We start from the raw sequence: 72,089 nt of genomic DNA on the forward strand, positions 1-72,089 counted from the left end.
GAATAGCAACTTGGAGGGCCAACGGCAGGACAATTTTCTGCAGAAACATGAAGCATGGTGAAAGGGTTATTTTGCGCCCACCGTGCTGCTGCTTCAATCTGGATCAGTCCCCTGTAAGTGGGCTTTTAATGTAAGGTATACCTCGGGCCTTATTCCTGCCTCCCAAACAAGCACTGCCTTGGCAACATCAGTTCCCAAGCTAGCAACCACAGCAGATAGTTGGCCACTGTCTCCACAACCTCCGAAGACATCAGTGCAGCTCTCAGCCTGCAGAGAAAGAGGGTTGGGATGGAAAGACCATGGCAAAATGTAGGTGTTAGAGTCTCTACATGGCATAGGAGTTAAGCTGGGAGTCTTAGCGTACAATTTCTAGGCTTTCTGGTGCACGTGTGAATTTGTAAGAGCCTTAACTCATTTCTTAAATGGAAGGTTTTGTGATCCTAGGATTTCATTTCTTTAGAAAGGAACTTCAACATGGCTTGATAATACTTACTATTTATACTGTGCTTTAAGGCACTGTTTATATATTCTGTGGCTACAAAAAAAAAGGCAAATGCCATTTTCGGCTGGATTAACAGAAGTATAGTTTCCAAATTGTGTGAAGTACGAGTTCCCCTCTGTTCAGCAGTGGTTAGGCCTCATCTTGAGTACTGCATCCAGTTCTGGACACTGCACTTTAAGAAGGATGCAGACAAACTGGAACAGGTTCAGAGGAGGGCAACAAGGATGATCAGGCGACTGGAAACAAAGCCCTATGAGGAGAGACTGAAAGAACTGGTCATGTTTAGCCTTGAGAAGAGAAGACTGAGGGGAGATATGATAGCACTCTTCAAGTACTTGAAAGGTTATTTATTTATTTATTTGCTATTATTTATTTAATTTGTATCCCACCCTTCCTCCCAGCAGGAGCCCAGGGTGGGAAACAAGGCACTAAAAACACTTTAAAACATCATAAAAACAAATCTTAAAATACATTAAGACAAAACAGAGTTAAAAACATTTAAAAAACTTTTTAAAAGGGTTAAAATATTATTAAAAAACACATTAAGCAATTCTGACACAGACACAGACTGGGATAGCTCTCAACTTAAAAGCCTTGTTGAAAAAGAAAAGTCTTCAAAAGGCGCCAAAAAGATAGCAGAGATGGCGCCTGCCTAATATTCAAAGGGAGGGAATTCCACAGGGTAGGTGCTGCCACACTAAAGGTCCATTGTCACACAAAGGAGGGGTAGGATCTCTTCTTGATCGTCCCAGAGTGCAGGACATGGAATAATGGGCTCAAGTTGCAGGAAGCCAGATTTTGACTGAACTTCAGGAAAAATTTCCTAACTGTTAGAGTGGTAGGACAATGGAACCAATGACCTAGGGAGATAGTGGGTTCTTCAACACTGGAGGCCTTCAAGAGGCAGCTGGATGGCCACCTGTTGGGTACGCTTTAATTTGGATTCCTGCATTGAGCAGGGGGTTGGACTTGCTGGCTTTAGAGCCCCCTTCCAACTCTACAATTCTGTGATTATCTTACATCAGTCTTGTTAGGGAGGCCAATTTTATTGTTATCCCCACAATAAGGCCAAAGATAACAAACGACATGCAACAACTCTGAAAAGTAATGCATTGTCATTAGCCTCACATTGTCCCAAGGAGGAGGGTTGTATCCCCTTTGAAGGACTCAAATCACATCCACACTGTACATTTAAATTTATTTTACTTTATGTATTTATTACATCTCTATTCCACCTTTCCCCCAGAAGATCAAGGTGGTATATATGGTCCTCCCCTCTCCCCATTTTATCCTCACAACAACCCTGTGAGGTAGGTTAGGCTGAGAGCCTGTGACTGGCCCAAGGTCACCCAGTGAGCTTCATGGCTGAGTGGGGATTTGAACCCTTATGTCCCAGGTCCTAGTCTGATAGTCTAAGCCACTGTGTCACACTGGGTGTCTTCTAACCCCTTGTATGCAACTTTAACAGTTATGGCTTCCCCCACAAGAATCCTGGGAATTGTAATTTGTTAAGGGTCAGTGGAGGCTGGCTCATTTGGGCAAGTGGAGCACTGCCCAACCAGTCTCAGTTTGCTCTCAACCAGGCCCCACATCTGTCTGCCTTACTTACAAAAACTCCAAGGTGTGGCCCTGGCTGTCAGCTTCATCCTTCTCAGTTTCAGTGTTGCCTCTCGTGGAAATCAGCAGACAGGAATATGGGGACATAACCAGCCACCACCGTTAAGGGTGCTGGGAATTGTAGCTTTGTGAGGGGCAACCTACAGTTCCCAGGATCTTTTGAGGGAAGCCATAACTGTTAAAGTGGCATAAATGTACTTTAAATATATGGTGCAGGTGTGATTTCAGTTTGGGGGTGCTCAGTAATTCAGCTTTGTTGCTTGAAGCTAGGGATGGGTAAGACAGTTGGTTTGGTTTGCATTTGCATGTGATTTTTTTTTAAAAAAGAAAAATTGTAGATTGATACAGAAATGTGGCAAGCTGATCTTAAGATAAGAAAAATGAGAAAGCAAAATCAGCTGATTTGTCCATCCGAAACTGAAGCCCAAGTTGCCTCAGTGGCTCAGAATGCTTTTCAGTAGCTTTGGCTGGTGTTCACCGACTGCGATCCTTCTTGACATAAATGAGGCAAGTTAAAAGTGCAAAGTAAGTTTAACCTGGACAAGAAAAGGTTAAGAGGAGATATCACGGTGGCCTTCAAATATCAAAAGGGTTCTCATGCAGAAGATGGAGCAGCCTTGTTCTCTGTTGTTGCTGCAGAGGACGGGGCTCGAATGCATAGAATTTGCACGAAAGCAGATTTCAGCTAAACATCAGGAGAAACTTTGACAGCGGAATAGTCTCCCCTGGGAGGTGGTGGGCTCTCCTTAACTAGAAGTATTTAAGCAAAGGCTGGGCAGCCACCTGTCAGAGATGCTGTAGTTGCATCCTGAACGGTAGAGCCTACTTTGACTTTGTGGGTTGGACTAGATGACCTCCAAGTCCCCTTCCAACTTTATAGTTCTATGATTCTTTGGCTTGGGATCAGGGTACTTGGAGGATTGCCTACCTTAATTTGAGACTGCCCATTCACTGAGTTCATTTTTGGATGCTCTCCTCCAGATGCCTCTGGCAACAGAGAAATGGCAGCTGGTGACTGGGGGGGGGGAAATCTTTGATTCAGTTTGCATTTAAGGGTAACTTGCCTAATTTGCACTTTCTCAAGTAATATGTCAACTGAAACATGGCCACTGTTTAAAATTCGCCCTTCTCCAAATTCTGCAATGCAGTTCTCCAACCAAGTAACGTGTACAAAAATGCATATACTACGGGAAAGCGTGCATGTAGATGAATATGTTAGGGGACAAATACCTCACAACGTGCATTATATTAGTATTGGAAACTGCTTGGCAAAAATGTGTCTATTAGGAGACCTTCACACTAAATGCTAACAAATTCTCATGAGGACTTAAAAAAAAAAATTCGCAAGCTGACGTGGAAATGTGGAGAACCTGGGGAAAATGAGAAAATGAAGAGAAACCAAAACTGGCTAACTTTGTTCATCCCTCATATGGTGCCCGTGTTAGATTTTCAGCACCAGTCAAAGACCTTTTTTTCTTTTCTTTTTCTAGGCTTTTCAAATGTATGTTCACCCTGAACTGATTGATTTGATGCTGCTTGCAGTTTTATAGTTATAGTGAATAGCTTTGCCCTATACATTGCTGATTGTTTTACTGATGTTCATGGTGGGTGTAAACCACGCTGGAATTTCCTCCCTGAAAGGCAGGGTACAGATCTGTAAACAAATAAACAACGTTTAAAAACACTGCATTCCAGAATAATTATCCTTTAATTGCTTGGGTGGGTGTGGGGTAGGGTTGAGGCAGAATGATTTATGACAGCTCTGCTCCAACTTCTTTGCATGCAGATACTTGTCCTCTTAACACAGAAATTGATGGAGATTCCAGCTCCAGTAGGAAAGCAGGAAGGATATATGTTACTACAGTGGTGGCTTGTGGCTCCATGTCAGGGGGGCAGTGGGATCCACTCTGAATTTTAGTACAAACAGATCCTTGAAAGCTTGGACTAAAACCCGGAGTGGATCCCACTGCCCCACTGACTTGGAGCCACCAGCCACCATTGTGGTGCTGTTGATTTTTTAAATCACTATGAATCTCTGTTTGGTGGTTCATTTTGAGACACAAAATTGCCCTTTTCGGTACCAAGCATGGGTGCAACATCAATCTTTTAAAATTTACAACTTTACACAGCAGTGATGGACAAATCTGTCAATTTCATTTTCTCATTTTTTCCAGTCTTAAGTTTGGATTGCCCCATTTTTGTGTACCTTTGATAATTTTTTTAAGTTATCATGGAAATTAGTATGTATTCCTGTGCATTTCTCCTAATTTGTACATTTTAGTACAATTTTGCCTAGTATATGCATTTTTGTGTGTTATTTTCACTAATTGTGTGTTTTTGTATGACAAAATACCTGCCTTTCCCGACACATTCTTGAGTTGGAGAATGGCATCATAACATTCAGAGAAAATCCGAAAGCTAGTTTCCACTTTGGAAATTCCACCAGGAGATGCATATTTGATAGGTTCATGTTCAAATGCAAATCAAACAAATTTCTCCCCCATCCCTTTTAGATAGGAGCACAGTAGTCCAGGTATGCCAGCCAAGTGGGGACAAAGAGCATAAATACTCCTTGAATGAGTCAGTGTGTTAGGATTTTCATGCTTTATAAGGGTAGAACCCTAACAAAACCATCATGCCTTAACTATAGCACTGCTCCTGTTCCTGTATAATTGGGAGCTCCCCATTTCTGTGCAGATGTGGTTTAAGGATACCAATTGGTCTTGCGTAGCGATCATTCGGGTCTCTAATTTAGGCAAGCAGAGTCGCCAAAACAGCAGTTTTGCTATTTTCCCCAAATGCTTGTCCTTCCAGAGACAAAGATTGTTCAATCCTGGCCAGCACCTGACTGTTAACAGGAATGTACAACTGCTCAGTGTTCTGGCCATTATTCCATTTGTTTCCGATGTTCTGATGAATGTTAATTCCATGGGGAGTGAAGCCACTCTCATACAGTCCCCAGCAGTCTAAAAACACATGCAAAACTGCTGTCTGTCTCCTGGCTGAGCTCTAATATTCTCATAGAACAAGCTCTTCCGCTATGCCAGGATAGCAGGGGTGCATTTTCTCTGCAAGGAGGCTATTCTCTAAATACCTTGCATCTTTATTTAGGAACCTCGACTTCTTCCCACCGCCGGAGACTGGAGACTGGGCCGGATAGACACCTCAGTCTGGTCTGGAACAAAAAACTTCCCTGCACTGCAAATTTTTCACCATGTTACTGTTAATTAGATCCAGATTCTTTCAACCTCTTTCCCTCCCCGCACCCCAACCCCAACCAAAGTCTTTGCCATTAATCCTCTCAACACACAGCCTGACCACAAGCCCCATGTATTGGAAATCATTTGCTCGGAACCTGGCCCTTCTCCAGCACCAAGGGAATGAATGCTGACTCACAGAGAGTCCGTCTGGCCGAGATAACGCTGCTGCTGTTGCTGCTGCTTCTGCAGCTGCAGCAGAGCCAACAATCTCTAAGGAATGCAGACCTAGGGTGACAGCAGCCCTCCTTGTCGCTGGTGCCAGTTGCTGAAGAAGTCACAGGGCCCAGAAGATGAGAGGAGGAGGAGGAGGAGGAGGAGAGGCTTTGTGTGAATACAGCTCACTGGACTTCTGTCAAACACAGATTACAGCTGACAGGGTCTAGAACAAGGTAGGCAGATGAAGTGGTTTGGCTTTTTCAGTATTATTACATTTATACCCCACGTTTTCTCCAAGGAGATCAAAGCAGCGTGCATGGTTCTTTGCATGCATGAGTTTTATACTCGCAACAATCTTGTAAGGTAGGTTAGGTTGAGAAAGGGTGTGCAACTGGCCTAAGGTCACCCAGTGAGCTTCATGGCAGTGTGGGGGTAAGAATGTAAGAAGAGCCTGGCCGCTGGATCAGACTAAAGGGCTATCTAGTCTGGCATCCTGTTGTGGGAAGCCCGGAAGCAGGACCTGAGTGCAACACAGATTTGAAGTCTGGCCTCTGGGTCCAGGTCTGATGCTCTAACCGTTCCCCCACACTGGCTCTCGCAGGCTGGCTGCCTCCTCATTCTGAACGATCAGCCTGTGAGCCAGGAAACTGGCTGCAAAATAGAATATGTAGCCAGAGAGGGTGGAGACCAGGGTCAGAAAAGCACCACTGTGGCGAAGGAAGATAAAGGACGCAGGCAGAGCAAGTGCTGAACTGAGATCAGGACAAGAGAATCCGGGGCTAATTGGGGCTCCTTCCTATGTTTCCTTCAGCAACGTGGGCACCAGTGCCTTCCTGATCCTTCTTGCACTGCTTGCGAACACTGGCACATAGGAATGTTGGAAGCTGCATTATTACTGAGTCTGACCATTGGTCCATCTAGCTCAGTATTGTCCACACTGACTGGCAGAAGCTCTCCGGGTTTTCAGCCCTACCTGGAGATGCCAGGGATTGAACCGGGGCTCTTCTGCATGCAAGGCAGAAACTCAGCCACTGAAATCTCATGGGATGAGTCCACGCTCCTTCCCACGCCAGTGTTGCTCCAGTTCCTGATGTGCATTAATCATGCCTTCTCTTCCTTCCAGAAGCCTTGTGTGTTGTTCTTGGCTGGGAGATTTTGGGCACAGGGAGGCACAGGGGGACGGGGCTGAGGAAGACTGAGACAATCACTCCATGCAATTGCAAAACAGACATTCACATAGCAGAGCTCAGTGTCTATTGCCCAAGTGGGAAAGGAGGGCGCCTCGGGAAATGTCTCCAAATTTCTCTGGATCAGCATGCTTTCACCCTAGCTTTGGACATCTCCCGGGTGCCCATGCAAGCACTAGGAGGTATTTGGGACTGAAATAGCTCTTTGCCCCTATCTGGGCTTGGGGAGTTTTTTCTGGCTGTGGCCGTGTTTGCTTTGGCACCACCCCCAGCCGTATCATGCCAGTAACGTGAATGGAATTGACTCTGAGAATGTGAATGCTCCTGGGAACAATTTTGCTTCATGCCAAAGGAGAAGACAGACGTCAGATTTTATCACACCTTTCCCTGCTGTCTCTCCCCAAACTCTGGGGTTCGTGGGGTGTGTGTGTTCACATAGAAGTGAAATTCCCAAACAGCTTGGATTTTGTTTTGTGTTGCTCCCAAGTAAGCGCTGCCTAAGGTGGCCATGTGCCCTCCTTTATGGAGGACAGTTCTCTGTTTGAAGGCATCCTCTATTTTAAGGGTTATCCAGTTTAAGTCCAGTTTAAACAAAAGGACAGCGGATGGAGCAGGCACACAATCTCCTCCACTACGGTGAGACATATTGTGGGTGGCACTTAACTAAATAATAGTATTAATACGAGGATTAGCACTAGTGCACTGGGACTTCCCCCCCCTTCACCTTCTGCACCGTTCCCAAGTCTACTCTGGAGGGTTGGGGGAACCCCAGAACAAATTCAGGGTGTGGACTAGAGAAGGAAAGGGGAGGGAAAGCCCCATTGCCCTAGCACTAATTCTTGTGCTACCACTATTATTTAGCTGAATACTAATTACTTCTGGATTTGCATCTAAATGAGGATATGCAAATTTTATGTTGGCCTAGGCCTTCTTTGGTCTTGTACGAAGCCGATGCATACGTGGCCACCCTAAGTTAGCGGGTGGGCTTTCCAGTTTGCCACCTTCCGCTTCTGCATGGAATGAGGCGGTGGCAAATAGTTGGAGTTCAATAGACTTTGTCCAATAATTGGAGTTAAATAGACTTGGACAGCAGAAGGGAAACTGTCAAGGCTCAGCAAAAAGCCACCTCTGTGTTGTGGGCACAGCCTCTAGGGCTATGAGAACTGGAGGAAGGCTCCCACAACAAGGTTGGGACATGCTGTGTGCTTCGTCTAATTCCCTCTCTGCCCCAAAGAACCACCGTGTTGCGGTGCAGAGAGGACCAGATGGGGCCATCTGCCACCAACTGCCTTGTGGGAAGGGCTCCAGGAGAGCAAGGGAGGCAGACAAAGAAGACATCAACTGGAGTGTCCTCCTGAGCCCATCTGAGCCGTCGAAACCAGCGGCCCTGTGGGAAGGAGCCTGATGGCTTTTTATATCTTGATTATTGGTTTGGGGTTTTTTAAATGAATTTTCATGTTGCTGTGTAAGCCACGTTGGAAGGATTTGTGTCCTGAAAGGCATACTTTGTTATTATTATTTATTGTCATCATCATCTTTATGTGGTGAATGTCCTTTACCAGTAGTGAACATTTCTTCTCATTTTTAATTTTCACCCGAGTGGACAGGATAACCCGCAGCTGTTCATCTTGTCACAGAAAACAACAACAGCAATGAAAAATAAATAGCACAACTTTTATCGCCTTGGCCATGTAATGTAGCCATTTAAGAAGCTTTTAATTGACTTTCAGTCATTCCGCACAGACATTCTGGTAAATAACAGCCATTCATCAAGGTATTATGTATCCGTAATTAAAAATTAGGAGGTAATTTCTTCCAAAAGTGGAATCGTTCCAAAACCTACCGTGCAAGTGACACCATTATTTTCCCTATCAGTGACCCAAAACATTGCTTAAAGTATTTCCCCCACTTTGCTCAATACTCTTGTTCCTGTTTTCCCTCCCCTCACCACAATTTGTTGGCCGTGGTGTCTCCCCTCCCCTCCTCAGACCCCATATAATTTATTTCCATTGTTAATTTTAATGAGTGAGGCTTTATTATAAACATTTGTGTGTGTGTGTGTGTGTTTTAGAAATGGTTTTCATTAGAGTATGCGCACCCTGAAGCATCTCAGATGCAGAAGGGAGATTTGGAAAATAAAATGTTATTACTGCTGTTATTATCTTAAATCAACCCCTCCAGCTAAGTTCAGCCAAGCAAATCTATAGACAGAGCTTCTCTGAATTCACCACCATAAAAAAAATCAACTTTCTGCAGCAGGAAAAGCTAGATTCTGCAGCTAGAATGTATTACTCACCTCCAAGAGAAATCATTACGGTAGTCTGCAAGTGCTGACGAGAGACAGGCAAACTGGTAGGTTGTTGTGAGTGAATGCCTGCCCCCTTTTTTAGGATGAAAGGTTGATACTTGAATAGTTTTTGGTCCCTTGGGTGAGAGATGAGGGAAGTGTCATTGCCTACGGTACCTCCAGGGTGAGAGCCTGGTGGGGATAGTTTCTGCCCCCTTGAGAGAGAAACAAGGGGGAGTGTTTGGTATAAGCTGCTACTTGTTTGTATATATTCAGATTTGAGTGGTTCTCATGATGTGGACGTGAGTGGACGTGAGTGTGCTTTTTTGATTTAGGATGGGAGACTGAATTATGTGAGTGCTTGCAGAGTGTGATTTGAGGTGTGCTAAAATAGTCAGCTTGTGTATGTTCATTCAGAATGTTGATATGTTTGATGAACATGAAGTGTGTTGATCTTGTAAGGGTGTGCTTGAGTAAACTGAATCATATCTATTTCCAACTGCAGTTAGATGAAATTTGGTTTGGTATTATAAAAGGGGGCTGGCTGTTTTAATTGTTTTGCTTTTTTATTATATAGTGATTAAGAAATGAGTTCATTTTCTTTTGTCTAATCTACCATGATTAAAAATAAGGTTGAATTTTTTAAACATGATTTTTTTCCCTTGAAGCCCAGGGGACAGTTTGTTCAGTCTACTGTGTTTGCTATGATTTTTTCTTGTATTCATTTTTATATGCTGTGTTTATACTAAATGTTGATACTGAAGAGGATGCTCTGTTCAGTAACTAATTGTATTTTATAGATTGTGTAGTTTTTTTTACAAAGAAGTAACCATTAACACCCCAAGCCCCTAAAGACAACCTTCGCTATTCAGAGCGGAGGCTTGTTTTGTATCAGCACAGTCTCTTTGTAAGCAGAGGTGATGATGATGATGGCTATGCTCTGCCTCCATCCATAATCAGGAGCAGTATCCTTCCAAATGCCAGTTGGAGGGAACTGCAGGTGGGGAGAGTGCTGTTGCCCTCAGGTCTTGCTTGCGAGCTTCCTATGGGCATCTGGTTGGTCCCTGTGAGAACAGGATGCTGGACGAGATGGGCCATTGGCCTGATCCAGCAGTCTCTTCTTATGGGCTCCTGCTGGGAGGAAGGGCAGGATATAAATCAAATAATAAATAAATAAACATTCTTATGAAACAGCTATTTTTTTTAAAAAAATGCACTTCTCTGAATTTTGCAATATAGGTCAATTTTAAAAAAGTGAACAAAATGCGCTGGAGGCTGCACCATTAAGGCAAATGGGGCACTGCCCCATGAGCCTTTGCAGAACTCAGCCAGGAGAAAGATGGGGAGGAAGTTAGAATGAGTTGGCTCTGCCTCTCATTGGCTCTGGCTATGCTTGTCATTGGCTCTGGCGCCATCTACTGTTGGCCTCCCTACCTTCTGACCCACCAGACCCAGTGAGCACCAGCCACTGTTGCAAAAATCCACATGTTAGGAGGATGAGGACATGTGCATAAAATAAGTGAAAATAAGATATATAATGCTTGTTAGAATGTATATTAGGCACAATTTTATACGAAAATGAATACGTTAGAAGAGATGTGCAGTGAAATGCTGACAAATTTGCACGAGGGCTTAACCCCCCGCCGCAAACTGATGCAATAATATGGTGAAAAATGAGAATCTGAAACCAAACTTAACCAATCTGTCCATTCCTATTCAGAGCCTCCATTTAAAGTTCAAATTCCTGACACCAGGAAGAGCCAGCAACTGTAACTTGTTCCGCTGCCCAGGTGAAGAGATGCCCCACCTGTCTCATGCTACCTAGCCCTGGTTGCTCCGCGGTAACATGAATTCTTCTCCTTGGTTATCCTGGAACCTTCAAAGAGCAGCAGGAGGAATAGCCAGAGCAGCAGAACTGGCAACACCTAAAGCAAGGATAGGTGACATGGTGCCCTCCAGATGTTGTTGGACTCAAACTCCCATCAGCTCGAGCCAGCATGGCCAATGGTCAGCAATGGTGAGAGTTGTAGTTGAACAACATTCCCACAACATCCCTCGGAAGAGGGATTGCTAAACCACTTTGCAAATTGTGGCCACATTCACACTGAACATTTATTCCACTTTAAACAATCATGGTTTCCCCCAAAGAATTATGGGAAGTGTAGTTTGTAAAGGGTGCTGAGAGTTGTTAGGAGACCCCTATTCTCCTCACAGAGCTACAGTTTGTCAGAGTGGTTTAACAGTAATTTCCTTTCCCCAGAAAACTCGGAGAATTGTAGCTCGGTGAGGGGAACAGGAATCTTCTAACAGCTTTCAGCACCCTTCAGAAACTACACTTCCCAGGATTCTCTGGGGGAAGCCATGACTGTTTAAAGGGGAATAATAGTGGAATAAATGTCCAGTGTGAATGCGGCGCGTAGCTCTGGGAGGGTCTCTCAGCACCCTGAACAAATAACCGTTCCCAGGATTCTCTGGGGGAAGCCATGACTGTTTAAAGGGGAATAATAGTGGAATAAATGTCCAGTGTGAATGCGACGCGTAGCTCTGGGAGGGTCTCTCAGCACCCTGAACAAATAACCGTTCCCAGGATTCTCTGGGGGAAGCCATGACTGTTTAAAGGGGAATAATAGTGGAATAAATGTCCAGTGTGAATGCGGCGCGTAGCTCTGGGAGGGTCTCTCAGCACCCTGAACAAATAACCGTTCCCAGGATTCTCTGGGGGAAGCCATGACTGTTTAAAGGGGAATAATAGTGGAATAAATGTCCAGTGTGAATGCGGCGCGTAGCTCTGGGAGGGTCTCTCAGCACCCTGAACAAATAACTGTTCCCAGGATTCTCTGGGGGAAGCCATGACTGTTTAAAGGGGAATAATAGTGGAATAAATGTCCAGTGTGAATGCGACGCGTAGCTCTGGGAGGGTCTCTCAGCACCCTGAACAAATAACCGTTCCCAGGATTCTCTGGGGGAAGCCATGACTGTTTAAAGGGGAATAATAGTGGAATAAATGTCCAGTGTGAATGCGGCGCGTAGCTCTGGGAGGGTCTCTCAGCACCCTGAACAAATAACCGTTCCCAGGATTCTCTGGGGGAAGCCATGACTGTTTAAAGGGGAATGATAGAATAAATGTGTAGTATAGATGGGGCCTAGGGAGGAAAGGGGCGAATGCAGGACATAGGAATGTAGGAAGCTGCCTTATACTGAATTGGACCATTGGGGTCCATCTAGTCTAGTACTGTCAACACTGACTGGCAGCGGCTCTCTAGGATATCAGGCAGGGTCCTCTCCCAGCCCAACCTGGAGATGCCGGGGATTGAGCCTGGGACCTTCTGCATTGCAAAGCAGTTGCTCTTCCACTGAGTTACAGCCTTTGCCGTAGTTCTTGGCCATCACTGTTCTGGGGGTTCTACCCTTACCCAGGGGTGTAGCCATCCAGAGTCATGGGGGGATATAGACCCTTTACTTTTTTGGGAGCAGGGTCCCTGTGTACAAGCCAATCAGAATGAAAGGGGAGCATGTTAGCCACGGAGAAGAGTCTTATCACTTCCCTAGCAGGATGCTTCCTTGTCCTTTTGTGCTGATTGGAGACAATCAGAGTAAAAGGGGGTAAGTCAGTCACTGAGAAGACTCTTCTCGGTAGCTAATACACGCCTTCCCTTTCATGCTGATTGGTTCCTAGAGTAAGTGAGAAGTGAGCTTCATGTCACGTACCTTGGTCTCCCAAATCCCAGTCCCAGACGTGACTTCATTTCATATTCCTAAAAGCAAAAGGTTTCTGGCAACATTTAGCCTCCAGAGAGAGATTTTTTTGGTGCCAGAAACCTGTGCATATGGCAGTTTTATTCTGGTTCTATAATTCTGCAATTATAGACCTTATCCCAGTCTGCATCTGTGTTGGAATTGTTTTTAAAGATGTTTTTAAAGCTTTTTTAAAAAATAAAAAAGATGTTTTTGAAGATGTTTTGTTTTAATATGTTTTTAAAGATGTTTTGTTGTAATGTAGTTTAAAGTCTGTTTTTATGATGTTTTAGATTGTTTTTAGTGCTTTTGTTAGCTGCCCTGGGCTCCTGCTGGGAGGAAGGGCGGGATATAAATCAAATAAATAAATAAATTGCAAAAGAGACAGTGAATCCTGGGGGCATGACTACGAGGAGGCTTGGTGGGACTATCATGAAGGGACCCTGCACTTCTGAATTCGTCACTACGCTACTGCCCTTATCTGATGGTCCTGCTGAGAAGTGGCAGAGAGAGGATGTGGGAATAAGTTGCATTGTGCAAGTTCTAAGCCCAGAGAGTGGCCAGAGCTGCCCAGCAGGGATGCAGGTTAATTCTGCCACCTTTTCAACAATCCACATTTGTGGAAGCTGCTTTACCTATTCTACGGTTGTTCTTTCACGTTTGAAAGTTTTAAGGTACTTGTTGCATTTTGTTTTTGAAATGTTAGCATATGAAGGTTTGTGATATGGATTTTAAATGAATGGAATTGTTTCTTCTGTTCGATATATTATTAGGGATATAAGAAGGAATCATTTTCCATTCCACCCTGGATTTGTTGCATGCAGCATTCTGCTGCAGTTCATCCCCCACCAAAACCTACGTTGTCTCTCAGTCTGTGGGGAAACAACATAACTTACATGATGTACGTAATTAATTATGTAAATTGCATGTTATTCCACCCCATTCATTTCAGTGCAAAGGAGGAAAAACACAGTCAGTTATATATTGTTTGCAGACTGAAAGCAACAGCAACAGTGAATGCTGATTGTATTTGCTGGATTGATTTCCATCCCAGATATGGGGCAGATAAGCAAACATTGACAATCTATGCTCTCCTTTTTGTTTTCATCGGAATCATATTTATATTTAAAAGGTTTGCCTAGACTTTTCAAGAGGTATCAGGTTAAGACAATTTAAAAAAAAAAATGTCCCACCCACTTTTATTTCCATTTAGTTTTTTGGGCTCCATTTTGACCCAGGTGCACCTTTTATTTACACATAAGTAGACCTATGGGAATGTCTTTTTAGGACATTGTTACTAATTTCAACCTGTACAATGTCTCTAAATTTCAGCGAGCTACCACTTAACCATTTTCCTTCTGAAAACAAAAAAACACTGGGGTCCAAATATATCCCAGCAGAAGGCCCTGGGGGCAAATTTCTGCCTCAGGTGCATTTATATTGTGCAGTTTACATATGAGTACACCTACAGGGTTGTTCTTCTAGGACAGCATTACCCAAACTTTTTCGACCCAACGCCCCTTTCCAAAATCTTTTTGTGCCCAATGCCCCCCTCAGATTAAATATTTGCCAATGCTTCCTATTATACTTAATATACTTAACAACAAACTCATTCAGTTTACCGGCATTGTTTCATTAAACAAGTTCATTTAAACATCACAGAAACAACGGGTAGCAAGTGTGTCCCATTCCTGAAGAAAACCAGCGAATAACTGACTGTCTGCGTCACCTGTTTGCACATGGCACTCATCCATTGGAAGAATGCGCCCTCCATCAATACACCCAGCTTATCAAACACTCTCTCGTGATTGGTTCCAACATCCCGTAAGACAGCATTGGAACATTACCTAGTACCGGGGCATGGCTAATATCCCCATTCCTTGATATGACACTGGCCGCTATTCAGAATTTCTTTACTGAAGAGCACACACTATTTATAGTGTTATTTCCATGAATTGAGACTATTAAATACATTCTAACTGGGGACAAAACAGTTTAAAAATTAATGATTTGTGTATTAAATAAAATTAAACTTAAATGCTTCAACGGTCGCATCAGACCGCCAAATGTCAACGCCCCCCTAATGAACCCAAACGCCCCCCCTACAGTTTGTAGTCACGCCAAGGCCCCCCTGAAAGGCTGTAACGCCACCCAGGGGGGGCCCTACTGCCCACGTTGGGAATAGCTGTTCTAGGACATTGTCACAAATAGTCACCAGTACAACATCCCCGAATTTTAGCCAGTTACCACTTACTGTTTTCCTTCGGGAAACAAAAAAACACTAGGAGCATCATATACCCCAGAAATTGTGTTGTACTCGATATGCACAGGGAAGGGGCGAGCACATACTGCTCAGACAAATTATTTCTCCTCTGAATAAGTATTTTTTTGGCTGAAGGTGCTTTGGTATTGTCAAGCACACTTGTGCGGGCAACAGAGGGAAAAATGGTCTCTGGGGGACAGTTACTCCATCCTTCCATTAGAAATCTCATTGGGGTACAAATATAACCCAGAGATGGCCAGCGTGATTTATTTATTTTTTTGCTGGTTTGCATGAAGCTTAAATGATAGCTATATTTTTTACTTCTTGTTATAACGGCAGTGTTTCATGTATTTTAAATAGCATTTCATATAAAGTTGTTCGTATATCAGTCGTGGATTTCTAATTACTTGCAGATTATTCTTCAGAAAGGAATAATCTTCATAGCTGGCAGATTTGAGAACAAGTTACTCCTTTTTGCATTCTTTCTAAAGGTGCCATCAGCCACCTCTGCAGGTACTGGGCCTTCACCTCTGGCACTGCTGAAGAAGGCCATCAGGAATGGCAGGGATCACCATCATGCCCTCTGTGGGTTTCCTTATGCCTGCCAGTACCTCCAACAGCATCCACAAAACCATTCAGTAAATATCCCCTGAAAGAGCCACAGCAGTTTGCTTTTCCTGCTTATTCTTGTTTGCACTGGCTCAGCCCTCCTACATTGACCCTCCCCCAAACATGCTCACATTACATTGGATGCCCACCCTCCCATCTGCTCAGAACAGAGGTGCAAAGAGCTTCTCTCTGTGAGGGAGTGCAGCGGTGGTCCAGATGCCTTTCCCCTCATTGATGGTGTAACTGATGGAAGAGCCTCTTGTGGTCCTGCCTTGTTGTTGTTGCTAGTTTAGATGTGGCAGCTGTTATGCCAGGCCTCCACGGACTCCATTTTGTGACATGTCAAGCCCCACAGCAGCCATTTTGAGACTGTTGCCCATGACACTTCCTCAAAATTCCAAATGTGCTCTCTGACCCCCAAAAGGTTGGTGACCCCTGAGATGTAGGCAAGGCTCTCCCACAGCCCCCCCACAGAAACAGCTGAATTGTGCGTTCAGCCCCCTGAAACCTCAAACCTTTCCACCACTGGTTGACCTGATGGGGTGCAGCCATCAGGGCCGGTTCTAAAGGGTGGCCAGGTGGGGCACTGGCCCAAGGACCCCTGGTGCTACAGGGCCCCTGAGAGGCCCCCCTTCCCCCCCTTCCTCAATCCTCAGCAGCAATTCTGCCGCGGATAGCAGGGCAGGAGCTTCAGAGCTGCCTGCCATTCCTCTGCTTCACCTACCTTTCTCTTTTTTTTGCTGCTGCGCGTGCTGTGATTGGTTGATGGCAGCAATGCGCACGTGTAGCATGCATCTGTGCCATCAACCAAGATGGCAGCAGAGGCTGCAGCCCCTTAGGGAAACCTCAGCCGCCATCTTGATCGATGGCAAACCTGCGTGTGCCATGCACGCCACTGAAAAAAACAGCACAGAGAAAGGTAAGTAGAATGGGGGAATGGCGGGTGGCTTGGGATCTCCCGCCCTGCAATCCACGGTACCAATACTCCTGCGAATCGCAGAAGGGGAGTGCCGGGGCCAAGGGCCACAGCATGCCTGGGGTCAGCCCTGGCAGCCATCTGCGATTACTTGATTGGAATTTGTCCTCTGCCAGTTAAATATTGAGTCTATGACTGGACACAGCAGTTGGGACCCTTTTCTTCACAGACGGCTGCAGGAAAAGATAAACAGAGAACACTTTCTACTCTATAGCCCTCACCGATATATTGCATGTTTAATTTTTATGGTATTGTAACCTAACTTTTATTTTGCATTTGTGTTGTTTAAGTAAAAATTGTAAAAAATCAAAACTGAAAAAAAAAATGTACGAAAGAGTACACTCCTCATCTGGTTGCTCCTGTGCCACCCAAGCTGTGCAAAGAGAAGTTTGGATAACTCTGTATGAATATGAAATTAATCAGGGGTCAGTGATCTTGTGAAACTCTCCCGACCTCCTCACCCTTGATTTCTGCCTGAACTTTTCAGCAAGAAGTAGCACAAGGAATAATTTTCGCATGAAGTATAGATTTTTTTTTTTTAACAACCCTTTATCTCTAGAGAACACTGGAGTTTATATAAAAATAAAATCCAGCCCTTATAAAGCCAACTCAGCAAGGCAAACTGCCCTCCAACTTTACAACCGAGGCAGACGGGAATGAGGGGGAGAGGAAATCATTTTCGTTTTATGGAGAGGCTTTAACAAGGCTCTCTTCCTTTTGTCCCTTTCCCAAAAGTCACAGGAAATAACTGGCTGACAAGTATAATCCTGTGCTGGCTTTGGGCCGGCTGCTTCTGCTTGCAGGAGGGCTCATCACTTTGCACTCCCACCCACCTCCATGTCCGGTTAAAAAGGGAGAAAAACGTGTGGCCGTCAGGATGAGTTCACCTCCTGCACCCTGGGGACTCTCCGTGCACCATCCTATCCTGACACAATTTTAATGGAATAAGAACAGACTGGCTCCCCCAGAGAGCCTTGACTCAAAGACAACTTTGTTCGGGGGGGGGAGATGAGCTGTGGAAATTTTGGAACAGAATTTTGGAACAGAAATATATTTATTGGAATTTTTTAAAAAAGTTTTAAAAGCAGACAAAATGCAAAGATGAGCTTCCTGGAAATGAGGATGATACCCAGGGAACTGGATCCAAGGTTTTTTTGGAGGGGGTTCAGCAAAATGCCCTCTGCAGCCCCCTCCCCTCCGATGGACAGTAGCACTAGCAATGCATTGGTTCAGCGCCAGGTGGCTGGGTCTGTTTGTCATATAATGCCCCTGATGTAGGCATGCTACACAGGGGGTAATTTGGAAAATCAAAATAGCAGACAAGAGCTAGCCACCCCAGCGCCAACTGAAGCGCCAGATGAAGAAAAGTGAAAGGGGAGGTGTTAGAGGTGGGCCCTGATTACTCTACTTGATTATGGTAACATACTTGCTTTGTTTATTACATTGGTATCCCACCCGACGGAGCCCAGGGCAGCAACCAACAAGTGGCAAAACACTAAAAACATCTGTAAAACAAAACATCTTTTTTTTAAAAAAACGTGGGGCTCCCCTTGTATGTGGTCTAGAAGCTGCAGCTAGTGCAGACAGATTGGAGTGGTCAGACAGCTGACAGGATCAGGCTTATGGCAACATGTTACTCTGCTGTTGAGAGAGCTTAACTGATTGCTGGAATAAGCAACAGTCTAATACCCAGCGCACTGAGAGAGAGAAAGAGCTACTAATGTATATAGGTCCAGGAACTGAAGTGGCCTTCCTGAGGTGTGAGTTTAGTTTCTCTTTCCGCTTTCTTCCTCGTCTCTGCTGCAACAAGTAATGGCTGATGTTGTTAAGTAAGCAATCCAGTTTTGCAGACGTGTCTGTCTTCCTTGTGGTGAGACAAAGATCCTGCTCTGCACCACTGATTACTGTTGGGCCAGATTCAATGTTGTTGTGTTAATTCACAAAGCCCTAAACAACTTAACCCCCCAAAAGCACTTTACGGTCTGTCTGAACTTTTATGTTCCACTGGTATAGCACAGTGGGGAGGAGACCCTGGCTGGGAGTCCAGAGTCTGCAAGTTCAAATCCCCACTCGTGTCTCCTGGGTGTCAAGGGCCAGCTAAAGATCATCCCCACAGTGAGTGGCTCAGGGGTTACGTGCCCTGCCACCTGTGCAGCTGTGGGCAAGCTGCATAGTCCCAAGGAGCCCAGTTGCCCCCCAGCTGGCAGTTGCAGACAAGGAAGGGGCTGGCTTGTGCAGCTGTGGCAAGCTGAGCAGGCCCTAGCCAGCTGGGGAGGACTAGCCTCAGAGGGAGGCAATGGTAAACCCCCTCTGAGTACCGCTTACTATGAAATCCCTGTTCATAGGGTCACCATAAGTCAGGATTGACTTGAAGGCAGTCCATTTCCATTTTCAATTCAGAAGTCTTCTGATGGGGCACTTCTGGTGGTCCCACATACACCTTAAGTTAGGCTACCCTTTACTAGGGTTTGAGCCTTGAGCCCTGCCCTATGGAACTCCACGCCAATAGAAATTCAGCAGGAGTAATTCCTGGTCTCTTTTTGATGACTTCTGAAAGCTCTATTTTTCAGTCAGGCCTTTCAAATTGGAGGTTCTTTGCCAACCAGCTGTTTTGCATGAAAGCACGGTTTGTCAATATTTACATAAATAAATGAGAGCACTGGTGCCCTGGCAGCTCCCCAAAGGTGCCACATAGTGTCACAGTTTTAGGTGAGCCCTCTTTTAAAGGTGAATTTGCTTCATGTGGACAAATGCATGCATTTTCATAGGAGTGCTGGAGGGGACAACAACTTGGAGTATTTTTCAACTACAATACTTAAAACTGTGACTGCTTTGCTTGTGGCGAGAATGTAAGGCCTCCAGGGACCAGCATGCTCATTTGCACAACAAATCCTCCTTGGTTTTCTCTTCCACATGAACAATGCTCAAGAGAGGCTTTGAGCAGTTTTAAGCCTTGTATGTGAACATGCTCCTCTAAATCTGGCCCCACGGTAACTTCAGCTCTTTGTGGAAACTGATGTGAGACAGAGCTGGTAAGGAACCCTGATGCTGTACTTTTTTTGGTGCCAGATTAAAAACTTGTAAATGGTGTACAAAGCTCTATACAGCTTGGGACCAGGATAGCTGAAAGACCGTCTTACCCCTTATATACTCAGTCGATCACTGTGCTCTGCAGGTGAGGGACTCCTGCAGATACCATCTTATCAGGAGGTCCGTTCCACACAACATAGGAAACGGACCTTTAGTGTGGCAACCCCGACCCCTGGTACTCCCTACCCTTAAATATTAGACAGGAGCCATCTCTGTTATCTTTTCGGCGCCTATTGAAGACTTTCCTCTTTCAACAAGCATTTTAAGTTGAGTCCTTATCCCAGTCTGCTTTTGTGTTGGAGTTGCTTTTTAATATGCTTTTAAACCTTTTTTTTAAAAAACAATGTTTTTTAACCTTTTTTTAAAAAAAAAAGTCTTGAAAGCTTTTTTAAAAAATGTTTTTTAAAGTTGTTTTGTTTTAATGTATTTTAATGTCTGTTTTCATGATGTTTTAAAGTGTTTTTAGTGCTTTTGTTTGCCACCCTGGGCTCCTGCTGGGAGGAAGGGCGGGATATAAATGAAATAAATAAATAAATAAACAAATACATAAACAAACAAACAAATAGGCCTTGGCATTTGTAGCTGGTTGCATGCTTTTATCCCTCTAAAACTTTCTTCCTTGGTACAGTTCCTTGGAGCAGCTGGTGCAGTGGGGCGGCGAAGGGGAGCTCCTGTGCAACTCCACCCCACTATTGCCCTGCCCTGTCCCGGCAATGGTGGTGTCAGGAGGGTGGCTCCTCTGCACCTTCCAACCTCATTGGCTGCTCCAGCTGTGATTGCTCCTCTTCCATGACCTGTTTTGGTGGTCTTGGGCAGCCATCTTAGGGACTGGTCTCAACTCTTCTGAGCTCTCCAGGCTGGTAAGGAAAGCCATGGATTAGGTGAACAACCCCCCTCCCCAATAAAAATTGGTTTACTTTTAGCAATCCTAGAGACAAAATGACAGAACTATGGAGACTAATTTCAAAAATGAAAGTTGATTTAGGAGTATGTGTGTGTATGTGTATATGTGTGTGTGTGTAGCCTTGGAAGTCATACCCATCACACTTCCCGCACATGTCTTCTGAGGTATTGGGACCTGTACTTTTCAACTTGTTCATTAATGACCTAGAATTAGGAGTGAGCAGTGAAGTGGCCAAGTTTGCTGATGACACTAAATTGTTCAGGGTTGTTAAAACAAAAAGGGATTGCGAAGAGCTCCAAAAAGACCTCTCCAAACTGAGTGAATGGGCAGAAAAATGGCAAATGCAATTCAATATAAACAAGTGTAAAATTATGCATATTGGAGCAAACAATCTGAATTTCACATATACGCTCATGGGGTCTGAACTGGCGGTGACCGACCAGGAGAGAGACCTCGGGGTTGTAGTGGACAGCACGATGAAAATGTCGACCCAGTGTGCGGCAGCTGTGAAAAAGGCAAATTCCATGCTAGCGATAATTAGGAAAGGTATTGAAAATAAAACAGCCGATATCATAATGCCGTTGTATAAATCTATGGTGCGGCCGCATTTGGAATACTGTGTACAGTTCTGGTCGCCTCATCTCAAAAAGGATATTCTAGAGTTGGAAAAGGTTCAGAAGAGGGCAACCAGAATGATCAAGGGGATGGAGCGACTCCCTTACGAGGAAAGGTTGCAGCATTTGGGGCTTTTTAGTTTAGAGAAAAGGCGGGGCAGAGGAGACATGATAGAAGTGTATAAAATTATGCATGGCATTGAGAAAGTGGATAGAGAAAAGTTCTTCTCCCTCTCTCATAATACTAGAACTCGTGGACATTCAAAGAAACTGAATGTTGGAAGATTCAGGACAGACAAAAGGAAGTACTTCTTTACTCAGCACATAGTTAAACTATGGAATTTGCTCCCACAAGATGCAGTAATGGCCACCAGCTTGGACGACTTTAAAAGAAGATTAGACAAATTCATGGAGGACAGGGCTATCAATGGCTACTAGCCATGATGGCTGTGCTCTGCCACCCTAGTCAGAGGCAGCATGCTTCTGAAAACCAGTTGCCGGAAGCCTCAGGAGGGGAGAGTGTTCTTGCACTCGGGTCCTGCTTGCGGGCTTCCCCCAGGCACCTGGTTGGCCACTGTGAGAACAGGATGCTGGACTAGATGGGCCACTGGCCTGATCCAGCAGGCTCTTCTTATGTTCTTATATTCTTACCCACAGAAGGTGTGCTTAGTTGAGATGTGAGGCAGGGTCTTTCAGTTGTGACCCCCAGGTTATGGAACTCCCTCCCCAGGGAGGTCTGATTGGCCCCTTCTTTGAAAGGCTTTAGATGTCCTGTAAAAACCTTGTTTCTCCAGGTGTTTAATTTGGATCGGACTCCCTTGCTGTTAATGGTGCCTTTGTCTGCTTTTATTGTAAATCTTTAATTGCAAGGCATTTTGGCAATCCTTTTAAAACCCAAAAGGCAGGAGTATGACTCATTTTATAACTAAATGGATACATAACCTGTAATGCTGATGTGGTTATTCATAATCCCAGAAGTGTGTGCATGTGTGTGTGTGTGTGTGTGTGTGTGTAGGGGGGGGTAGCTGCGATTGTTCAGTGGTGAGAAGAAGGCACTCTGTACATGTCCAACAAAACTCCCTTTTACATTCCTGTATCAGCTCCAAAGTGCTGATCCCTAGCTTTGAATGAACCAGGTTTCTATGAGGTCAGTCCTAATAAACCCTGTTGCTCATGTTAAGCCCTTGAAGTGTTAACAAGGCATCCCATAGAGCAGGAAAGCAAAAGCAAGACATTGGGCCTTCTCTCCATAGGCTTCTTGCTCAGTAATGCTTGAATGGGGTTATTCAGAGTTCATGACCCAGACTGACAACCAGCAAATATATGGTTAGGATATGACAGTAGTTGTAGTTCTGTTTCTGCCTTTTACGTGAGAGACCTTCAGCTGGCCTGTTTCCCCCCTCCACCCCCAAGGCAATAGGAAAATCCAGACATGCATAAAATGGTTTTTAAAAAAATGTTTGTTAAGAACATAAGAAGAGCCTGCTGGATCAGGCCAGTGGCCCATCTAGTCCAGCATCCTGTTCTCACAGTGGCCAACCAGGTGCCTGGGGGAAGCCCGCAAGCAGGACCCGAGTGCAAGAACACTCTCCCCTCCTGAGGCTTCCGGCAACTGGTTTTCAGAAGCATGCTGCCTCTGACTAGGGTGGCAGAGCACAGCCATCATGGCTAGTAGCCATTGATAGCCCTGTCCTCCATGAATTTATCTAATCTTCTTTTAAAGCCGTCCAAGCTGGTGGCCATTACTGCATCTTGTGGGAGCAAATTCCATAGTTTAACTATGCGCTGAGTAAAGAAGTACTTCCTTTTGTCTGTCCTGAATCTTCCAACATTCAGCTTCTTTGAATGTCCACGAGTTCTAGTATTATGAGAGAGGGAGAAGAACTTTTCTCTATCCACTTTCTCAATGCCATGCATAATTTTATACACTTCTATCATGTCTCCTCTGCCCCGCCTTTTCTCTAAACTAAAAAGCCCCAAATGCTGCAACCTTTCCTCGTAAGGGAGTCGCTCCATCCCCTTGATCATTCTGGTTGCCCTCTTCTGAACCTTTTCCAACTCTAGAATATCCTTTTTGAGATGAGGCGACCAGAACTGTACACAGTATTCCAAATGCGGCCGCACCATAGATTTATACAACGGCATTATGATATCAGCTGTTTTATTTTCAATACCTTTCCTAATTATCGCTAGCATGGAATTTGCCTTTTTCACAGCTGCCGCACACTGGGTCGACATTTTCATCGTGCTGTCCACTACAACCCCGAGGTCTCTCTCCTGGTCGGTCACCGCCAGTTCAGACCCCATGAGCGTATATGTGAAATTCAGATTGTTTGCTCCAATATGCATAATTTTACACTTGTTTATATTGAATTGCATTTGCCATTTTTCTGCCCATTCACTCAGTTTGGAGAGGTCTTTTTGGAGCTCTTCGCAATCCCTTTTTGTTTTAACAACCCTGAACAATTTACTGTCGTCAGCAAACTTGGCCACTTCACTGCTCACTCCTAATTCTAGGTCATTAATGAACAAGTTGAAAAGTACAGGTCCCAATACCGATCCTTGAGGGACTCCACTTTCTACAGCCCTCCATTGGGAGAACTGTCCGTTTATTCCTACTCTCTGCTTTCTGCTTCTTAACCAATTTCTTATCCACAAGAGGACCTCTCCTCTTATTCTATGACTGCTAAGCTTCCTCAGAAGCCTTTGGTGAGGTACCTTGTCAAACGCTTTTTGAAAGTCTAAGTACACTATGTCCACTGGATCACCTCTATCTATATGCTTGTTGACACTCTCAAAGAATTCTAATAGGTTACTGAGACAGGACTTTCCCTTGCAGAAGCCATGCTGGCTCTGCTTCAGCAAGGCTTGTTCTTCTATGTGCTTAGTTAATCTAGCTTTAATACTTTCTACCAGTTTTCCAGGGACAGAAGTTAAGCTAACTGGCCTGTAATTTCCGGGATCCCCTCTGGATCCCTTTTTGAAGATTGGCGTTACATTTGCCACTTTCCAGTCCTCAGGCACGGAGGAGGACCCAAGGGACAAGTTACATATTTTAGTTAGCAGATCAGGAATTTCACATTTGAGTTCTTTGAGAACTCTCGGGTGGATGCCATCCGGGCCCGGTGATTTGTCAGTTTTTATATTGTCCATTAAGCTTAGAACTTCCTCTCTCATTACCACTATTTGTCTCAGTTCCTCAGAATCCCTTCCTGCAAATGTTAGTTCAGGTTCAGGGATCTGCCCTATATCTTCCACTGTGAAGACAGATGCAAAGAATTCATTTAGCTTCTCTGCAATCTCCTTATCGTTCTTTAGTACACCTTTGACTCCCTTATCATCCAAGGGTCCAATTGTCTCCCTAGATGGTCTCCTGCTTTGAATGTATTTATAGAATTTTTTGTTGTTGGTTTTTATGTTCTTAGCAATGTGCTCCTCAAATTCTTTTTTAGCATCCCTTATTGTCTTCTTGCATTTCTTTTGCCAGAGTTTGTGTTCTTTTTTATTTTCTTCATTCGGACAAGACTTCCATTTTTTGAAGGAAGACTTTTTGCCTCTAAGAGCTTCCTTGACTTTGCTCGTTAACCATGCTGGCATCTTCTTGGCCCTGGTGGTACCTTTTCTGATCTGCAGTATGCACTCCAGTTGAGCTTCTAATATAGTGTTTTTAAACAACTTCCAAGCATTTTCGAGTGATGTGACCCTCTGGACTTTGTTTTTCAGCTTTCTTTTTACCAATCCCCTCATTTTTGTGAAGTTTCCTCTTTTGAAGTCAAATGTGACCGTGTTGGATTTTCTTGGCAATTGGCCAGTTACATGTATGTTATATTTAATAGCACTGTGGTCACTGCTCCCAATCGGTTCAACAACACTTACATCTTGCACCAGGTCCCAGTCCCCACTGAGGATTAAGTCCAGGGTTGCCATCCCTCTGGTCGGTTGCATGACCAACTGGTCTAGGGAATAGTCATTTAGAATATCTAGAAACTTTGCTTCTTTGGAACACATATGCAGCCAGTCTATGTCCGGGTAGTTGAAGTCACCCATTACTACCACATTTCCTAGTTTGGATGCTTCCTCAATTTCATATCTCATCTCAAGGTCTCCCTGAGCATGTTGATCAGGGGGACGATAGATCGTTCCCAGTATTAAGTCCCTCCTGGGGCATGGTATCACCACCCACAACGATTCTGTGGAGGAGTCTGCCTCTTTTGGGGTTTCGAGCTTGCTGGATTCAATGCCTTCTTTCACGTATAGAGCGACTCCGCCACCAATACGTCCTTCCCTGTCCTTCCGATATTGTTTATATCCAGGGATAACCGTATCCCACTGGTTTTCTCCATTCCACCAGGTCTCCGTTATGCTCACTATATCAATGCTCTCCTCTAAGACCAAGCACTCCAGTTCTCCCATCTTGGTTCGCAGGCTCCTAGCATTAGCGTACAGGCACTTGTAAGCAGTGTCTCTCTTCAAGTGTCTTTGGCACTTGTGGTTAGGCCTGTGGTAATTTTGCTCTTCTGAATTTATATCCTGTGCCCCTGCTCTCACAATGCCTACTTCTAGGCCTACCCCTTTTAAAATTTCATCATTTCTTTGGTTCATTTCCAGTGAGCAAAGTCCTTTGCACTGCATAATCTAGAGCTCTGTCAAGTGCAGCTTTAATAATAAGGAGGAGGAGGAGGAGGAGGAGGAGTTTTTTGCAGAAAAATGTCTGTATTCTGTCAACATTAAGGGGGCAAAAAACCATGGCGGTGAATAGCACAAAATGCACGATAAAATTACATTCATAAAACAAGCACAGAATACCCCATAAATCAGTTAACTGCATCAACATAGCTGGATCACCCCTCAGGGAAAGCTGGAAGAACAGATAAGTTTTAAGCAGGTGCCTAAATGCTAATACTGTGGATGTCTGGCTGAGGTTCATTGGGAGCACAGTCCAAAGGGCAGATACTGTTACACTAAAGGCCCTGGTCTTAGTGGACATCAGACAAACCTCTGGAGTATACAGCACTATTAAGAGTATCTATTCCTGTCCTGGCAACAGATTTTTTGCACAGGATTCACACTGCCATGCAGAGATACTGGATGTTATTTGATGCTAGTCCTACTCAGAGTAGACCCATTGAAGCTAATATGATTAACTTAGGTTCATTCATTTCAGTGGTTAAAGTGTTGGACTACGACCCGGGAGACCAGGGTTTGAATCCCCACACAGCCATGAAGCCTTGGGCCAGTCACTGCCTCTCAGCCTCAGAGCAAGGCAATGGTAAACCCCCTCTGAATTCCGCTTACCATGAAAACCCTATTCATAGGGTCTCCATAAGTCGGAATCGACTTGAAGGCAGTCCATTTCCATTTTCCATTCCCAGTAGGACTTTGTTGAATACCACCCAATGTTTTGCAGTCGGTGAGCACAGCCCACAAGTGGTGATAATTCACATGATTTGTCTTTGAATGAGGTGTCACCAATTAAGCTGCACAGATAGAACTTCCACATCCTTTCATGTTTTTCAGGCACATTGATAAGAACGTAAGATGAATCCATCATTCTGTTCCAGGGGTGGTCAATCAGATGGCTATAGGCCCACAAGAAGGGCATGAGTGCAATAGCACTCTTCTGCTACTGAACTGGAGAGAACATAATTGAGGAAGACCATCACCCAGCTAATGGACATCATGCCTGGAAAAAGGGAAGTGTTCTGGGCCTTCTGAAAAGCCTGCAGCATAGAGATTTGGGGCAGATCCAATGAAAGAGAGTTCTGTAGCCATGGGGCCACCACAGAGAAGGGCCTCTCCCTCATGGCCACCTATCTTTCTGACCTAGTGAGTGGGTACACCAGGAGAGCCTCTAAAGCAGAATGTAAGGTGCTGGCAGGATGGTATAGGTGCAGGTGGTCCAATAAATTGCTTGGGCCCAAACTATTTGGGGCTTGAAAGGTCAAAACCATCACCTTGATTAGGCATGGGAATGCACAGATAACATGTTGCATGACTGCCTTGCCCCCAATAGGACTATGGCAGCCACTTTCTGAACCATTTTCAAAGGCAGCTCGATGTACACTGTACATGTAATGCACTCTAGTAGTCTAGTCTGGATATGAGCAGAGCATAGATTACTGTGGCAAGGTCAGCCCCTCTCCACATAGGGGTATAGTTGGCGTATCAGCTGAAGCTGGTAAAAAAACACTCCTGGCCACAGGTGTTACCTGTCAGTGTTGAATCCAGAAGCACTCCAAAATTGTATACTTGGTCTTTCAGGGAGAGTGCCACCTCATTGAATGCCAGCTGTAACCCCTTCCAGAGCTTGGGATTTCCCCACTCATCATCCCTCTGAACACAAGAAGAGCCTGCTGGATCAGGCCAATGGCACATCTAGTCCAGCATCCTGTTCTCACATTGGCCAGCCAGATTCCTACGGGAAGCCCGCAAGCAGGACTTGAGTACCATAGCACTCTCCCCTCTTTTGGTTTCCATCAACTGGTATTCAGAAGCATACTGCCTCCAGCCATGGTACTTGGATTCAACCGCAACCTGTTTGCCTGCATCTGTCCCAAAACTGCTGCCAGGCACTGCTTAGGGCCTCAACAGCATCCCCGGGATCTGAGGATGGAAAACAGCGGTAGAGCTGAGTGCAACACTGCAGCTCAAACTGTTTCATGTAGATGTTGAACAGCATGTGGGACAAAATGGACCCCCGCGGACCCCTGCAAGCCAATGGCCACAGAGTGGAGCAACAGTCCCCTAGCACCACCTTCTGGGTGAGACTGTTCCCAAAGAATCTGAATGACTGTAAAATAGTGCCTCCTAAACCCAATCCCAATAGCTAACTCAGAAGGATACCATGATCGATGGTGTCAAAAGCCTCGGAGAGTTCCAGGAGGCCTAACAGGGTAGAGCTCCCCCGTCCATCCTCCAGTGAGAGCAGTCCATCTGGGTGACCAAACTCATTAATGTCCCATATCCAAACCTGAATCCAGAATGAAATGGATTCAAATAATCAGCATTATCCAAAACTGCCTGGAGTTGAGAGGGCAGCGCCTGCTCTTAAGGATGGGGGTGAAATTCGATTCAGTTTGCATTGAAAGCCAAATTTGTCAAATTCACACTTTCTGAAACAACATGAGAACTGAAACAAGCCATCCTTCCAAACTGGGACTTATGCAAATTTTTCCATTGCAGTTCTTCAACCAAACAATGTTTACAAAAATTCATATCATAGGGGAATGTGTTCATAAAAACGAATACATTTGTGAAAATCACATACAAGAATGCATTCTATTAGGAGAAATTGCTCGCAAAAAGATATACATTAGTCAAAACTAGGGATAGAGGAGAATTTCAATTCACATTTAAAGCCAGATTTATCAAATTTGCACCACTTTCCAAAACTATGAGAACCGAAACACAGCCGCCATTCGCACTGATCTGAATTTTGCAATGCCGTTCTCCAAGCAAGCGGTGTTTACAAAAATGCATGCATTAGGAGAAAGTGTGCATAAAAATTAATATATTAGTGAAAATAATGTACAAAAATACATTCTATTAGGAGAAATTGCTTGCAAAAATGGGTACCTTAGTCAAAACTGCATACAAAAATGCATTCAGTAGGAGGAATTCGCACTAAAACGCTGAAGAAGTTTCATGAGTTTTTTTTAAAAATCAGCAAATTTCTGCAGAAATGTGAAGAACTGAATTAAGACTTGAAAAATGAGAAACTGAGAGAGCCAAAATTGATAGATTCTTCCATCCCCACCCGCTCTATCACTTTGCCTCAGAGGGCAATTTAAGGATTGGATGGAAGTTGTCTATGGCCAAAGGATCTAAATTTGGCTTTTTAAAAGATGAGTGGCCTCACTATCGCCTCCTTGAAGAAGATATGGGTTCCTTTCTCAGGGTTAACTACCTCTGAGGTCCAGTTGCTCCATTCTGATCTTCTCAACCTGAAAAGCCAGAACAGCAAGGATCAAGTAAGTAGGTTGTAGGCCTTACAGCTTCAAAGCTGTTTGTCCACATCCTCAGGCAAAACAGTCTGAAATGTTAACAGTGCTAGATGGTATCCTGGTCTCATCCATCTCTGACTCTGTTAGAGCATCTAGGTCAGTGCAGATGCGAGTGATGTTATCTGCCAAGTGCTTAGCCAGTGGCTCCTGGAGAGTTCCAGATGTTGCTGCTTCACACCCATACCCACCAGGCCTTTACAGCTCCAGAGAGAGCTATTGGGTAGCACAACACAGCTGCAATAGTGGTGTAAAGTTAGCCTTTGCCACTAGATCTCAAACGGCTTATTCACTGCATCTGGCTGGATTCACTCTGAGATTTCTGCCATTTTTGTTCCAGTTGTTGGCCAAAATGACTTCATTGCTTTCACCCCCTCTGGCTGAAGTCATTTGGGGGCAATCATACCGACCTACCAAGTCATTCCCTCATTCCGAACAGAATCTGTAAATAGACATGACTACATCCTGGTACTCCTGTCATTCCAAAGAATGTTCTTCTTTTGCCCAATTTCAGACAGTTTTCTGTGAACAATTTATTCATCTATTATAAATGGGATATTCCACCCCCTTCTTTGTCTTCCACACCCTCAGCTGTTATGCCTGTCTGTGTGGTATGCCAAAGTGAGGCGAAGTGGGGAAAAGTAATTGCAAAATTTGCGCCAAGAAGCCCAAATGTCATGTAAAGAAAAATTCAAATTCAGTCAGAGAACAGCATTAAAAAAAGAAAAAAATAAACCAGTCAAGAAAGGCTCTGGGACCATTTGACAAAACCTTTGTGAAGGAGCTGATTGACACATGAAGGTTGACCTTTTGACATGTTTTGGTGAATGAAGGGCATGGCTGCTATCAGGGCCTTAGAGCCCTGGCAAGGCCTACTGCTGTTGCCCCACAACCTAGCATCAATCTGGGGCATTGTGGGAAATTAAAGGGCTATACAAAGCCACCCAGCACTGCTTGGAGGCAGATAAGCACACCAGGGTCCACCAGGGGAGCCATCTAATTTGGAGCCAGCCCTGGAAAAGGGTGTGGAGAGAGGAATCCTCATTTATTTGCTTTATTTGATTTTATTATTTATTTTAAAAAATATATCAATAAAATAAAACATCTCCATGGTTTTCATAACCCCCCCCAAAAATGCAACATTTCCTAAAAGCTAGATTAAAAACAAAACACAGCTGTCACAAATAAAACACTAAGAAGTGTGCACAAGAAGATAAAATTAAAAATTAATTTTCAAAGTCCCAGAAAGCTTAGGTAAATAAATTCCGTTTCTAAGAGGCATTTAAAGGTCATTCCTGTCTCTGTCTCAAGCAGGCGCCACCGATCTGCTGGCCGTGGAACGATCAGCAAGGCCTCTTCAGAAGATCTTAAAGATTGGCTTCAGTTGAACAGGCTGCATGCAGGTGAACACTTTGTCTGCTTTCCCAGAGTTCCTGATTGCGTGGAGAGCCCTGTCTGCATGCAGTTGGACTTATGAAAACTCCATGCAGAGGTTCAATTGAATATTCATCGTTTGGGGGCAGTTTGTGTCAGTTCTAGATTTTGGGAGGCCCTCCAGTGAGATGGCTTCAGTGGGGCTCACTCCCTTAGTAGGCCTAATCCTTCACCATTGTCCCAAAACCACATTTGTCTGCCCTCTTCATCTGGGCCCAATCCTCACCACTCTCCGGAAGGAGAGGGCAAAGCAAGGCTCATTGTACTTCACACAGTCCTGGAGATGTACATAAAGAGCAACAGCAAAGAGGAAGGACAGGTCCTGGGGGTCTTGCACTAAGCAATGGGTCCCTTTCTGGGTCCTGGGCCTTGGCAGGCTCCTTTCAATGCCAACCGCTGATGCTGGTCCCAGGGACAAGATCTGTTGCTAAAATCCTGCTACCCCCTCTATGTACACATATGTTCACTCACCCTGGATATGTCATGAGGATAGGTCTAATATGTAATTGCATCACATTTCATATAGAGACGTGAAGACACCTCCTGAGCAGGGATGGGTCAATCGTTGGACAGAAGGCGGTGGCTGCCTTAGAGGCAGTTGATTTTGGACATCCTGAAAGGGCAGCAGATTGTTGGCTACTTCATTTATCACTATTGTATTTTCATCGCCAGAGAAGGGGAGAGGCACTTGTGGGATTATCTGCCTCGGGTGCCAAAATAACTTGACTGGTCTTGGCAACCGCACATCTTAACTTAGTCAAATTCATGGAGGATAAAGCTATCAATGGCTACTAGTCATGATGGCTATGCACCGCCTCCATAGTCAGAGGCAGTATGCTTCTGAATAGCAGGTGCAGGGAATTGCAGATGGGGAGAATGGTGTCAGGTCCTACTTGCTGGCTTCCCACGGGCATCTGGTTGGCCACTTTGAGAACAGGATGCTGGACCAGATGGGCCATTGGCCTGATCCAGCAGGCTCTTATGTTTTTAAGCATAGTTAAACTCAGAGCTTGGAAAACTTACTTTTTTGAACTACAACTCCCATCAGCCCCAGCCAGCATGGCCACTGGATTGGACTGATGGGAGTTGTAGTTCAAAAAAAGTAACTTTTCCAAGCTCTGGTTAAACTATGGAAAGAGAGCCAGCGTGGCATAGTGGTTAGAGTGTTGGACTATGACCTGGGAGACCAGGGTTTGAATCCCCACACAGCCATGAAGCTCACTGGGTGCCTCTCAGCCTCAGAGGGAGGCAATGGTAAACCCCCTCTGAATGTCGCTTACCACGACAACCCTGTTCATAGGGTCGGCATAAGTCAGGATTGACTTGAAGGCAGTCCATTTCCATTCAAACAATGGGATTTTGCTTCTAGAAAATGTAGCGATAGTCACCAGATGGCTTTAAAAGAGGGTTAGACAAATTTATGGAGGATAAGGCTATCAATGTGTTCTAGCCATGATGGCAATGTTCTCCCCCCACTGTTGGAGAAGTATGCCTCTGGATACGAGTTGCTGGGAGTCACAAGAGGGGATACCACTATTGTACTCAGGGCCTGCTTAGGAGCTTCCCAGAGGCATCTGGTTGGCCACTGTGAGAAAAGAATGAGGGACTAGATGGGCCTTTGGCCAGATCCAGCAAGTCCTTCTTATGTTGTGGTGGCGGGCTAGGTCATTTTCTAAGCCAGCAAAATATCTTAGGGTGGCCCTGTTCCTGAGGGATTTTACTGACCTTGTAGCAACTTTGGTCTCCTTCAAAATCCCTTGGATGTTTCAGCCTGGAGAGAACTTTTAAATTCATCTCAAAATTCGGCCCACCAATGCCTCCTTGCAGCTTAATGTGTAAATTGCCTCCGTCGAAAAGGATTGTGTTTGAGCTGATGTGAAGTGATAAGGTTTTTAGCTGCAAGACATCTCTTGGTCTGAAGTCACCATAAGGTGGGAAGCATTGTGTTGAGACTTATGTTCTCACCCCCTCCCTTTTAACATTAAATAAGAGAATTGGAAGGAGAAAATGCAGAGAGGGAAAGCAAATGAGATCAAGGGGAAAGGAGAGGCTGGAACAGCATAGACAAGTGGGTTTGCCAAAGCATCTCCTTCCCTTGGAGTTGGTTTACTGTTTTTATCTTGCATGTCCCTAAAACAGCTCCAGTCAGAAAAACAAATAAAGCAGTGGGAATGTTCCTAAAAGGAGTTGGGCAGGGTTGGATCCAAATCTACACATCTGTCTATCCCCACAAATTTAGGCAGTGGTTTCAAACATTTTTCCCGTTCGAAATTATCTTGCCTGTCTGCTATGGAATGCTTGTGCGCTTCAGAGGATTCAGGGACAGGAGGTTTGACGGAGCACAGTTGGTTCAAACAAGGCCCAACCCAGGGGAGGCTGGTGCCCATTGGGACTGGTAGGGCGGAGAGCAGGGAGGTCAACAGCAGGTGGAGCTAAAGACAGGCAGAAACACCTCATTCTAGCTTCCTCCTGGCTGACTTCTACAAGGGCAACATTGCGCCTGAGGAGTCTTTAGGCTGTTGCACCGCCTGGACTGGTTATAAGTGGGAAGGCAGGCAAGCCTTCAGTCTGCTTGACTGAATCAAGATTGGCACAATGCCCCATTTGCCCTAATGGACTAGCCTCCGCTGGCCCATACATAGCCTGATGGGCCTCCCCGACACCTCCTCTTGAATGGAGAGTGTGCCTAAAACACTGTCTGGCTATACAATGCTGGGAAAGGCCTTTGGTAACAGGCCAACTATCTTTCAGGGGAAGCTCGTCAGCCATTGCTCGTCTCCCTGAGGAACCCCTGATAACGGCATTTGAAACCCCTTACATTAAAGTGTATTTCTGTTTGTTCCTCAGAACCCCTTTCTCTGAGGTACTTGTACTCAGTATAATTGCCCTTTCCTTCTTCAGGTATGTAAAGGGGAAAAAAGGGGGGGACACTTTAGGTATCTACAAGCCATCATAATGTCCCTTCACTTCCCCTGCTTCTCGAACACATTGAGCTGTTGCCTACTCAAGCTCGACAGATTCAGCTCTTTTAATCTTCGAAATCAATCCCGCCAGCTCTTTAATCTGTTCCCTTTCCTCCTGCCGCGCCCCCCCGCCCTATCCACTGTTTCCTCCTCCTCTTCACCTTGAATTCTCTCCAATTTGTTGACATTTTCTTAGTACCAAGATGCCCGCAATTTAAGAGTGTTGCAGGTGCAGCCTCCTACGGGCCTCTGAGAGACTTACAGCCTGTTGCTGAGGGAGTATTGCGTTCCAGTTCCACCATCCGAGATGACTTCTTATTTGCTGCCCCAAATTACATCGGCTCCGTTTTGGAACCACCATATTGCCTATCTGGATTCCGGTGCTCTGGCAAATTACACTGAAGCCTCCTTTCCCTCCTCTCTTTGTCTAATTATGACAAACATACTGTACGTGTCACAAACACTTGCCTGAGGATGGGTTTGCCAAGAGAGAGAGAGAGAGAGAGATCCTTCCTAATTTTGGAGTAGTCTCTCTTCCTCCTATAATCCACTCTCTCTCTCTCTCAAAAATAGGGAAATGTGCAAGGAGAAACACAGCTGATTCACACCATTCTAATTAGAATTGTTTCTGTCTCGCAAGAGAGATTGGAGGTTATTATTTATGAATGTGAGCCGGTTTAGAAGGGGGAAAAATTCCAAGCACCATCTGTTTGTGAGAAAGCAGGAAGAATTTCAATGGGCTTCAGACCTCGAAGAGTAATGTTTGTATAACAGGCTCATAAAATCAATTTCTAATAGTTGCAGGTGCCCCCCTAGGAATTTAAATAGTCTGTTAACTAAGTTATTCCATCTGCCGCAGAAGTATATTAAGAGCACAGTGTAGACAGTGGCAAAACCCTCTTGCATCCTACATATCTATGGCAGGCATAGAGGACACTGGACATACACACACACACTCACACCCTGCAGAAAAACCAACAACACCCACATGCACAAGACACATTGCAACACATTGCTCCGGTAGCAGGCATCTCGTGCATAACCTGTATATTTTATATCCAGGCAGAAATGCAACCTAGCCACCTGTGCAGGCCCTAAGGAAATGTATCGCCATTGCCAAGATGAGGCGAATACATTTTGTTATTATGTCTACAACACTTCTTGGTGTACAACAGATCTTAGAATTGCACACCTCGTTTCTGTTCACCCAGCAACCTTGTGAAGCTGGTTAGAGCTAATCTGAGAGTCAGTGACTTCCACAGCCACCCAGTGGGTTTCACTGTTGAAGAGGGGCTTGTAAAACTGCATTCCCACCCTCCCAACACACAGTGTCACCGACTAGGCCAGCTGGTGAAACCAATGTGTATGTTACTTGGATGACTCTGTGCAATGCAATTCCTTCCTTGTGTGCTTGGCTTGCAGCTCTGCTCACATTTATCATGGCAGCATCCAATCCACTTTTGGCAGTTTTGCTATAGCATATTAAATACGGGTGGAAAATTGCAGACTGGGCATATGCCAAAGCCATCACATGACCACCTAACTCTATGCCCAGCTCTGCACGGTTGGAGGCACTCATTCTCAACATGCCAGCATGGATAAATAAGCTGGCTCTGTACTAAAGTCCTTCAATTTCATGCTCCTTTACCGCTAACATCACTGTGGTTTCTTGAACCCCTGTTTATAATTTCAAAGATTTCTTGCAAATCTGCAAAGGGCAAGTTGTTTTTTTTTTTAAAAAAAGAAAACCCTAAACAATAGTAGTTTGAATAAACTAACAGTGTTAGCCACATGAGTTTATATAACCAATCACATTGTTCTGGGCACTTGAGTTATGACATCATTTACCAAGAAACAAAAGTGAGTGAGAGAGAGAGAGAGAAATGAGGGCATATATGTATCTTTAATGTATTAACATCTTTTTGTGGAATATAAATTTATAAGCTGCTTTGGGAGCTTAAAGCTCGGGCCTTCTCCTCTCTCTACACCAGGGGAGGCTAGCATGTGGGCTATGGGTTGCATACAGCTTCCCCCAAAGAACTTAGCAGTAGAGCATCTGCTTTGCATGCAGAATGGCCAACCCCAGCATCTTTTTACCTAAATGGCTTGTTGGAAGAAGAAGGTTTTCAGTAGGTGCCAAAAAGATGACAGAGATGGCATCTGTCTCATATTTAATAGGAAGGAATTCCAAAGGGCAGGTGCCACAAACACCTGATTCCTATATTGTATGGAACAGACCTCCTTATGGGATGGTATCTGCAGGAGGCCGTCATCTTCAGAGCACAGTGAATGACTGGTATAGGGCTTTATAGGACTACGACTGTATAGAGCTTTATATACCAAAATCAGCACCTTGAACTTAGCCTGGTAGGTAATGGGCAGCCAGTGCAATTCGTTCAGCAGCAGGGTAACATGTTGACAATACCCTGCCCCAGTGACCAGTTGAGCCACAGCATTTTGCACCAGCTGCTGCTTCCAGACCAACCTCAAGGGCAGCCTCACATTGAGCGCATTACAGTAATCCAGCCTGGAGGTTACCAGTGCATGGATGACAGTGGTCAAGCTATCCTGGTCCGGATATGGCCATAGGTGTCTTACCAACCAAAGCTAGTAGAAGGCACTCCTAGCCACTGAGGTCACCTGGGCCTCTAGTGATAAAGTTGGATCCAGAAGCATCCCAAGTCTATGAACCTGCTCCTTCAGGGGGAGTATGGCCCCACCCAAAACAGGCAATTGACCAATTATCTGGACTTGTGTGATAGGCTAGGCCAAGAGAGTGGCTGGCTCAAGGTGAGCTTCATGGCTAAGTGGGGATTTGAAACTGGGTGTTTCCCAGTTTAGATCTAACCCCCTAACCCCTTATATCACTGTGGCTTTTTATTCCTCTCTGTGATTTTTAAATATTTGTTAGGATTGTTTTTTGTTATGATTTATATTTTTGTCTGCAAGCGTTCTTGAGTTTGATTTTATCATAGAAAGGCAGGATATAAATGGCAAAACAAACAAATATGAATAGACTACGCTTATTGCTGGAATAATTCGTAAAAAGAGCAGGGGAAAGAACGGATTTCTTGTATATAACCAACGTTATGTATGAGTGCCAGAATGTCATACCAGGAAGGGAAAAAAGCACGTAGTATGTTATTGGACATATAATCCAATTTCCAGAGGTTTCATTTGTGTGTGAGTGTATATATGTATCTATATATCTTTCTACTTATATTGGCTTATATTGGCAAATTGATGTTATAGTTAGGAAGCATTGTATACCTGATTCTCACCGCCGCCACACTTTCCCAAAGTTGGGGTAGCTGATGAAACTATACCAAGGAGAAACTAGATTCACTGGAGGCCAGTGATAAAGATTCAAAGCTGAAAATGGCAAGAATATTAAATATTAGACAGGTGCCATCTCTGTTATCTCTTTGGCACCTATTGAAGACCCTCTTTCAAGAAGTCTTTTAAGTTGAGATCTTATCCCAGTCTGCTCCTGTGTTGGATTATTGACTTTTAATATGTTTTTAACCCTTAAAAAGCCCCAATATATTTTCAAACCTTTTTTTAAAAGATGTCTTCACAGCTTTTTAAAAAAAAGTTTTTAAAGTTGTTTTGTCTTAATGTATTTTAAAGTCTGTTTTTATGAAGTTTTAAAGTGTTTTTAGTACTTTTGTTTGCCACCCGGACTCCTGCTGGGAGGAAGGGTGGGATATAAATCAAAGAAGAAGAATAAAAAGAAACAAGAAAAAAAAAAGACTTGTGGAAGTTTGCTGTGCTTATTGTTCCACTAGGGGGTGCTGTTGCAAAATGCTCCTCCACCATCACCATCTGCATGCCCTCATTTCCTGTCACCATTGGTAGCACAAAGACCAGCCACTGGTGTTTGTGTGCATGTGAGCATTTGTCCGCATGGAGAAGACTGCCTAGTTGACTTGACTTTTCCAGCTGATGTGCCCAAGGGGGTAATCTTGGTAAGATGGATAAATGACAAGCAGTGAGTGTAGAAAGAGATCAGAAAAGCAGATGCAGGGAGTCTTTTGAATCAGGCTGGCTTACACTCACACTTGACCTTTCTGCCTAGATAGGGAGGGAACTTCTCATGCTAATTCTGGGCTTCTTTGGAAATCCTGCCTTCTAGAGCTGAAATCCACAGTCTTTCATTTCATTTAGGCCTCATTTAGGCCACACCCATCAGAACTCTGCTCCAGAAGCTGTTTTCACTGCCAAGGCTTAGCAGCACAGCATGTGAAGTTGTGAAAGAGGAGTGCCTCCGTGCATGTGCAAAGTGAATATCCCTCACTACTAGGAAAAGCCATTGCATGCCTTTCTTGTAGGGATGTAAGAACGCATCGATTTCTGTTCCAATCTGTGATTGTCGTATGCAGTGCTACAAAAATGCATCATTGTTAGCAAAAATTGCTTTGCAAAGCACTGCATATTAAGTAAAATTGCATACAAAATGTGTGTATTAGGAGAAATTCGCTGATGGATTTTCATGAAGACTTTAAAAAAAATCACAAATTGATATGGAGAACTGAACTTACGATTGGAAAAACAATAAACTGAGAGAGAGATCGACAAATTCACTTGTCCTTGGTTGTAGTAAGGAAAGAGCATTTAACCTTCTAGTGCTTGCTTATTGTCTCCTGCAAATTTCTCCCCAAGCCTCCTCTCTTCAGCTAGCTTGTGTGGTCTCAGATCCAGTTTGGTGGGGAGCACAGGGGTGGTGGTAGTGTTGGTGAGAGGAGGACAAAAAGAGGAATCGGTGGGCCAGAGAAGGGTTAAGCACTCTCTCCTTTTCTGCAATTCTCCCTGCCCCTGTATTGGTGCTATAAGGCGACTACAAGATCAGGAACACTGTAAGTGTGTTCATAGAATCATAGAATTGTAGAGTTGAAAGGGGCCTACAAGGCCATCAAGTCCAACCCCCTGCTCAATGCAGGAATCCAAATCAAAGCATTCCAAACAGATGGCTGCCTAGCTGCCTCTTGAATGCCTCCACTGTCGGAGAGCCCACTACCTCTCTGGGTCATTGGGTCCATTGTCATATGGCTCTAACAGTTAGGAAGTTTTTCCTGATGTCCCATCGAAATCTGGCTTCTTGCAACTTGAGCCCATTATTCTGTGTCCTGCACTCTGGGACAATCGAGAAGAGATCCCGGCCCTCTCTATGTGACAACCTTTCATGTACTTGAAGAGTGCTATCATATCTCCCCTCAGTCTTCTCTTCTCCAGGCTAAACATGTTCAGTTCTTTCAGTCTCTGCTCATAGGGCTTTGTTTCCAGTCCCCTGATCATCCTTGTTGCTGTCCTCTAAACCTGTTCCAGTTTGTCTGCATCCTTCTTGAAGTGTGGAGACCAGAACTGGACGCAGTACTCAAGATGATGCCTAATCAGTGCTGAATATGTTGTTGTTGTTATGTGCCTTCAAGTCGATTACGACTTATGGCGACCCTATGAATCAGTGACCTCCAAGAGCATCTGTCATGAACCACCCTGTTCACATCACAGTTCAGGTCTGTGGCTTCCTTTATGGAATCAATCCATCTCGTGTTTGGCCTTCCTCTTTTTCTACTCCCTGCTGTTTTTCCCAGCATTATTGTCTTTTCTAGTGAATCAGGTCTTCTCATTATGTGTCCAAAGTATGATAACCTCAGTTTCATCATTTAAGCTTCTAGTGACAGTTCTGGTTTAATTTGTTCTAACACCCAATTATTGGTCTTTTTCGCAGTCCATGGTATCCACAAAGCTCTCCTCCAACACCACATTTCAAATGAGTTGATTTTTCTCTTATCCGCTTCTTTAACTGTCCAACTTTCACATTCATACATAGAGATCGGGAATACCATGGTCTGAATGATCCTGACTTTAGTGTTCAGTGATACATCTTTGCATTTGAGGACATTTTCTAGTTCTCTCATAGCTGCCCTCCCCAGTCCTAGCCTTCTTCTGACTGTGCCGAGGTATTGATAATCCTTGACAAGTTCAATGTCCTCATTGTCAACTTTGAAGTTACATAAATCTTCTGTTGTCATTATTTTAGACTTCTTGACGTTCAGCTGTAGTCCTGCTTTTGTGCTTTCCTCTTTAACTTTCATCAGCATTCTTTTCAAATCATTACTGGTTTCTGCTAATAGTACGGTATTGTCTGCATATCTTAAATTATTGATATTTCTCCCTCCAATTTTCACACCTCCTTCATCTAGGTCCAATTCCGCTTTCCGTATGAAGTGCTGAATATAGGGGAACTAATACTTCACGCGATTTGGAAACTATACTTGTGTTAATGCAGCCTAATATAGCATTTGCCTTTTTTGCACCCACATCGCACTGTTGGCTCATATTCAGCTTGTGATCAACGACAATTCCAAGATCCTTCTCACATGTCGTATTGCTGAGCCAAGTATCCCCCATCTTATAACTGTGCATTTGGATTTTTTCCCTAAGTGTAGAACTTTGCATTTATCCCTGTTGAATTTCATTCTGTTGTTTTCAGCCCAATACTCCAGCTTATCAAGGTCCCTTTGAATTTTGTTTCTGCCTTCCATGATATTAGCTGTGCCCTCCAATTTTGAATCATCTGCAAATTTGATAAGCATACTCTGTACCTCCTCATCCAAGTCATTAATAAAAATGTTGAAGAGCACTGGGACCCGGACAAAGCCCTTTGGTACCCCACTCGTTACTTCTGCCCAGTTTGAAAAGAAACCATTGATAAGCACTCTTTGAGTACGATTCTGTAACCAACTGTGGATCCACCTGATAGTTGTTCCATCCAGCCCACATTTAGCTAGCTTGCTAATCAGAATATTATGGGGCACTTTGTCAAAAGCTTTGCTGAAGTTGAGATATATTATGTCCACAGCATTGCCACAGTCTACAAGGGACGTTACCCAATCAAAAAATGAGATAAGGTTAGTTTGGCAGGATTTGTTCTTCATAAATCCATGCTGGCTTCTAGTAATCATTGCATTGTTTTCAAGGTACTTACAGACTGACTGCTTCATAATCTACTCCAGAGTTTTTCCAGGGATCGATGTTAGGCTGACTGGTCTGTAGTTCCCTGGTTCCTCCTTCTTGCCCTTTTTGAAGATAGGGACAACATTAGCTCTCCTCCAGTCATCTGGCACTTCACCAGTCCTCCATGATTTCGCAAAGATAATAGACAGCGGTTCTGAGAGTTCTTCAGCCAGTTCCTTCAATACTCTACACGTTACATTCAATGAGTGTTCACGCATTCACATGTTACATTCAATGAGTGTACAATCTGTGTACACAATAGCTGAGCTGTACACTCAGCTATTCACCTGTAATATTCAGCAAGTGTATAGATTTGTGTGCCTGCACAAATCAACAAGTGTACACTCTTCCACACAAACACTCATACATGCGTCAAGACAGCCTGTACCTATGTTCAATGTGATGTCGTGTGAAGAAGCCCTGTGTTTGTCCATAAAAAGTAGTTCCACCCTAGGCGAGATGCTTCTGTATCAAGGTCCCTGCAAAGTTGTGTTCACTGAATCCTTTCTCTTCCGGTTCCCTATGGAGAGGGACCGAATCCTTGAATTCCTCCTGGCCTTTGCATAATTATTTGTGGGCCTTCTCCCCCTTTTGTGGCTCTGTTGTTCCAATAATTACCGACGGCCTTGTTCCAACTATTTATGCTTTTTTGAGAACATCAACATGTTGGTTCTTTCATTTGCTTTTGTTTTGCTTTGTTTTTCCCGTGTCCTAGTTTTGTAGCTCAGATCTGGGAATAATACCCCAAGCTCCTCCAAGAATATTTGTTTCCTTTTTGTTGTGCCTATTGTCCTGAGGCAGTGTCTTAACAAGCTGGAGATTTGGAGTTGTGTTCAGTGTGTGTGTGCGTGTGTTGGTGGGATGTAGAGTGACTGTTTTGTGGGGTTTTTTTATTGCAATGTTTTTCCGCTCAGAATTCTGTTCTCTGTGTCTGGCAAAGGGCTACGAGGATGCTGGCAATTTATATAAAGGATGGATTGTTGCGGTTTCATGCAGCCAAATAACCCTTCTTGCAAATCTCCTGATGAGTATCAAAGAGCTGGGGAGGTCAGTGGAAGGGCTTGATTGATTAAGCCCACATTCACACCATACATTTATTCCACTATTATTCCACTTTAAACATTCATGACTTCCCCCAACGAATCCTGGGAAAGGTAGTTTGTGAAGACTACTAAGAGGCCTCTATTCCCCTAGAGAGCTACAATGCCTTGTGTGGTTTAATGATCAATCCCTCTTCCCAGAGAACTCTGGGCACTGCAGGTCTGTGAGGGGAACAAGGGTCTCCTAACAACTCTCAGCACCCTTCACAAACTACACTTCCCAGGATTCTTTGGGGAAAGCCATGACTGTTTAAGTGGAATAATAGTGGAGTGTGAATGCACACTAAGGTTGTCTCTTGGCCTTCTGGTTTCAGAGCTTCAACATAGCAGGAAGTGAGATGAAGAATTACTTTGTACCTCTAAAATCAGGAATGACACAGGGCAGGATAACCTGGTGTTGGCATGTCTCATGGTTGGCATGGATCCACTTCAGATTGTCATGATGCTTATTGCTACTCCTCCACTCCTGGACTCCTCTAAAAACACTGGACTGATGGATCCATGTGGGGTAGTAAATGCTGTCAGTCTCAAGGACGGGCAGATTCTCCCTCATTCCTTGATTGTTCTGTGGGATCACAGTGTCCTGAGTTTCCCTCTTGAGTTGCTCTTTAAATAGGAGAATTTCACAAATTAATTCTTGAGCAGGCGTTCAGTTTTGTGCTTGGGTTGAAAAGCAATCAAAGCAGGAAAATGCTTTGTTCTTTGCATGTGAAGATGCCCTTGGCATGATTAGATGAGGGTTATATATCAACAGGCATCTGGCCATTTCTCTGGCACTTATGGGGAAGGGCCACAGCTCAGTGGCAGATCATCTGCCTTGCATGCAGACGGTCCCAGGCGCAACCCCCGGCATCTCCAGGTTAAGCTGGGAGAGAACCCTGCCTGGAACCGTGGAGAGCTGCTGCCCGTTGGTGTAGATAGTACTGAGCTAGATGGACCCATGGTCTGACTCAGGTTAAGGCAGCTTCCTACATTCCACTGAGGTCCCCTCATACCAGGTCTTGTGGTGGTTACTTTTTGGAACACAGAATTGCTACACACTTTAGCTGAAGAGATATTTGCAGTGAAATTCAGTGGGAGAGTATTCTTTCTAAGGTTAAACCCCTGAAGTGAAGATGGGAGACTATCTATCTATCTATCTATCTATCTATCTATCTATCTATCTATCTATCTATCTATCTATCTATCTATCTATCTATCTATCTATCTATCTATCTATCTATCTATCTATCTATCTATCTATCTATCTATCTATCTATCTATCTATCTATCTAATCTGTCTGTCTGTCTGTCTGTCTGTCTGTCAAAATGTCACAGTCACACTGTGCAGTTCACAGCACCACATACAGGTGGTGCTGTGAACTGCAGCACGAATGCTTCTGCCCCTCCTGCCACACGCTGCTCACACTGCCTGCCACCGCCCATGTTGGTGAGCAGGCAAGGCGGCAGCAGCAGCCTGGGTGAGTGAGCAAGTGAGCAGGTGGCCTAGGCACAGCCAGTGGCGTCACTAGGGTTGGTGTCACCTGGTGCGGCCCTCAGCGCCTTGTCTCCCGAGAGCGTAGCGCGCGGCCAAACAACAGGGCCTGGGAGCGCACCGCCGCCTCACTGCCGCCGCTGCCGCCGCCACTGCCACCTTCTAACAGCCGAGGAAGGCAGCCGGCGCAGCACGCGAAGGCTCTCTTTGTAGCCTAGGCGGTGCGGGGGGGTGGCTCTGGGTGTCACCCCCGTCTGGTGGTGTCACCCGGTGCAGCCCGCACCTGCCGCACCGCCCCAGTGACGCCCCTGGGCACAACTGCAGCAGCCTGGGGTGGTTGGTGTGGTGGACGGGAGGCCAGTGTGCGGCCTAGGTGCACTGCACGGTGGCAGAGTTTGTCCAGGGTGACACAGGGCAATGGCAGTGTGAGGCAGCAGTGGCGGAGGAACAGGGATGGCTAGTGGGCTGGTGTGGGGAGAGGAGGTGCCTGAGGGGGGACTAGAGGGTTTGAGGTATATCAGAATGGGCAAGAAGAGCATGTGGGGGTGGGTGGGTTGGCAAGTGGAGTGAGCAGGGGGGAAGAGCCCCCTGTGTGTGTGTGACACAGAGAGAGACATACACATACATACACACTAGGGGGGCAGAGCCCCCTGCTGGCTTCACTCATCAACCCACCCACCCCCAAACACACAGGCTTTTGGCCGGAGACTCTGGCTTTTGAAGGTGCTCTCCAGCTCTCTGGCCAAATCTCCCACCTGTCCCTGGATTTCCGGTTTTCTGGCGTGGGTTCTGGTCTTCCAGCCGCATTGGCAGTGGTGGCCCAATGCAGAGGGAGGGAAAGGAGGGCTGGAGAGGAGGAAAAGGAGGAAGAGCAGCCGTTTCTGTTTCTTCTTTGGCTTTTCCTTCCCTCCTTCGCCACCACTACTGCCTGAACTCCTCACTATGTCACCACGGCCAGCCCGACATTATAAATAACATCAGGGCATCCTTCTCCTCAGAGCGTAAGCCGTGGCCACTGCGCAGGGGCATGCTTCGGAGCCTTGGCTGCTGCACAGACGTGATGAAGCCCCTCCCTCGTCCAGAGTGGGGCGACTCCGTCTGCCACCTAGGGTTGTTGCAGAGAGAGGCTTCACTGTGGCAGCCCTTCTTCTCTGCATGTGCCGAATGCTGACACTTCCTCCCCCCCTATTTTTTCCCATCATAAGCACCCAATGAGGGGCACTGACAAAAGAAGGTGGTGAGTTGGGGGGGCATAGGAAGGAAAGTGCCTGGGGGAGTGAGTGAGTGGGTAGGTGAAAAGTGAGAGGGGTGATAGGAAGATGCCAGGGGAAGTGACATCACTGGGGCCCAGCCCGTGACATCACTAGGGCCTGCCCCTGAAATCTTGCTTGTGACCTGGCAACCCTAACCGAAAAGTACACATGAGCACACACCCAACCACCCAGGCACCCCCAACTGTGCACGCACGCACGCATGCACACACACACACACACACACAGAGGGATCCTCTCTCTGTCTTGCTCTCGCACACTCCCCTTTACCACCCCCACTCCAGGCACCAGCACTCCCCAACCCGCTTGCCTTGACTGTTGATCCACTTCTGCTGCCACCGCCACCCTCATACCCACCCAGGCCCAAGCTGCAGCCATCCCACACCCGCCTCTCCTCCATCTTCTCCACTGCTGTTGCACCCTACGCAGCCTCCTCCAGCATCGTTGCCACGGCCTAAGCCTCATCCAGTATAGTATGGGTCCTCTTCCTCTGCCACAACCTCCCTTGGTACCACCCTCTGGCAGTGGAGCTGCCTCCTCCAGCACCGCTGCCACAACTGAATCCTCCTCTGGCCCCACCATGGCCCATGGGGTGTCCTCCTTTGCCACCACCTCTGCCATCGCCACTGTCACAGCCTGTGCAGCCTCCGCCACTGCTGCCAGAATCTCCTCCTCTGGCACCCCCATGGCCTCCTCCATTGTTGCGGCTGTGGTGGCCTGTGCGACCTCCTCCGGCATCACTGCCGCTGCGGCCTACTCAGCCTTCCGCTTGCATGGTGGTCTTTGTTACCTCCCTTGCCCCCAACATCACACCGCATGACATCATGACAGTGAGAAGTTTTGAGGGCTTTCATTTTTATTATATAAGAAGATACATGTACACACACACACATATGTGGAACATTTTTCAGAGCAGAAGTGATGACATCATCTGTCAGAGACTGCCATTTGTTTTGCTAAATGAAAGAGGTGATAATGAGGCTTTCAAGTTTGTCTGTGAAATATTAGAATAGAGTAAAACATTGAATGAGGAAAATAAGGAAGCACAGGCTGGACACTTCTTTGCTTTTCTTTGATGGGGTTCCTACTTCACACTAGCAGCTTAAATGGTGTGCTGCTTGGCAAAATTGCTTGTGTTTCTAATTAAAAGCAAAAGCCTGCATTTCAGCTGTCTGAAGAGCTTTTCTTAGTGTTTATTAGTTGGAGCTCTGCAGTCAGAATTATTTGCAATGTGCTGCCACTTTTAGATATGTGTATATTTGTCTATCTGTCTGTGTAAAAATAACATGTCTGGACTCTCTTTGGGTGTGTGGCTAAGGCAGTTGTTGGGATGATTGACTGCTCTTCAACATTTACCACTACATCACTGACCAGAGCCTTCCAGATGTGAGATTTGAAGTGAAACTGGTGGTTCCTGCCAAGGAGAAAAATCAGAGGAACTGGGAATGAATGCCAAAGGCTGGAGAAATTTCCCAGGGAGCGTCCACCCACCCTGATAGCAACTGTGATGTCCCATTGTAACATTCATAAGCTTTGCTCTGGCTTATTGCAGCGACTCACCGTGTATCCCACGGGGCCAAAGACCAATGCCTGGCCCTTCTGTAGAAGAGGCACAAATACACATACGCAAACTGGAGGATCTATGCGGTTTGGTATGCAGCTAAAAAGCAAAGTCATGTGGAGTCAGTTGGGGATTTCCATGGCCTTGTTTTGACATCATGTGTAGATCACACACACGTCTGTTTCTCCGCAGGCCTCAGGGCCACACGAAGTGGACAGCGAAGCCCAAGAGGGCGGGTGGCCGGCATCGCCAATCGCAAGCCCACACTTGTGTTGCTGCTGCTGCTCCTCCGGCCGGCGGCCGGCCTTGCCATAACAAGAGCAGGGATCCATTTTGAGGCAGGCGGCTGAGCTGGCGGGAAGCCTCACCTCTAATGACACTCTGCTCCTCCGGTTTCACTTCAAAGCCTCCTTGCAGCTGCTGGAGTCCCCTGGAGTCAGAAGGGAGGGAGGGAGGGAGAGACGGTGACTTCATGAGAAGGGGAGAATTCAACAGAGGAGATTCCGTGGTTTACTTTTCCCCCAAGGAACTTTCAGTGCCAGCCGAAGGATAAATGAAAATGTGCAGGAACGTGGTCAGTCCAACAAATATGTGTGGCAGCAGCACCGACTCCCTCGAACGCCTTGCCTATCAATGCTAGGCAGGCACCTTCATTGCATCATTTTCGATGCCTGCTAAAACCTTTTTTGTTTAGGCAAGCCTACTCAGAATATGTAATTTTATTATGCATGTTTCAGCCCCAACTGCTCTATACATTTAAAGCAATCTTGTAAATGGAAATGGACAGCCTTCAAGTCGATCCTGACTTGTGGCAACCCTATGAATAGTATTCAGTGATGGTTTACCATTGGAAGGGCCGGTACCAGGCATGCTGGGGCCCTTGGGCACCAGCCTGCCCCAGGCCCTGGCACCCGCATGCATGCCCCACCTACCTACCTTCTGCGATCTGTGGCAGGGTCGGTTGCAGGATGCTTTGAGGGAAGCCAGGACATTTAGTATTTTAAATGTGTAGTGTGGATGTAGTCTATATTTGTAAAGTCTGTTGATTTTACCAGTGTTTTCTTATGAATGTTTTGTATTATTTTATGTAAACAGCTTAGTGCTTTATTTTTTATTAAGCGGTATATAAAGCTTGTTAAATAAAAAAGGAAGAAAGAAACAATTTCAAAGTTGTAAGCTTGCATTTTGAGACGAGGAGTTATGTGTACAAATTTGATGGCTGGGAGTTCAGTAGAACAAATGGAAACCGGTGCATGTTCCCCAGAAGCAAGTCCTTCTATGTTCAATGGGGCAAACTCCCTTATCAAATTATATTGCAACCTGACTTAGAATACTGGTTTATTAGTATTATGAGTAGTATTATTTCATAATGTAAGAAAAGTGAACAAGCAACAATAGCAATAAGAGAACTGTTCAGACAATTAGACAACCGTATTTCCTGTGAATATCGGGTGTTTAAGAGAAATTTGATATGCTCTTCAAGAGTTAAGGGATGTTGGGGTTTTTTGGATGAAATTCAAGTCTTGTCATAACAATTGAAATTAGATCCTTCCCCTTCCCAAGCACATTTCAAAGGCTGCAAACAATCCCAAAATGAAATATTCCTTGATAACTAACAGTTGAAACACACACACACACACACCCCCCCCCCAGACGCCTAGAGATCCAGATAAGAAAATTCATTGCTTGAATACTGAGGTTAGGACTATACATTAGAAATGCCAATGACTTTTTGGTTTTCACCGGAGGTCATAACAGACAGTCAGTGAAATCTATAACCATAAACAATACTTAAAGATTACAAATACTGATAATATATATAAAAACTGGCATAACAGACTGCAGTGCAGGGATTAACTTTTCTCTCTGTTCTGCATCTGCTACTGTAAACTAGGCAACCGTATGTGCTACTGTCTCCTCCTGTCAGCATAAGTTTAATAAGAAACAAGTGGGAGCAGCAACACAGTGTTCAGTGTGTCCTTGGGTTTTTTTGGTGTTTTTTTTTTTCAGAATTTGAGGAGGGCTACACCCCAGTCGGCCAGCAGAGAAGCCTCCACTGTGACTCCTGAACAGGACCGGTCCTGTTGAGGGTTCCAGCCAGTTGGGCTGGGTAAGAATTTCGATGCAGTTTGTATCTCAAGCAAAATTAATCAAATTCACACTTTCCGAAACACTATGAGAACTGAAACACAGCCATCCTTCGAAATTTGCATTTATTAGAACTTTGGGATGCAGTTTATCAACTAAAGAACATTTACAAAAATGCATATATTGGGGGAAAGTGTGCATAAAAATGAATACAAACAATAACATGCAAAAAAGCATGATGTGATGAGAAATGGCTTGCAAGAATGTGTCCCTTTGTCAAAACTGCCGACAAAAATGTGTTTATTTGGAGAAATTCGCACTGAAATGGTGGAGAATTTTCATGAGGATTTTTTTTAAAAAAATTGCAGATTGCTGCAGAAATGTCAAGGACTGAATTTAACATTGGAAAAGTGGGAAACTGAGAGTACTGAAACTGACAGATCTTGCCATCCCTACTAGCCAGTCAGTCAGTCATGACCTCCTTTGGGATACTGTAAGCTGTTACGGCAGGACTAAGGAAATTTTTTCAGCCCGAGGGCCACATTCCTTCATAGGAAACCCACATATCACATGTGGGGCCACATAGCAGCGGTGGGTGTGGCCAAAGGGGGAAAAGTGGGCAGAGCAACAGATGTGACTCTTGCCTTTGAACAGCAGGCTATATTTAAGCCATGCAAAATTCAGAGGTTTATAATGCATAAACTTTCATTCAGGAAAGTAAGAGGCATTATCGCAGCTGAAGGACAGTGCGGTGTAGTGACAGCCAGTGTGGTGTAGTGGTTAGAGTGTTGGACTAGGATCTTGGAGACCAGGGTTCAAATCCCTGCTCTGCCATGAAACTCACTGGGTGAGCTTCAGCCAGTTGCTGTCTCTCAGCCTAACCTACCTCACAGGATTGTTGTGAGGATGTAATCGGGAGGGGGAGAACCGCATTTGTACACCATCTGGAGCACCTTGGAGGAAAGGTGGGATAGAAATGGGGAAAAATGAATAAATTCTGTAAGAAAAAAACACTTGAAGGGGACATGGAGCAGGGCTAGTGGGAGGTATGGCTTGAGGAGGTGTCATGGCCTGAAGGCCAGATAGAGAGGAATAGAGGGCCACATTTGGCCCCCATGCCTGAGGATCCCCACCCCTGCATTGGGGCTCAAACATGATTTTCTACTTCACCCCCTAGTTTTCCATTTTTGTTCCATGGGTCCTGGAGACGATTAAGTGCTGGGCTGGTTGGGGATGAGGTTGATCTTTCTTTCTTTCTTTCTTTCTTTCTTTCTTTCTTTCTTTCTTTCTTTCTTTCTTTCTTTCTTTCTTTCTTTCTTTCTTTCTTTCTTTCTTTCTTTCTTTCTTTCTTTCTTTCTTTCTTTCATAGCCCAGAGAACTTTATATTATTATGGGACAGCAAAAGTTTTTTAGGTGAGTGCATGGGATGCTTCTTTATTTCTAATATTTCACCCAAGCAAGCTGATACCTTCTCCTTGTTTTGCAGGGGGCACATTTTGACTCCAGGCTTGTTGGCACTTGGGGCACTGAATTTGGTATCAGAAGTAATGGTTTTGGAGAAGAGATGAGACCACTCATAAGAAGAGCTCAGTGACCAGACAGGACAGAATCCATTCCGTAATGCCAAACAGTGGAGACTAGTGGCTCCAATGTCAGTGGGGCAGTGGACTCCACTCTGGGTTTTAGTCCAAACTTTCAAGGAGTTGTCCAGGTGCCATGCAAGTTGCCAAGTTACAACACTTATGATTGTTTCAGGTGAAGACCTTCTCCACACATGCAACTGAAAGCTGCAATTCTGAGCAAGGAGGAATGGTACTAAGCCCCTTCCGCCCCCAACGTGAATGGGAGAAAAGGAGCTTTGAGCTCTCTTGGATAACTATTTCTGTGAATAGTTAACAGCCACACAACAGATGGTTTCCAAAATCAGATGGATGGTTGTACTTCCTCCAGCTAAGGATGTGGTGCAGACTGTGAAAAGGAAAAGGATGAAACAAATTTTGGGCTGGTGGGGACAAATGCCACTCCTGCAGGTGATGCCATTGCTCTTGCTGTCGAAAAAGAAGAGAGTTGGAACTATGCTGCCTTGCATTCCACGCTCTGTTGCCCACTGCGATGCTTTGTGCTGGGTCAGACCATCTGTAGCCCAGTACTGTCCGCTCTGACTAGCAGAAGCTCTCCAAGGACTCAACAGAGGTTATTCACAGTCCATGAGATACTTTCACTCTAGGCCAGTGTGGCAAAGTGGCTAAAACCTATCAGGGATGCTGCAGAATTCTGACAAAAAATGGAAACGGGAGTGGAACTTGCCAATGTTCATTTATGCATCCCGGGCCCAGCACGGAAACCAATCCAGTGATTACAACCGGATGTTGTTGCTGCTTTCAGTCTGCAAATGATATTTGTAATTGATTCCCTCTCCCCCTTTTTGCACTGTTTCCTTTGCATTGAAATGAATTGGGGTGGCATAACATAATGGCAGCCTAACTTACGTGACATACAGAATCAATTGTGTAATCTCACCACAAGCAATAAATGCAGGAAGCCAGGAAGAAAAATAAATAAATACATAAGTGTTGCCTTGCCCCTTAGCAGCTTCAAACTGGCCTAGCTGTCCCCCCTTGGATCTGTTGTCTCCCAGTGCTTTCTCTGTCACCCAGAATGTAGCAGCAGCAACATGCAAATAGATGCTGAGGTCTGCATGGCTAGTTTTTATTTTCTAAGAAAGAGGAGAGAGAGAGAGAGAGAGAGAGAGAGAGAGAGTCTGGAGCATTGCCAAGACATGCTCAGTGTTGTCAAATATTTTGGCAAGCTTTGCCTCTAATTTAGTCTAAAACATCTTTACTACTAGAGAAACAGCAGCAGGCAAGCAACAAGCTTGGCTTCATGCACAGCAGCAAAGAAATCTGCTCCTACAGGCATCTGGAGAATATTATAAGCCAGAGGCACTCTAAGAGCTGGGGGCATGCTCTGTATGATGGGAGAGGGGGAGGGCTTCATCTTAGGCTTGCCATGTCACAGCCCAGGGAACTGGTCTGCCCTTTTAACAGAAATGGTAAAAAAAATGGCCTGCCTTCATGTCAATCCCGACTGATGGTGACCCTGTGAATAGGGTTTTCATGGTAAGCGGTATTCAGAGGGGGTTTACCATTGCCTTCCTCTGAGGCTGAGAGGCAGTGACTGGCCCAAGGTCACCCAGTGAGCTTTGTTGATATGTGGGGATTCGAACCCTGTAGTCCAACACCTTAACCACTACACCACACTGGCTTTCTAACAGGAATGATAAGACTGCTTTAATGTGAACTGAACCTAATTGCTCCCCCTTAAGGACATAAGAAGAGCCTGCTGGATCAAGACAAATGGCCCATCTGGTCCAGCGTCCTGTTCTCACAGGGGCCAACCAGATGCCCATGGGAAGCCCATGGGAAGCCCACAAGCAGGACCTGAGCGCAAGAGCACTCTCCAGTGGTTTCCAGCAACTAGTATTCTGAAGCATGCTGCCTCCGACCGTGTGGTCAGACCATAGCCATCCTGGCTAGTAGCCATTGATAGCCTTATCCTCCATGAATTTGTCTCAACCTCAAAGCCATCCAATTTGGTGGCCATCACTGCCTCTTGTTGGAGGGAATTCCAGCATTTAACTATGCTCTGCGTGAAGAAGTACTTTCTATTATCCGTCCTGAATCTTCCAGCATTCAGCATTCATTGGATGTCCACGAGGTACAGTGTTACGAGAGAGGAAGAAAAACTTCAATCTATCCCCTCTCTCCATGCCATGTACAATTTTATACACCTTGATCATGTCACCTCTGACTCGCCTTTTCTCTAAAACTAAAAAGTCCCCAATGTTGCAACCTTTCCTCATTGGTCACTCTGCTCGTTAACCATGCCGGCACCCTCAGTCCATTTCCCAATCTGTGGTATACACCCCAGGTGAGCTTCCAATATTGTATTTTTAAACAACTCCCAAGCATTTTGGGGCGATCTCACTCTCTTGCCTTTGCCTTTCAACTTCTTTTTGCCTATCCTCTCATTTTTGGGGAATGTCTCCTTTTGAAGCTCAGCAACAGGTATTCAGAAGCATACTGCCTCCAAGAAGCGTACTGTTCAGTGCCCTATCAAGACTCATCCTCTTCTGGTCCATCCATCTGCTATGAATGGAGCAAATTCCCTTGAGCAAAAAGGCCAGGGAAAGGACAGGAGGGACGTATGGCAGATGGACAAATCTCCCTCCACGTTTACTGTTAAAAGAGTGAACTAAATTCTCCCAGTGTGGATCCTTATGCAAGTCGAAGGGCACCATCCATGCACCAGGGGGAGTTGTATCAGCTACGGCAGTGACCCTACCTAATTCACAGTTCCCGAACCAATACACAAACCAAAATGCAACTATCTTTTGCAATGCAGTTCTCCGACCGAATAATGTATTCAAAAATGCAGATATTAGGGGGATGTGTGCCTTCCAATGCACGTGTTAGTGAAAATAAAATGTAAGCATGCGTTATATTAGAGGAAATTGCTTGCACCAATGTGTATATTAAGCAAAATTAAAAAGTGTGAGTATAAGGAAAACAACACACTAAGATGCTAATGAATTTCCATGAGGATTTTCTTCTTTTTAATTGCAAACTGATGTGGAAATGAGGAGAACTGAATTTAAGAATGAGAAACTGAAACTGACAAATTTGTTGCTTCCTAGTTTGTATTCAGTTAAGTCCTGCTTAGAATAAACCCATTGAAATGAATGACCCCAAGTTAGCCATGTCTTTTAACGCCCATGGGTCTACTCTTAGTAGGATTAGCATTGAATACCAGCTCTAGTTTCAGCAGCCTTGGTGGAACGCTAAGATTTGCAGAAGTACCACATTAAAAAAAAAAATCTTTAGGAAAAAAAGTCCTAAAGGATGACAACAACAAACAAGTATGCTGAGTTGTTAGCTCTTTCTTGGGGCAAATACTCCCAGAAAACCCTGGGGAGGGAGAGAAAGGGGAATGGAATAGAGTATTCTGGAAGGGGGCATGGCTGACTGGCTGGAATGCTGAACAGGAACACTCCACAGTGTACCATTTTGTTCCAGATCTCTTGTGTTAACATTTAAGGTGAAGTTTAGCTCCCCAGGGTGCAACATGGCAGCCCCCTACTTAATTTTTAATATTTATTATTTATTTATTTCATTTATATCCCGGCCTTCCTCCCAGTAGGAGCCCAGAGTGGCAAACAAAAACACTAAAAACGCTTTAAGACATCACAAAAACAGACTTTAAAATATATTAAAACAAAACATCTTTAAAAACGTTTTTTTAAAAAGCTTTATTTATTTAATTAATTAATTTATTACATTTATATACTGCCCCATAGCCGAAGTTCTCTGGGGGATTTACAGCAAAAAAGGTTTACAAAATATTAAAAAGCAATTCCAACACAGATGCAGACTGGGATAAGGTCTCTACTTAAAAGGCTTGTTGAAAGAGGAAAGGCTTCAGTAGGTGCCAAAAAGACAACAGAGATGGTGCCTGTCTAATATTTAAGGGGAGAGAATTCCAAAGGGTAGGTGCCGCCACACTTAAAGTCTGTATCCTATGTTGTGCAGAACGGACCTCCTGATAAGATGGTATCTGCAGGAGGCCTTCACCTGCAGAGCGCTGTGATCAACTGGGTATATAAGGGATAAGATGGTCCTTCAGGTATTCTGGTCCCAAGCTGTATAGGGCTTTGCATACCAAAACCAGCACCTTGAACTTAGAATATATGAGCAAAGGAACATAGGAAAAGCCCTTCTGGATCTAGTCCAGCATCCTGTTCTTACAGTGGCTACCCAGATGACTAAGGGAAACCCACAAGCGAGACATGTATGTTTCCCAGTGACTGGTGATCAAAGGCATACTTTGGACAGTGGAAGTAGAATGCAGTCATTGTGGCTGACTAGGAGCCACTGATATCCTTACCCTCCATGAATTTGTCTAATCCTCTTTTAAAGCCATTCAAGCTGGTGGCCATCACAACATTTTGTGGGTGTGAGTTCCGCAGGTGAAATAAGGGCTGTATGAAGAAGTCTAATATCCCATTTCTGGGCAAGGTAGAGCGTGTGGTGGCCTCCCAGCTACAGGGATTCCTGGATGAAACAGATTATCTAGATCCAATTCAGTCTGGTTTCAGACCTGGTTATGGGACGGAGATGACTTTGGTCGCCTTGGTAGATGACCTATGCAGAGAACTGGACAGGGAGAGTGTGTCCCTGTTGGTTCTGTTGGACCTCTCAGTGGCTTTCGATACCATTGACCATGGTATCCTTCTGGGTCGCCTTACCGGGATGGGACTTGGGGGCACCATTTTACAATGGCTCCATTCCTTCCTGGAGGGTCGAACCCAGAAGGTGGTGCTGGAGGATTCCTGTTCGACTTCTTGGCCGTTGGCCTGTGGGGTCCCTCAGGGTTCAGTTTTGTCCCCCATGCTATTTAATATCTACATGAAACCGCTGGGAGAGGTTGTCCGGAGGTTTGGGGTTTGGTGCCATCAGTATGCAGATGACACCCAACTCTACTTCTCCTTTCCACCTAATTCCAAGGAAACTGTCTCGGTTCTAAACCAGTGTCTGATAGCAGTGGTGGACTGGATGAGGGTGAACAAGCTGCAGCTTAAGCCAGACAAGACAGAGGTGCTCCTAGTCAGTTGAAAGGCTGATCAGGGAATAGAGGCTCAGCCTGTGCTGGATGGGGTTACACTCCCCCTGAAGACGCATGTTCGCAGTTTGGGTGTGCTCCTGGACTCAACCTTAAACCCGGAGGCCCAGGTTTCTGCGGTGGCCAGGAATGCTTTTGCACAGTTAAGACTAGTGCGCCAACTGCTCCAGTTCCTGGAGTCATCTGATCTGGCTATGGTGACACATGCCTTAGTTACAGCCCGCTTAGACTACTGTAACACACTCTACGTGGGGCTGCCTTTGAAGACTGTTTGGAAACTTCAGTTGGTGCAACGAGCTGCAGCCAGAATGTTAACTGGGGCTGGTTACAGGGACCATACAACTCCCCTGCTGGAACAGCTCCACTGGCTGCCAGTCTGTTTCCGGACACAATTCCAAGTGCTGGTTATGACCTATAAAGCCCTATACAGCTTAGGTCCAGGCTATTTGTCAGACCGTATCTCCCTATATGAACCTGCCCGGGCCCTGAGATCTTCAGGAGAGACCCTTCTCACGATCCCAACACCTTCACAAGTGCGACTGGTGGGGACACGAGATAGGGCCTTTTCGGTGGCTGCCCCTAGGCTCTGGAACTCCCTCCCTAGGGAGGCAAGAATGGCCTCCTCTGTGCAGTCCTTCCGCCGACAGCTAAAGACTTTTTTCTTCCGGCAGGCCTTTGGAACTGAAGGCTTTAAGGGTAGCGACTGAAGAGGATGCTGTATGTTATTGTTTTACTTGTATGCTCCTAAACTGGGTTGCAGTATTTTAAGTGTATATCTAATTGGTTTTAACATCTTAATAGTTTAATCCTGATTTAATGCTGATTTTATATGTTTATATGTTTTATATTTTTATAGGTTCGAAGCCGCCTTGAGTTCCAGTTTGGAAAAAGGGCGGGGTATAAATAATAATAATAATAATAATAATAATAATAATAATAATAATAATAATAATACTTTCTTCTGCCCATCCTGAATCTTCCAACACTCAGCTTAATTGGACGGCCCAAATTTTTAGTATAATGAGAAAAATGTCTCCCTACCCAATATGAGGGCTGTCAGGAGTCTCAAACCTGCCTGTGTGCCTCTGGGCACCCTCTGGTATGAAATCTCCATCCCCAAATTCCAGGTCTTAGGCTGTGCTCAGAGTGGTGGTTTACTACTGCTGAGGTCAGCGCTATTACCAGTAAATTCAGCAAGCTTTTGCCTCCACCTCCACCTTTACAATGGCCAAAATAGCCTCCAGTCTGACCACCTGCAAATGGGGCTCCAATATTTGTCGGAGGACATTTTGTATCAGCCTTATGCAGAGTGTTCAAAGGACATCACATGAATTGTCTAATTACGGCATTGCTGTAAATCAGGGGTGGTGTTTATCTAAGTCCTACTTAGTGGACCCTGTGAAATGAATGAACGTACATGAGGTATGTCCATGTACTTCAATGGGCATATTCTGAGCAGCACCAGTGATGAAGTATTGTTCTGCCCATGCTGCAGATGGGAGAGAGGAGGCTGAGGCTGAGGGAAGAGCTGCTTGCTTAATGTCACCTACTGATTTTATGACAGAGAAGAGATCTTTGAACCCGGGGAGTTCCTTTCTTCTCAGCTCAGTCTCTCCTCCACTGTAAGAAGAGCCTGCTGGATCAGGCCAGTGGCCCATCTAGTTCAGCGTTGTGTTCTCACAGTGGGCAACCAAATGCCCATGGGAAGCCCGCAAGCAGCACCTGAGGGCAAGAGCGTTTCCCTTCCTGTGTTGTCAAGCAACTCATATTCAGCACCATACCACCTCCAACTATGGAGGCATAGCATAGCCATCATGGCTAGTAGCCATCGATAGCCTTCTCCCTCCATGAACTTTTCTAATCCTCTTTTAAAGCAATCCATGTCGGAGGCCATCATTGCATCTTGTGGGAGTGAGTTCCACAGTTTAACTATGTGCTGTGTGAAGAAGTGCTTCCTTTTGCCTGTCCTCAGTCTTCCAACTTCCAGCTTCGTTGAATGTCCATGAGTTCTACTATTATGAGAGAGGGAGACAAACTTTTCTGTACCCACTTTCTTTATGCCATGCATAATTGTATACACTTCTATCATATCGCCTCTTTAAACTAAAAGGCCCAAGCGCGGCAACCTCTAATCATAGGGAACTAGCTCCATCCATATGAAGCAAGCAAGTAATCCATCGTCCAAGTGGGAAAGCGACATTAGTGCACAGTACGTTTCCCATACATTTTTTTAAAGCTTTGTTTAATGTGCTTTAGCAGCCGGAAACAAGGGCAGTCAGTATCAGCAATCGCATTGCTCTGTTGCATGGTGGGAACTGGTAGCTGCCAATTCTTGCATGCGCTGTAACAAGACATTAAGTGTCAGCGTATAAATCATGACCCCAACCCAGAAAACTGAGTCGGAATCTGTCGTCTCCTAAGGCAGATATATATCCTTCCCCTTGTAAAAGAATTAAAGGAAACTAATCTGATGAGGTGCTAGGAGAGATGCGCCCAAGGTCGAGTGCAGTGAGGCTGCAGCAACAAAACCCAAGATTTCCTCCCTCCTTGGTCCTGTGCCTTCCCCAAGCATCCATCTCCCCTAACCCTCGGTGTCCTGGGAATAGTTGATCGTTCTGCACAGATGTGGGGATACAACTTTTGAGATGTTGCATATGGGAGTTATTTAACGCAGAAGCCTGCAAGTGATATATAAAAAAAGAAGCCAAAACTTTTCCAGGGGCAACATTCCTTAAGAAGGGGAGAGACCGCCGAGATGCTGCGGAAGGAGAGGGAGGGAGGAGTGATTGGGGGGAATGAATGCAGAACTAAAAAGCTCTCCCTATAGCTGTCTTTCTTCATTGGTTTCTTTCTTCAATGCAGTGGGACAGAGATGGGGCTGATTCTGGTCATCCTTTCCCGCAGCAAATTATAATTTATGAACCCAATTGTGAACTGAAGCCTTGACGGCAGAGACTGGTGGTTAGGGAGCTGTTAGTTAAGTGGTCTGTTGCAGTAGCAGGAAAGTAGACTAAGTGGCTGTTGGGAGCTGTTGGGAGCTATGGATAGCTGCTCCACATGTGGGGAGCCACTGAATTGTGAAGTCCTTCAGGCTGTAGACCAGAGGTAGCCAATGTGGTACCTTCCAGATGTTGTTGGAATCCAGTTCCCACCCGTCACAACTAGGGAGGGAAAAGTCTGTCAGTCTTGGTTCTCTCAGTTTCTCATTTTCCCCGTCTTAAATTCAGATCTTCACAGTTCTGCAGCAATTTCTTTCTTTCTTTCTTTTTTGCAAAGGAAAATACATTTATTTCTCATACTTAGGCTTTCAAAAGGGCAAAACATTGCATTTCCTCACCCTTTTTCGTAATCGCAGATTGTATGTTGTATTTGAGCACTTCAAATGCAATTGCTATTTATGCAGTATTTCATTCTGAATAAAACCAGAACATTTATTCTGAGGCCCTACACATTGTATATTATTTTAAGAAATCTACATTTTTCTCACGGTGAGGAATGGCATAAGACTTTGAATTATTTAGGATGGCCTTATTGTAGAAAATCCTGAGAAAGTGAGAAGTTACTTAAGATGCGTTTCAAATATTGATCTTATATATCAGGGATCAGTGGCCCTCTAGATGGGTCCAACAACTTCTGCAGCAATTTCTGATGTGTTTTTTTTAAAAAAATCCTCATGAAAATTCTCCAGCATTTCAGTGCAAATTTCTCCTAACAAACACAATTTTGTAGGCAGTTTTGACTAATGTACATATTTTTGCAAACAACCTTTCCTACAATCATCCATTTTTGTCTGTTATTTTCATGAAAATATTCATTTTATGCATGTTTTCCTATAATATATGCATGATTGTAAACATTTGGTTGATTGGCAAACTGCATTGCAAAATTCGTATAAGTCTAAAATTCAAAGGATGGCTGTGTTTCAGTTCTCATATTGTTTTGGAAACTGCACATTTGATAATTTCAGCTTTAAATGCAAACCAAATTGAATTGCTCCCTCACCCCTAGTTGTGAGTGACCAGCCACTGAGAAACAAGAACGCCCCATCAGCATGCTTGGGAAACGCCAAGGTTTTCGGAAGTGCAAGAAATCTCTTTAAAAAGCAAGTAAGGGGGTAAAATAGTCAAATGTGCACTGAGCACAGTTAACGGCCAGTAATTACAATAGTTATTGTATAGAAGTAGAAGAGGACAACAGAAAGGGTAGAACAAGAGCCCTATTCCAAATGATTACAGAAATCAAAGGGAAATTCAAACCAATCAACAGGGGAACACACTGAGTGACAGAGATAAAATAAAAGGAAGATGGAAGCAATACTTTGAAGAATTATGTAAAAGAGATGCAAGGATGGCAGATTCATTAATGGAGGAACCGTATGATGAAGAACCAGAAATGTTAGAATGTGAGGTGGAAGCTGCTCTTAAAATACTTGAAAGAAACAAATCACCATGAACAGATGGCATACCAATAGAGTTGCTACAAGTTACTGAAACTGAATCTGTCCAAAATTTGACAAAAATTTGTTAACAAATATGGAAAAGAAAACAATGGCCTACAGACTGGAAGCGTCCAACATACATCCCAATTACAAAGAAAGGGGATCCCAGGGAATGCAGTAATTATAAAACTATTGCCTTAATATCCCATGCAAGTAAAGTAATGCTCAAGATTCTACAGCAAAGGCTCTTACCATATATGGAGTGAGAAATGTCAGACGTCCAAGCTGGATTTAGAAAGGGAAGAGGTAACAGAGATCATATCGCAAACATACGTTGGATAATGGAACGGAGCAAGGAATTTCAGAAGGAGATCACCCTGTGCTTTATAGACTACAGCAAAACCTTTGACTATGGAGATCATGAAAAAGCATGGAATGCTTTAAAAGAAATGGGGATGCCATAGCATCTGATTGTCCTGATGCGCAACCTATATTCTGAACAAGAGACTACTGTAAGAACAGAATATGGAGAAACCAACTGGTTCCCCATAGGAAAGGGTGTGAGACAGGGATGTATTTTATCACCCTGTTTGTTTAATCTACACACAGAACATATCATACGGAAAGCAGGATTGGAACAAGATGAAGGAGGTGTGAAAATTGGAGGGGGAAATATCAATAATTTAAGATATGCAGACGATACCATACTACTAGCAGAAACCAGTAATGATTTGAAACGAATGCTGATGAAAGTTAAAGAGGAAAGCACAAAAGCAGGACCACAGCTGAATGTCAAGAAGTCTAAAGTAATGACAACAGAAGAGTTATGTACTTTAAAGTTGACAATGAGGACACTGAACTTGTCAAGGATTATCAATGCTTTGGCACAGTCATTAACCAAAATGGAGACAATAGTCAAGAAATCAGAAGAAGGCTAGGACTGGGGAGAGCAGCTGTGAGAGAACTAGAAAAGGTCCTCAAATGCAAAGATGTATCACTGAACACTAAAGTCAGGATCATTCAGACCATGGTATTCCCGATCTCTATGTATGAATGTGAAAGTTGGGCAGTGAAAAATCGGATAAGAGAAAGATCAACTCCTTTGAAATGTGGTGTTGGAGGAGAGCTTTGTGCATACCGTGGACTGTGAAAAAGACCAATAATTGGGTGTTAGAACAAATTAAACCAGAACTATCACTAGAAGATAAAATGATGAAACTGAGGTTATCATACTTTGGACACATCACGAGGAGACATGATTCACTAGAAAAGACAATAAAGCTGGTAAAAACAGAAGAGAGTAGAAAAAGAGGAAGGCCAAACAAGAGACGGAATGATTCCATAAAGGAAGCCACAGACCTGAACTTACAAGATCTGAACAGGGTGGTTTATAACAAATGCTATTGGAGGTCGCTGATTCATAGGGTCGCCATAAGTCGTAATCGACTTGAAGGCACATAACAACTAGGATGGGGGAAAATTTTGATTCATATTTTATGAAGGCAAATTTAACTAATTTGCACTTTTTGAAACAGATTGCAAAGCGAAACACAGCCATCTTTCAATATTCACACCTCTCTGAATTTTGCAATACAGTTCTCCAGCCAAGTAATAGGTACAGAAATGCATATAACAGGGTAAACATAGAATGCATAAAGTACTGAATATAATTACTATACATATAAAATGCATATATAAGTGCAAATAGCATACAAAATGCATTAAATCAGGAGAAATTGCTTTGCAAAAAGTGTGTATTAGGAGAAATTTACACTAAAATGTTGAATTTTCTTGAGGACATTTAAAAAAATTGCAGACTGATGTGGAAATGTGGAGAACTTGAACTTAAGACTGGAAAAGTGAGAAACTGAGAGAAACCAAAATTGACAGATTTGTTCATTCCTTGTAGCCACAGAGTATTGAGTGGCAGTCGGAGAAACACCCCCCAAAAAACCCCTGTGTGCATGGGGGGGAAATGCCCTGCTTGGAAGGAATGGCTGGATGGAACACTGAATGGGAGCATTCTTGTTAAGAGAGATGGTGCACTGCAGCATTTTGTTACAGGACTTACTTCAGTTTTTAGAATGTGCAAGTCACCCTTTGGGTTGCAAGTAATGGTTTCTATCTGTAGATTGGGAGAGAGGGAGTTCACCTTATACTTTGGGCCCAGGACTCAATAATTGCTATCCCAGCCTGGTATGTTCCCCCAAGTTGTATCCGAGAGGAAAGGTGTTCATTTCTCTACATCAAAATTTGGAGGGTATTCTTTCCTCAAGGATCATATCCCCAAACTATTGCATTGGAAGAATATTCCCAACGTCTCATCTACCTCAGCTGGAATCGTAATTCCTACAGTCAGGCCCTCTTGCCTTTAGAGAGTGCAAGGCATGTGCTTAATTGCCAGAGGATAGTGTTGATTTAGTTGTCGGTATGTATTTATCCAACGCACATCATAGGGTGTGTTTGGCGTAATTATCATTGCACAGATTTCAACTGGGTTGCACCAACTGTTAAAGAGGTCTCAGGGGCCCCTCAGAAAGTGTGAGATTCAAGTGAGAACCACACTTCCTTGGGTTGATTGCAAGTTTTTGATAAAAAGGATCAGAGAGGAGAAGAGCATTGAACTGATAGGAAGCATTATCACTGACTTAGCTGGAGCGTGTGGGAATTTAGAAGGCAGGGAGAGGGTGGGGGTGGGAGAAATATCTGAAATAAGCATTGAGAGGAAGCTTTTCTACGGACATTGGAGAGTTTTGAATCTTCTGTTCGTAATTCACACAGTTATTACCGTGTCTGCTTGTCTGCAGAGGGCCCAGAGCACCTACAGGGCTATATAAAAGATAAATAATAACAATAAGAGCTTGTGTGGTGAAATAAAATATTATCTGATGATAATATGCTAGGAGATGGATTAGGGGGCCACACTGGGGCCAGCTGGTCTTATTGCAGTTTTCTTTCTTTTCTTTTTCGAGAACAAGCAGGTGTGAATGTGAGGTTGTCTGCTCGTCAAATCTAATTCCAGATGGGGAGAGGCATTGTGTGTGTGCGTGTGTGCCTGAATGTGTGTGTGTGTGCCTGAATGTGTGTGTGTAAAACTGAACAAATAGGACAAAGTGCTAGAGCATAACCTGAACTTTTCTGGAATTGGGATCAAGGAGAAAGGAGTGAAGAGGTGTGGAAGCCAAGACGGGTGGCTCCAGTCTTTGCAGCGCTTTCCTTGGGACTAAAGGTGCTAGGGTTATCTGCTGACATTGTGTCAAATGATCCACAGCTTTCAACCGGCATATAAAGCTTTGTGCGAGGGTGGTGAAGGTGGAATGTTGTCCAGTTCGTACCTAGCAAATAGTGAAGTCGAAATCTGGGCTAGAAGGCTCAGGGGCTGTAGGTAGGGATGAGGAAGAAACCTGATTCAGTTCGCATAGGTGACTCTATATCATTTGCACATTTTGAAAGAATATGAGAAATGACACACAGCCATCAGCTGAAATTTGTGCTTCTCCGAATTTTGCAGTGCAGTTCTCCGGTCAAGTGATACGCAGAAATGTATATGCTGGGATAAAGCGTCCATAAAAATGAATATTGTTATAGACTGGGGGTTTGGTCTGGATAATGCCTGTGGGTCCCTTCCAAGCCCGTAATTCTGTATCTGTAAGGTTGAGATTTGTAGTGGAAGGAGTCTGCTGAAGTGGACAAACCAGTCTCTTTCTTAAGGTAATGGTGTGTGTGTGTGTGTGTGAGTGAATGAGAGAGAGAGAGAGAGAGAGAGAGAGAGAGAGAGAGAGAGAGATCTAGCTTTTTGGCACTTATTAGGCCTGACCTGACATCCTTATCAACCCAAAATTCCCCGTGCAAAGATTCTTGGGAAATGTAGTGTACAGGTCTTGTGGGCCTTTCATATAGAGCTGAAGGCCCAGCAAGCTCTAAGGAGTAGGGCTGGCAAGGAAGGATTTGGAAAGAGCCGAGTCTTCCAGAGATTTGAGAGAGCTCTCAGGAACAGCTCAGACAAATTGAGCCCATTCCAAGTCGGGATGGTTTGGAGTTTGCCCTTCTCTGCGTATGCAACAAGAGGGGCATATGGCCCCTGAGGTGACTGCCTTACAGGCTAGTGCCCTGGACCACCAGTCTGGCCACCCTCACTACTTGCAGGGATATCCCAGGGGTTGCAAACTTAGCTGAACACATTTCCTTATCTCCTTTATGTACACCAAAGTTCTACATTGGCCTCATACACAAGTAATAAAATGTAACATTACTCGTAAAAAAAATGGGAAATAAATGGCAAACTGCACCCCAAGTAGTGCATGGAAGCCCTGTTTCCTTGACTCAGACACATTGGGAATGACAGCATGTCCAATTGTGGCTTTCCGATGGAATGTAATAGCAGAGCTCCAAATAGCCCCTTAGTTGTGTGGTGTCAGCCATGGGAATTTGTTGCAGAGCCAGCATGGCTGCCTTCCACAGCCAGAGATGGGTGGGTAACTGCGGTAGGCCGACAGGGGGATGATTTCAGAGTTTTGCAAGCTGCCGAATGCACTGGGCAGCCCAGGCTGGGTTGTGGTGTGAAAAGGAAGAAGGAAAGGAGCAGGGCTTGGCTGAAGGCGAGAATATAAGACCCAGAAGCTGAGGAGGCTGAGATGGGCAGGACAGGGATGGTGGCTGCATAGACATCGCCAAAAGAGAGGAAATGCATCACTCCCAAAAAGGACGAAAGAGGGCATGGGTTTGCACAAAATTTGCATCTGCTATACAGATGCACAGATGCAAATTTTAAAATAATAATTAAAATACTGATTTAAAAACAGTACAATTCATCATAATGGGGAAGAAGTGACCAGGTGGCCCATGTGTTTGTTTCATCCGCTATCCAGGTTCTAGTGTTGATGGGCAACTTCAAGCTTCCCCCCGCCCTGTTCTTTCTTCCTGGGGTTCTTTATCGTTAAACTGGACTTGGACTGTACAGCCCTTCAAGCTGAGGACAATTTCAAACCAAGGATTGTCCTCCAAAAGCCTATCAAATAGAGAAAAGTTCTTCTCTATCTCTCATAACACTAGAACTCGTGGGCATTCTAAGAAGCTGAATGTTGGAAGGTTCAGGACAGACAAAAGAAAGTCTTTCTTCTCCCAGCACGTAGTTAAACTATGGAATTCGCTCCCACAAGAGGCAGTGATGGCCACCGACTTGGACGGCTTTAAAAGGTTAGATAAATTCATGGTGGATACTGGCCATGATTGCTGTGGTTTGCCACCATAGTCTGCCTTGGAAAATCAGTTGCCAGTAGCCATAGGAGAGGAGAGTGTGCTTGCACTTAGGTCCTGCTTATGGGCTTCCTATGGGCATCTGGTCGGCCACTGTGAGAACAAGATGGTGGAGTAGATCCAGGAGGCTCTTATGTTCTTATGATTCCTCCAAAGAGAGGACCGTCCTCTGTAAAGTAGAGTGTGTCCATCTTATTTCAGGCACAGATGGCAATAGCCACAGGGCCAGCCCCAGACATGCCGGGGCCCTTGGGCACAAGCCTGCCCCAGGCCCCTCCGCTCCCCTTCCGCAATTCGCAGCAGAATCGCTGCCACGGATCACATGCTGAAAGCTCTGGAGCCCCCGCCATTCCCTTGCTCAACCTACCTTTCCTGGCTGTTGTGCAGTTGTGCGCGCAGCACTGTGCTTAACCAAAATGGCAGCTGAGGTTTCCCTAAGGGGCTGAAGTCTCTGCCGCCATCTTGGCTCATGGCACTCATGCGTGCTATGCATGCGCATCCCTGCCATCTTGGGAATGGTGGGGGCTCCGGAGATCTCAGCGTGCGATCTGTGGCAGTGATCCTGCCGCAAATCATGGAAGGGGAGCGGAAGGGCCCCTCAGGGGCCCCTGTAGCCCCAGAGGCCTCGGCCAGGGCCCCACCTGGCAGTCCTTTGGAGCCGGCCCTGGGGATAGGAATATGTAGGATCAGTCCCTGTGATGGGCAGGCTGGCAGTAGGCAGCTTCTGACATGGCTGGGCCTGCCTGGTATATATACTAAGAGTTTGGAATTCTGCCCTTGCCTGGGTATCAGAGCAACACTCTCTGCCTCGGGATGGAAAGATCTGTCCATTGCAGTCCTCTCAGTTTCTCATGTTCCCAATCTTGAATTCAGTTCTCCACATTTCTGCAGCAATCTGTGACTTTTTCTTTTTAAATCCTCATGAAAATTCTCCAGCATTTTAGTGTTCTGCCAAGCCTTAAAGACCTGGCTATTCAGGCAGGCGTACAGGATTGCTGGGGTGGACTAGGGTTAGCTATACAGATGGGCGGTTTTAGATTTTCATCGACTGTTGTTCTGGTTAAATGTTGTATTTTTATCCTTTTATCTTTTTATGTACGTCGCCTAGAGTGGCCGTTGTCGCGGCCAGATAGGCGACTTAAAAATAAAATTTATTAAAATTTATTATTATTATTATTAATTTATCCTAATAAACACATTTTTATAGACAGTTTTGGCTAATGTATGCATTTTTGCAAGCCATTTCTGATCATATAATTTTTATGAACATTGTTTGATTTGGTGAACAGCATCTCAAAATTCGAATAAGTGTGTACTTTGAAGGCTGGCTGTGTTTCAGTTCTCATATTGTTTCAAAACGTGCAAATTTGATAAACTTGTTGAATTCTGAATTGAAATTCTCACCCATCCCTATCTGTGTCCATTGTTTTTGGCCCTTTCCTCCAGCTCCATCAGCTGACCCCAGCAGGGATTCTTGGTTGTAGAACAGACATTCTACATATAGATTTGGGTACAGCTGGTTAGTTAGCATGGTCCTGACAGGTAGATTTTCAGTGACTGGATCCAGTGTGTCCCTCTTTTTTTGCAAGCCAAATGCACCCTGATTCAGAGCTTGGAAAAGTTACTTTTTTGAACTACAACTCCCATCAGCCCCAGCCAGCATGGCCACTGGATTGGGCTGATGGGAGTTGTAGTTCAAAAAAGTAACTTTTCCAAGCTCTGCGGCCTGACTTGAGATTGGGCTGCTCCCCATCCCCTCTGTTTGGCAGGCAGACCATGATCACAGCAATACCACAAGCCCAGGGCTGCATATTAAGTGTGATGTTGATGTATGGCTCTTCGGCGCCAACTTGGAGAGAGTCAATAAAGTGTCAATATGCAGTTTAGACGAATTATTAATTCTGCCCAACACTACACTTCAGTGAATGATTGGCACTGTGTCCAGGATAACTGAAAGGACTACTGTACTTTCCCTGTCCTTCCCTGTGAATAAATTATTCAAACTAAATTGGGGCAGAAATATTCTTTTAAGTAGAGAGGAAGCACAGCTCTGGACACAGTATTAGCAAAAATTTCTTTCTGAAATTATTTGTCTGATTTGTGGGTGGTGAAATGGGGGGTTTGCTGAATATTTGTGTGTGCGTGCGTGCATGCATGCGCGTGCTTGGAGATGAAATTCTCCAAATGTTTTTCCTCTTCTGAGAAAACTGAGCTCATTTAATGTTGAATGATGAAGGAAGTTAATGTTGAATGATGATTGTTAATGTTGGTGGATGAAGGAAACAACAGGCTAAGTGAGGAGGATTGGAAGACTTAAGGGCGACACCAGTTGCTTCCTTCAATATACTTGAAAATCTATTAAGCAATATTAATACTGGATCCACAGTTGCACCCAAACTTAATAGATGGCAGAATTGGAAGGGCCATTTCATGATTCTCCAAAGCTCAGCCCTCCATAATATTCCAGAGCTGTTTTGTGTTTCAGCTGAGACAACAGCAAGTCAAAAGCATCTCACTAAGTGGGGCGGAGCTGCTACACTCGCTTTCCGGCAGGTGAGTTGCTCTTGCTTGCCACAAGGGAGAGGGGCCAAGCAGCGGAGAGGTTGGTGCGGTGCAAACACAGAAAAGGGAGTGGCTGATTGGCTCCGCCACTGCATTTACACCTCTCCTTCTCTCTCCCAGTAAGCAATGGTGACCCACTTGCTGGGAAGGTAGCTCAGAAGCAGCTTCACCCCACCCAGCAAGCCGCTGTGGATAGCAATGATGCATAGAGTGGCCAGTTACACATTGCCAAAATGGGGGAGGATGCAAATTTGCATAATACTTGCTATACTAATTTAGGTGCAAATTTACAAATAGTGTCTATAATTTAAATAGAAATGCAATACATCTTGCCATTGTAACCAGGTGACCAGTATGCCTAATACACCTGCTGTCCAGGTGCTATTTGTTGATGGGCAACTCCAAGCCCTCCACTCTCCCTTCTTAGGATCCTTCTTAATGAGTTGGACCAGATAGCCCTTCAGCGAGAGGATTGTCCTCTGTCAAGTAGGACACATGGCCGCTTGGTGATGCATTGCATCCTTGAAGGTGTTCTAGATGCCAAGTTATGGCTGACCTGCTCAGCGATGAACACTGCTGCACCTTTAGAGTTCATTATTCTGCTGCTGTCCTTTCTACCAAAAGTAAAATAAGTCTCTTTAGTCTCTAGTCTGGCTGTCTCCAGCAACAGCTCTGTTTTATCGATATTTTCTTTGTAGGATAGAGCAAGAGCTGTGAAGGAGATCCCTGCTGCTGTTGCCACTCTTGCATGAGATTCCTGTGTGTTCCAGAAACCAACACGAACTGGAATGGTCGGCGAAGCGTTTCCTCCCCACGCTGACGCTGACGCCTTGGCCACACAAGTAGAGGGCCTGAGATTTGCAAATAAAACCTGCCGGGAGATGTGTTGTTATCGTAGGCAGATGGAGATCTTGTCACTGCGATAGGAAGCAAGGGAGTGAGAGAGATTGCCATCTGCTCTGGGCTAGTGACTTGTCTTTGCATTGCTCCTCAGCAAGTGAGTTTGGACACTCAAGAAATCCCTTTGGATGGCCTGTCAATGTGAGGCCTCAGCTCATGGCCATGGAGAAGACGACAAAGGAGTGTACTGAGCATGTGCTCAAGACTGAGAATCCAGAAGAAGGCTCTTTCTCTGTGTATGCAGTGGGAGAGGACTTTTAACAGGCCAGTGCCTAAGGCCTTTTTGGCTAACCAAGAATTGCACTGAGGAACAGCAAACTGAGGAATGCTTTACATGCCCCCCATGTAAAGCAGCATCATACCACTTTAAAACATTGTGCCTTCCCCCAAAGAATCCTGGGAACTGTAGTTTGTTAAAGATGCTGAGAGTTGTTAGGAGACCTCCTATTCCCCACACAGAGCTACAATTCCCAGAGTGGTTAAACAATCAACTCCTCTTCCCAGGGAACTGGGATATGATACTGCTGTAAATGTATAGCACAGATGGGGCCTCGAGTAATGCACAATTTATAATGGGATATGTGTGAACAAACTCAATTTATGTTTAAGGTGATGATGATAGTTATAGAAACGCCATTTCTGACGTTCTGTGTGTGATGCTCCATTCACAGATGCAAGTTATCAGTGGACATTGCAGTCTTCAAATGATGAGCATGCATTTGTGAACCTAGCTCTAAATTTTGCAGTGATCAAAGACTCCCAGGGTTGGGGCAGGGAGGGGAATGTAGTTGAGTGGAAAAACAGAGTTCTGTTACACTTTCAAAGGGCTGAGCTGGATTATCCTTGAGATTTCCCCTCCACAAACCTGGTAGATAAGAATCAGGTAGCTGTGTTGCTCCTGCAGAACATAAAACACAGAGCTGGCGAAAGAACAGTGCAAGTGTTATCAGTTCAACGGCAGCTGTGGGATTTGTGGGTTTCCTTCTAACACATTTCCCCAAGATCTTACTATGTGAGAAAATGAACGGGGTTCTGATTGTTGAAAGGTGAACACCTGACGCATCCCCCCAAGGCAGGTATGAAAGGAGGAATGGGCCAAGACCCCACAGGTGTTTGGCCGCCATCTGGTGATGTTGCCGCAACAGCTCTGCTAAGCCAATAGGCTTGAAAGCACCACCATGTTGGCTAAAACATAGCTAGCCTGTGTCCGTGTCTTTTAGCAACTGTATTTCTGGGCTTGCCAGAAGAAACAGTTGGACTTCAGCTCAGTATTGGCAGGAATCCCAGATGGTCTTAAAAGACCTTCAGGAGACGGGGAAGGGAGGAGAGGGAACATCCAAACAAAGTGACCCTATGCTTGTTCTCCTTAAGGGAAGCAGCAAGAGCAAAAAGGCTGCGATAGACCGTGCCTTACTGTTGTGCCAAAACCTGCCCTCCCATTTATCAAGAGCTTCCTTCACCTGTAAAAGAGGCTTCCATTTTATTTATTTTTTGCCTCGTTCATTGGGCACTTTAAAATTTCTTTAGAACATCACTGGGCTTTTGAGCTTATCTTTTCACTGCAAGGTGGCCCAGGGTAGAGTGTGTGTGTGTTTCTTTCATGCATTCCAGTAAACATTTCTCCAGCACTCTGCAACCTCCCCGACTGTCCTCACTTCCTGATCTGAAAAAGCCCTAGGGGAAGAGTTACTTCCTGATATCTTCCTCTGGGTTTTCAATTAGGTGCGGGAAGCTGGGGAGGGTGGCTGCCAATCAGAGCTTGGAAAAGTTACTTTTTTGAACTACAACTCCCAGCAACCCCACCAGCATGGCCACTGAATTGGGCTGATGGGAGTTGTAGTTCAAAAAAAGTAACTTTTCCAAGCTCTGCTGCCAATTGCCTGAGACAGGTGAACTTGCTGGTTTTGTTTTTAAGGAAGTCGTTCCTTTTACCTTAAAAAAACCCACTATCTTCACTGATTTTTTAAAAGTGAAAAGACGTCACTTAAACAACAACAACAAACAATAACCGGGGACATGGTAGGCAAGTGCTCTGCCTTCTGCATTTTCAGAAAGCCAAATCAAGGACATTATGGGGTTTCCACCCAGGAAACAGAGGCACCCAGGACGGCTGCAGAGCGATTTGTAGAATGAAAGAAAGGTCATTCACAGGCACCCCAGGCCACCTTGAACAGAAACTAGGCACAACACAGTAACCCTGTATCACACCCATGAGAATTTCACTGACATTTTTGCTCCCCTTTCATAGTTTTCAAATGTATTTTCTTTTCTTATTAATTGTTGGAGAATTGTAAAAAAAAAAAAAAAGGCACCCAGCAAGCCTTTGGGCAGAGCACTATATACTTTATCCAGACAACTTGTGATAAAGCCTCTGTCTTGGCATTGATGGATATATGCCGTGCTGGAAATTGGCACTTTCTGCTAGTCTGAATACATTTTGACACAGGAGACTTAAAGCTGCTTTGCTTTCACTTTGGCTCCTAAGTACAATGTGAAAACCTACATTGACCTGGGCTCCTACTGGGAGGAAGGGCAGGACATAATAATAATAATAATAATAATAACAATAATAATAATAATAGACCACAATGCTCATTTGCATGACAAATGCCTGTCCTCACCTTCATTTTGTTTGAACTGCCACTAGCTGTTGAAATATATAGCTTGCACAAAAGAGGTTGTTTAAGCCTTGTAGGTTGTTTAAGCCTTGTAGGCCCTGCTCATACAGACTGCTCTGCCTTTGCTGGACTGCTGAGCCTGTCCCCTGATGGTTTTGAACCTCTAGCAGCACCTAATGGGGTTCTTCACAATAAAAAGCCACCCAGTCCTTCTACTTCCTATGATGGTACCGAGAGTTTGGAGCAAGACGGTTTGCAGGACACTTGATGATACTCAGCTCTAATTCTCTTTGTCAGCGGAGTCCGGTGAGGATGGACAGATGCTCAACTGGCGCTTGGATGCAGTAATGGCATAGATGATGGCCAATAAACTGAGGCTGAATACTTACAAGATATAAGCATTGTGAGTAGGTGGTTCCCATGGCTGGGGATTAGGGGTAGAGCCTGTTCCAGATGGAGTTGCACTCCTGTTGAAGGAGAGAGGGGCCTAGTCAGTTCCAGGGGATGTTTCCTGTGTACTGATGATGATTATGATAAAAAGGCAGAGGATGCATTGTTGGAAGCATCTCATTAAGGAATCCGCCAGATACAGACATGCTTTGTTTCAGAGATGCAACTACATCAGATCATTCATAGGAACCCAGGAACGCAGGAAGCTTATACTGAGTCAGACCATTGCTCCATCTAGCTCAGTGTTGACTACACTGATTGGCAGCGACTCTCCAGCATTTCAGATTGGGGTCTCCCCCAGACCTACAGTATGTGGAGATGCTGGGAATAGAACCTGTGGACTTCTGCATGCAAGGCAGATCCTCTGTCACTGAGCTATGGCCCTTACCATTTTCTGGATGACTCCGCTGACATCCTCCACCACATCAGACACTGTCTGGCATTTACTTCCTCATTCAGCCCACAGAAGGTGGTTACTCCATGGCCCTGACCCTGTGCTGGAAAGCAATAGCACTCCTTCCCTTGCAAAACCTGTAAGTGTCAATCTCTGGAAGCAATTTAGTGCTTGGGACGTGGCTATTAATTTAAACCGATTACAGAAATCTGAACTAAGCCGTGTATAAATCTTCTGACCAAGTCTTTAGGTTTCACTCTCCGTTGTTTACACTTTCTTGATCTTTTCATTATTATTTTTTTGAAAGTCACATTTTATTGATTCCTGAAGTCGGGGATGTTTTCGGGCCGAGACTCTGCTCTCTCTTACAGAATATGGATGGCTGATGCGTCTACTGTTCCACGAGTATCGCCTTTCAGAGCTACTTCGAGCGAGACACAGACGATGTTAGGTTTCAGGTACAGCCATCAAAGCTTGGAGGTTCAATCAAGTTTGACATCATCTTCCACCAAAATCAACCTGAAGGCAAACGGTTTGGTTTTGATTATCAGCCCTCGGGGCTGTACCTAACCTATATCAGGAGCTGTTGCTGCTACTTTACCTGAATTGCAGAAACCACAGATGGTAATTATAACGATAAGTGCTTACAGATTTCCTAACAACAAAGATAATTTGTTTTCTCCAT

General features: G+C 44.8%; 1 long non-coding RNA gene across 4 annotated transcripts; it reads left to right on the forward strand.

Annotated features, from left to right (window-relative positions):
• The first annotated feature begins 5,538 nt into the window (after positions 1 to 5,538).
• On the forward strand, positions 5,539 to 52,790 carry LOC133389547 (uncharacterized). Of its 4 annotated transcripts, none has more exons than XR_009764129.1 (5): positions 5,539 to 5,768; positions 26,718 to 29,170; positions 30,512 to 30,603; positions 48,031 to 48,130; positions 49,595 to 52,790. It is a non-coding gene; the product is annotated as an uncharacterized LOC133389547 (long non-coding RNA). The 4 variants fall into 4 exon arrangements; XR_009764130.1 differs by having other exon boundaries at positions 30,515 to 30,603; XR_009764131.1 differs by having other exon boundaries at positions 26,718 to 27,026.
• Positions 52,791 to 72,089: the final 19,299 nt, after the last annotated feature.

The sequence above is a fragment of the Rhineura floridana genome, chromosome 7 (assembly GCF_030035675.1).
Source record: "Rhineura floridana isolate rRhiFlo1 chromosome 7, rRhiFlo1.hap2, whole genome shotgun sequence".
Lineage (NCBI taxonomy): Eukaryota > Metazoa > Chordata > Lepidosauria > Squamata > Rhineuridae > Rhineura > Rhineura floridana.